This window comes from Beta vulgaris, chromosome 9 (genome assembly GCF_026745355.1).
Source record: "Beta vulgaris subsp. vulgaris cultivar EL10 chromosome 9, EL10.2, whole genome shotgun sequence".
Taxonomy (NCBI): domain Eukaryota; kingdom Viridiplantae; phylum Streptophyta; class Magnoliopsida; order Caryophyllales; family Amaranthaceae; genus Beta; species Beta vulgaris.
In genome coordinates, this window is record NC_079210.1 from 1402763 (window position 1) to 1473208 (window position 70446).

The window sequence follows — 70446 nt, forward strand, 5'->3', positions numbered from 1 at the left end:
ACCCAATTAATTTCTGACAAAAATAAAAGATGATGACAATATCTCTTCTAAGATGACAATTTTTGAAAAAAAAAATTATGTTAATGTTTATATTCCATAATGTGAGGAGCAACTAGTTCAAAGAAGTTTTGCTCAATTCTCTTGAGAGGAGTGTAACACCCCCAAAATCCATACACGTCTAATGCTACGTCGCATCGACTTTGGGAGTGTTACCGCCGCGATGGAACGCAAGGCATAATTAGAAATATGGTAACTCAAATTCATTGTCTCAAAACCAAATTGCAGCGGAATAGAAAATGTAATTACAACTCGGGAATCATAGATGACCCCTCTTTATTCAAACTCAAACCATGTAATAATGTTCTATAAAATTCATTAATGATCAAACCAAAAGTTAACTTCAAACTACAGTCTAGCCCCCATATGCTTGATGTCATGCAGCAGCACCAGCTCACCTAGTCTGCTCCCCATTGAAGTATCAATAGTTCATCACAGGACAACAAACACATAATACACACAGGGTCAGCTATGCTGAGTACGTAATGAACCAATGAAACTATATGAACATAAATGATGCATACATTACCACTGTTATATGAACCTACGTTATCTCACATCCTTTAATCTTTCATTATTTGGCATCGAACGGGCACCGTCATCTCACTAGAATCATACGGGCTACTGAATCCTTAATAGACAACTTGGTCTATTAGATGAAATGCAAATACGGTTTTGTTCCGTCTCACACCCATCACCTTAGTATGCATACCCCCAAGATCGAACGGAACCTTCCGCCTACTTGAGTTATCAAAATATAAGGACACTACTGTCGTCACAGTAGGCCTGCGTAGGAGTGTAGGACAAGTCCTACACTCCCCCCATTGTTCTATACTTGTAGGGAGTCCAACTACAAGTATCGCCATAATCTTCTTTTATTACCAATCATTCTTTTATAACTTTAAGGAGTCATTTACATACTCTCTTAATTACCAAACTCAATCTTATCCCTAGTAACACTCTTGTTACTCTATAGATCAGATTAATAATGCTGATGTTACACTACGATAGAACTTCGCATTTCAATGCAACATATTTCAATGCATCATATTGATTTCACGTTATAAACGTCTAACCAAACAATCACAATCAAATGTTCCCTATCATGGTACTAGGTTCCAATAACATGAACTGCAACCTAAACATGATACTAAGCTTTGAAAGTAAACTGGTACGCGTACGTACCTTGTAACGGAGAATTTTCGCTGACTTAATAGAACGAGCCGCTTATGAAATTGGGACCTAAATCGTTAAAAAAAGCTTTAGTGTTACGTCCTTGATAACACTAACAACTACTACGTACTAAGACCATAACGATCTAACGATTCGAATTACGCAATAGTTAAAACCTTATTCCAGAACTTTCGTTATAATTCTAATCTAGTGAATTTAACGTCTTTTAGAAGTCAGAGTTAGTGAGTAACTAAGTTAGTTAGTAACAATAGTCCACTGTTTTACCCATCCAAAATGTCATAAGTCCAGCCTGTCTTATGTCCAAAAGTCAAGTCATATGTCCAAAAGGTAAGTCATATGTCCAAAAGGTAAGTTCCATGTCCAAAAGTAAGTTCCATGTCCAAAAGGGTAAATTCCATGTCCAAAGGGTGAGTCACACGTCCCAAAGTCAGATTTCATGAAACAGGTTACTCATGAAACGATAATAATGTAACTAATAATAATACACAATTTTCCTACTTCCAACTTATTCCAATTACAAACCTAACCAGAAATTTTCACTTAAAACAGAACAAAACTTAACTAATAATTTATTACACAACTCTAATTATTAATTAATAATTACAAACCTTTCTTAACTACGAAACAGTAAATATAAGAATAATTAATAAACTGACATACTAAGTTAAGTACAAAATTATACCGTTAGAAATCGCCGGCGAAAGAATTCCGGCGACCGAAGACCACACCACTCACGCGCACGAAACCCTCAACACCACGACCCTTGTCGCAGCACTCGACCCACTTTTCGCACAAGAATTCCGGCGGACTCGCACCCTTGTGCTCGACAGAATTCGCACCACACGAACCCTTCACCAAGACTCTCGTCGCTGCTCGTACGTCGCCCACACCGCGCGACACTCGCGAGCCTCACACGAACCACAGCACCCTTCGCACCAAGACTCCCGGACAGAACTCTCGACACTCGCGCACACCTCGACCCCTTCGACGAAATCGCGCACAACTCGACCCCTTCGACGGAATCTCGCAACTTTCGACCCTCGACGCCTGCGCACCCTGCGCGCTCGAACCTTGTACCTTCGTCGGACCCTTTTGCACGAAGCCAAAGAAGAAGAGTAGCGAGCGAACCCGCGAGAGAGATTCGAGAGAGAGAGATCCGAGAGAGAGAAAGAAAATTCTGAAGAGAGAAAAATTCGAAAAGAGAGAAGGAGAGAGATGAATGTCGGCTGAGGAGAGAGGGAGAAGAAAGGGTTTAGGGTTTTTATCTGAAATTCCACTCTCTTTTCCTTTTTATACTCCCTTCCAAAAGGTAGTAACCCTAGGTCATTAGGTTACTCTTTTAAAATTCCGGAAATTCCTAACAAATTCATATTACTAATAATTTATTCCTATTAACTTGTAAATAAATTAAAATACCTTTTTTATTAATTCTTTTATATTTTCTTAATTAGTACGAAATTAGTATTAAAAATACGGAGTATTACAGGCTTCCCCCCTTAAAAGAAGTTTCGTCCCGAAACTTTGAGGTAGCCCGTCTTAACGACGATCTTTTGCACTTCTAAGTCCCAAATTTCACAAGCGTTTTCTAACGTTCACACAATAGATAAGCAATTTTCACACATAACTAGCATATAACTAACATAATCAACATAATTAACATACTTTAGGGTGAAAGCGCGAAATTCTATCGCATTCTTCCCCCCTTAAAAGAAAAGTTACGTCCCCGTAACTCACGTACCTCTTGGAAAAGCTCAGGGTACTTCAGACGCATTGCATCTTCGGCTTCCCATGTGGCTTCCTCGGTAGTTTGATTTCTCCACAACACTTGACAATTCTGACGTCCTTATTCCTCGTACTTCGCACTTTGCGGTCTAGGATCTGGACAGGTTTCTCCTCATAGGACAAAGTTTCGTCTATCTCTACGTTTTCAGGTTCAAGGACATGTGACGCATCAGGTACGTACTCCGGAGTTGGGATACGTGAAACACGTTATGGACCCTTTCTAAGTCGTTGGGTAAATCCAGGCGATAAGCAACTTTCCCTACCCTCGCCAGTATCTCATAGGGTCCTATGAACTTAGGGCTTAGCTTCCCCTTTTTCCCGAATCGCATCACTCCTTTCATTGGGACACCTTAAGCAACACTTTTTCCCCAACTTCGAAATTTTCGTCCCTTCGCTTCTGGTCCGCATAGGATTTTTGCCTGTCCTGTGCAGTCTTAATCTTTTCTTGAATGACTCGCACTTGATCCATCGTCTCTTGAATCATATCAGGTCCTAACACTACAGTCTCACTGATGTCGTTCCAACACAAAGGGCTACGACACTTTCTCCCGTACAACGCTTCAAATGGTGCCATCTTAATACTAGCATGGTAGCTGTTGTTGTATGAGAATTCTATGAGGTCCAAATGGTCTTCCCATGACCCTTGGTATTCTAAAGCACATGCTCGCAACATGTCCTCTAAGGTCTGAATAGTTCGTTCTGTTTGACCATCGGTAGCTGGGTGAAAGGCTGTACTCATTAATAGCTCACTACCAAATGCTTCCTGGACCTTTTTCCAGAAATTCGACAGGAATCGAGATCTCGATCTGATACTATACTTGTGGGTACTCCATGCAATCGAATGACATTTTTCACATAAGCCTTGGCTAAGGCTTCCATACTCCACGTATCTTTCATAGGTATGAACCTTGCTGTCTTGGTTAGTCTATCCACTATCACCCAAATGGTATTATTGCCTCCCCGACTCCTAGGTAAGGCGACAACGAAGTCCATGGATATCGAGTCCCATTTCCAGTCGGAATGTCTAAGGGTTGAATCTTTCCCTGAGGTCTCTTGTGTTCACTTTTGACTTTCTGGCATGTTAAGCATTTGGAAACAAACTCAGCTACTGCTCTCTTCATACCAGGCCACCAAAACATCTTCTTGAGGTCCTTATACAACTTATCTCCCCCTGGGTGGACAGAATACGTCGTGTTATGACCCTCGCTCATTATCTTTTGTTTCAGCTCTTCACACTTTTGTGGCACGCACCACCTACCCTTATATCGTATGCTCCATCCTCATGGATCGCAAACCCCTCTGCTTTGCCCTCCTTAAGCTTTGCCTTGACTCGCTCAAGTTTCACATCCCCAGGTTGACTCGCCCTTATCTCTTCTAGGAAGTTAGGTTCGATGGTTAGGGCACTCAGCAATCTTTCTACCTCCCCTTCATGAACAACTTCTATCTGAAGTCTAGAGAATTCCTCACAAAGTTTGTCGGCAACGACTAATGTATTCAGGCTATGGCTAGACTTGCGACTTAACGCATCAGCAACAACGTTGGCTTTACCCTCATGGTATTGGATGTCTAAGTCATAGTCCTTGATGAGCTCTAACCATCTCGCTGTCATGTTGAGGTCTTTCTGGGTGAAGATATATTTAAGGCTTTTGTGATCGGTGAAGATACGGCAGGTTACCCATAGAGGTAGTGTCTCCAGATTTTGAGTGCAAATACTATGGCGGCCAATTCTAGGTCATGTGTTGGGTAATTGACTTCATATGGCTTCAACTGTCGGGACGCATAAGCTATAACTTTCCCGTTTTGCATCAGAACACAACCCAACCCATTTTTGGATGCATCACTATACACATCATATCCTTCGTTCCCATTAGGCAAGGTTAGGACAGGGGCTGAGGTTAATTCTCTTTGAGTGTTTGGAAGGCCTTCTCACTGTCCTCATTCCAGGTAAACCTACAATCCTTCTTCATCAGGTTTGTCATAGGTTTTGCTATTTTGGAGAAGTCTTTCACAAATCTCCTATAGTAACCGGCTAAACCCAAGAAACTTCGTATATCCGTGACATTCTTTGGAGTAGGCCATTCACTCACGGCTTTGATTTTCGCAGGATCGACTGATACACCCTCCTTAGAGATAAAATGACCCAAAAATGACACTCTTTCCAACCAAAATTCACATTTCGAAAACTTTGCATAAGTTGGTTGTCCCTAAGTGTCTGCAAAATGACCTCAAATGATCCTCATGTTCCTCCTTGTTCTTAGAATAGATCAGGATATCGTCTATGAACATACGACGAATTTGTCTAGGTAGGGTCGGAAAATTCTATTCATAAGGTCCATGAAAATGCAGGTGCATTTGTTAACCCAAAAGGCATAACCGTAAACTCATAGTGGCCATATCTGGTTCGAAAGGCAGTCTTAGGTATATCATGATCAACAATCCTCAACTGATGGTAACCAGACCTTAAGTCAATTTTGGAGAACATCCCGCACCCTGAAGTTGGTCGAACAAATCATCAATCCTAGGTAATGGATACTTGTTTTTCACAGTGACATTGTTCAACTCCCGGTAGTCTATACATAACCTCAAGCTACCATCCTTCTTTTTCACAAATAAGACGGGTGCTCCCCATGGCGACATGCTAGGTCTAATATACCCTTTGTCTAGAAGTTCCTCTAACTGGTTCTTTAACTCATTCATTTCTGCCGGAGCCATCCGATACGGGGCTTTCGAAATGGGTCCAGTCCCAGGTACTAGGTCAACGGTGAACTCTACATCTCTCCTTGGAGGCATACCAGGTATTTCCTCAGGAAAGACATCCTGGAATTCTCGGACTATGGGCACATCTTCAGGCCTTAACGGATCATCCTCCACTCTTCTCACTGAACACATAAATAGGGGCCAACCCTTGTCTACGTAGTTCTTAAGTTGTAACGCATTGATAACTTTAATTCCTGGTTCTCGAGGTATCCTCCTATATGACACTCTTTTCCCCAAAGGGTCCTTTAGTTCCACTTTTTGCGCATCGCAATCTATCTTAGCCCTGTACTTCCCAAGCCAATCCATCCCCAGAATGATATCTAGGTTTGATAAGTTAAACTCTATCAGATCAGAGGGAAAGTATCCCTCACCTATCTTTAATGGCACTTTTAGGAATCTTTTAGAACAATTAACAGTCTCCCCAGATGGAATGACTATAGGCATAGAAATCGACTCAGACTCGACCAATGTTAAATTTCTAACAGTTGCATGGGCAATAAATGACAAGGATGCTCCAGAATCAAATAAAACTTTAACAGGAGTGGAGTTGATAGAAAATGTACCCGTGACAACGTCTCTACGAGCCTCTTCTTCATCGCGTCATCATGTACAGCTTCCCTTTGCCCTTATCTTGGGAACTAGTTGCATTGTTAATTAGAGACTTGGTTGCTGGTATTGGTAGCGGGCTTGGAATAGTCGAATTCCCATTGTAATTACCTCCCCCGTTACCATTCCCGTTACCATTTCCGTTTCGGGGCTTGTCCCCATAGTTCCCCTTCCTTTGGCCATTGGGGTTTAGCTTGTTTTTCGAATAGCATTCATAGGCTCTATGCCCCATCTTCCCATTCTCCGGCATTCAACCTTGTTACCCTCACAATCCTTACCAGGTGGTTGTTCGGGCACTTTCTACACCGATATACACGCTCAGGTCTGCGGTTATTGGTGTTATTGTTGCGGTTGTTGTTGTTGTTGTTGGGTTAGGGTTATTGTTGGGTCCCTTACCAAAATTTCTCTGAGGGTTTTGATTATTCTGGTTCCCGTTGTGCTTTTTCTCAAACTTTGGCCCTCAGGGTTTGGGTTATCCTTACGTTTCTCGCCAGCTTACCCCCTTCCTCCCTTTTCCTGATAGCATAAAGGTGGGCAGCTTTGCCAAACACATGGTCCAGAGAGGTGAATGTATCTCCCCCCAGTCTACCCTGCAGGTCAAGGGTAAGTCCCAATTCAAAACGTGAGGCTTTAGCCTCCTCAGTAGGGGCAATCTCTGGGGCAAACCTCATCAGTTCAATAAATTTTCGGTAATATTCCTCTACCGACATGGTCCCTTGCTCCAGCATCATAAACTCTTGGGCTTTTTGTTTCTTAAGATACGGAGGGTAGTACTTGTCTCTTAGGGCCTTTTTAAAAGTTTCCCACCCGAAACCCGGTTGGCTGAGAAGGTTGTCCTTAGCCTGGGTCCACCAGAAATGGGCATCCCCCTGAAATAGTAACTAGCTAAGGGCACTGTTTTCTCGTCAGGACAGGTTAGGTGAAGAAAAGCTTATCAAATTCCCCAACCCAGTTTTCCAACTCTTCAGGTCCCCCTTTTCCATTTAGTATAGGTGGGTTCCTACGGGCCACTTTTTCAGATAGGTCACCATCCCGGCTGTGACCTTGGGCTAAGTTGGCTGTAATCTGTACTAGGTCACGTATCGATTGCTCGATGTTAAGAGAGGTGTCAGGGGCGCCTCCCGATCGAACCATTCTGCGCTGAAATTAACATAGTGGCTATTTCAGTGACTTACACATAATTTTTGGGTTTTAACTTATTCAACGAATACACATTTAACATATCAACATATATTGCGAACACCTTTAAGTCTGTACTGACTTGCATTACAATCATCCAAAATAAGATGCCATAATTAACAATAAAAGATAATATATGCACTATTATTGAAAATGGGAATGTAATATTCGTAAAGAAATACTATATATATATATATAAATCAAATAATGTTACTCCCTAATCGGCATGCAAGCCTTATTATCCCTAACATAACAAATGAACAAAAACGATCAAAATTAAAACAAAAATCCTAATCCTACATATATGTTCAAAAGAACTATGGGCCAAGACGGTGAGCTTCATCCTCAGATCCAGAATCCTCCATCCCTCCATCAAGGTCAATCTCATCTGCCTCAGGCTCGCCGTCCTCAAAGAATATATCTTCTAGTATGGGTCCTAGGTCTTCCTCGGGATCTTCTTCCTCGATGGGATCCTCCTCCTCAATGGGATCCTCCTCCTCAATGGGATCCTCCTCCTCAATGGGATCCTCCTCCTCAATGGGATCCTCTTCCTGAACAGGATTCTCATCCTCAACAGGGTCTTCATTCTCAGCAGGGTTCTCCTCCTCAACTGGTATATCCTCTAGTGGAGGTGGCTCATCATCATCATCCTCCCCATGTAACCCTGGTACAACCTGGACTCCACCCAACACTATAATGAAGGTCCTATTGTTCCTTTCATCATCAGAGACGTAAGTGACTGTCCTAAGATTCTGAAAGTCATCAGCTAACAACTCATCCTCAAATGGCTGGTATCTTGGCCTTTTCATAAGCGGAACGTTCGATTAAGACAGCGAAAATTCTCCGTTACAAGGTACGTACGCGTACCAGTTTAATCCCAAGTATTAGTATCATGATTAGGTTGCAATCTATGTTATTGGAACCTAGAAGCATGATAGGGAATGTTTGATTGATTGAGATTGTCTGGTTAGACATTTGTAATTGAAATTGATATGTTGCATGGGAATGCGTAATTCTATCGTAGTATTTCAAAGAGCATTTTTAATCTATCCATAGTGTAACAGTTGTTACAAGAGATATGATTTGAGCATAAGAGGACAGGTAAATGATTCTATGTATCCATAGTGTAACAAGGTTGTTACAAGAGATACGATTTGAGCATTTTAATGAAGAGAACAGGTAATTGATTCTATGTATCCATAGTGTAACAAGAGTGTTACAAGAGATACGATATGTGGTTATGAAATGAATGGTTAATATTAAAATGAATTATGGCAATATCTTGTAGCTGGACTCCCTACAAGTGATGAACAATGGGGGGAGTGTGGGACTTGTCCTACGCTCCTACGCAGGCCTACTGTGACGACAGTAGTGTCCTTATATTTTTGACACTCAAGTAGGCGGAAGGTTCCGTTCGATCTTGGGGGTATGCATACTAAGGTGATGGGTGTGAGACGGCTCGAAACCGTATTTGCATTTCATCTAACAGACCTAGTGTCTGTTAAGGATTCAGTAGCCCGTATGATTCTAGTAAGATGACGGTGCCCGTTCGATGCCAATTAAAGATTAAAGTTAAAGGTTAAAGGATGTAACATAGTGTAGCATCACTTAAGATTGTTCATGTGTGCATCATTTATGTTTACATGTATTCAATGGTTCATTACGTACTCAGCATAGCTGATTGTGTGTTATTATGTGTTTGATGAACTGCGATGAACCATTGATGCTACAATGGGGAGCAGACTAGGTGTGCTGGTGCTGCTGCATAATCTCGAGCATACGGGGACTAGGCTTGGGTATTTACATTTAAAGCATTTTGAAATAAGTATTATTGGTTTTTCTAAGACTTATATATGGTTTGTGGTTTGAATGAAAGGGGTCATTGATGATTCCCGAGTTGTATTTATATTTTAATTCCGCTGCATTTTAGTTTTCAAGTTAATGTTTTAAGTTATCGTTAACCTTATTATGCCTTGCGTTCCATCGCGGCGGTAACGCCCCGAGGTCGACGCGACGCAGCAGTGGTAGGCGCGCGTGGATTTTGGGGGTGTTACAAAACTGGTATCAGAGCCGAAGGCTCTGAATTTTAAAGACGTTTTAAAAACGATTTCAAAATGGGTAGTATGGGATAGGAGCATATAGAACATATTATGTTATGTGCATTAAGTCATAGGAATGATTGCAAATGTGATTTCGTTTCGTGTCTTGAACTTAACTTGCTGTTTGATTGTTCAATTGAAGTTGCGAACGATTCTTGCAATATTCAAATATGAATAGGTTAAAGAGGATGTACAAGGATGTTTAAAAATGGTGTTGACTAAAACCTTATTTTTGCGACAAAACTATTTACTTGATTGGAACAATCGTTTTATCTCTTAATATATATATGATATATGTTCGAAAACCTTTAAGGATACTTTATGATATTCCTTGTTATGGTTGTGACGTCTCATGTGAGATGTTTGTGTTGCAAGTCAATAAAGACTTAATATTTGTTCGTGACAACTGCTTGCTATATGTGCAATGTGTATTGGTTAAGAAAGGACAGGATGATATGTGTCACTGAGATAGCTATTATGTTATTTTCAGCGTAGAATGGTTCGGGGGGGAGGCACGCCTGAAACCTCTCTGAATATCGAGCAATCGATACGTGACTTGGTGCAAATCACTGCCAACCTAGCCCAAGGTCACAATCGTGAAGGGGATTTATCTGAAAAGGTTGCCCGTAGGAACCCACCAATACTGAATGGGAAAGGGGGACCTGAAGAATTAGAGAACTGGGTTGGGGAATTCGATAAACTTTTCTTCACCTATCTTGCCCTGATGAGAAAACTGTGCCCTTAGCGAGCTACTACCTTCAGGGAGATGCTCATTTCTGGTGGACCCAAGCTAAGAGCAACCTCCTGAGTCAGCCTGGTTTTGGGTGGGAAACTTTCAAAAAGGCCTTAAGGGACAAATTTTACCCTCCATACCTTAAGAAGCAGAAAGCCCAAGAATTTATGATGTTGGAACAAGGGACTCTGTCTGTTGAGGAGTACTACCGGAAATTCATCGAGCTGATGAGATTTGCCCCGGAAATAGCACCTACTGAGGAATCTAAAGCCTCACGTTTCGAACTAGGACTTACCCTTGACCTGCAAGGAAGACTAGGGGGAGATACATTCACCTCTTTAGATCATGTGTTTGGCAAAGCTGCTCATCTTTATGCCATCAGGAAGAGAGAGGAAGGGGGTAAGCAGGGTGAGAAACGAAAAGATAATCCAAACACTGAGGTCCAGAAGTTTGAGAAGAAGCATAATGGGAACCAAAACCATCAAGACCCTCAAAGGAATTTCGGTAATGGACCCAATAACAACAACGCTAATCCCAACAACAATAACCGCAATAACAACACCAATAACCGCAGATTGAGCGTGTGTATAGGTGTAGAAGTGCCCTAACAACCATCCTGGTAGAGACTGTGAGGGTAACAAGGTGGAATGTCGAGAATGCGGGAAATTGGGACATAGGGCATATGAGTGCTATCGAAGAACAAACTGAACCTAATGGCCAAAAGAATGGGAATTATGGGGACAAACCTCGAAATGGAAATGGAAATGGGAATGGAAATGGGGGAAGTGCTTACAATGGGAATTCTAACTACTCCAAGCCTGTAACCAACACCAATAATCAGACATCTAATGGGAACAATGCAACCAATTCCCAAGATAAGGGCAAGGGAAGCTGTATAGATGTCGACTAGAGAAAAGAGGCTCGAAGGGATGTTGTCTCGGGTACATTTTCTATCAACTCCACTCCTGTTAAAGTATTGTTTGATTCTGGAGCATCATTGTCATTTATTGCCCATTCAACTGTTAGGACTTTAACATTGATCGAGTCTGAGTCGATTTCTATTCCTATAGTCATTCCGTCCAGTGAGACTGTTAACTGCTCTAAAAGATTTCTAAAAGTGCCACTGAAAATAGGAGAAAGTTTCTTTCCTTCTGACCTGATAGAGTTTAACTTATCAAACCTAGACATTATTTTGGGGATGGATTGGCTTGGAAAGTACATGGCTAAGATAGATTGCGATGCGCAAAAAGTAGAACTGAGAGATCTTTCGGGAAAAAGAGTGTCATATAGGAGAATACCTCGAGAACCTGGAATTAAGGTTATCAATGCCTTACAACTTAAGAACTATGTAGACAAGGGATGGCCTCTATTTATGTGTTCGGTGAGAATTGTAACACCCCCAAAATCCATACACGTCTAATGCTACGTCGCATCGACTTTGGGAGTGTTACCGCCGCGATGGAACGCAAGGCATAATTAGAAATATGGTAACTCAAATTCATTGTCTCAAAACCAAATTGCAGCGGAATAGAAAATGTAATTACAACTCGGGAATCATAGATGACCCCTCTTTATTCAAACTCAAACCATGTAATAATGTTCTATAAAATTCATTAATGATCAAACCAAAAGTTAACTTCAAACTACAGTCTAGCCCCCATATGCTTGATGTCATGCAGCAGCACCAGCTCACCTAGTCTGCTCCCCATTGAAGTATCAATAGTTCATCACAGGACAACAAACACATAATAACACACAGGGTCAGCTATGCTGAGTACGTAATGAACCATTGAAACTATATGAACTAAATGATGCATACATTACCACTGTTATATGAACCTACGTTATCTCACATCCTTTAATCTTTCATTATTTGGCATCGAACGGGCACCGTCATCTCACTAGAATCATACGGGCTACTGAATCCTTAATAGACAACTTGGTCTATTAGATGAAATGCAAATACGGTTTTGTTCCGTCTCACACCCATCACCTTAGTATGCATACCCCCAAGATCGAACGGAACCTTCCGCCTACTTGAGTTATCAAAATATAAGGACACTACTGTCGTCACAGTAGGCCTGCGTAGGAGTGTAGGACAAGTCCTACACTCCCCCATTGTTCTATACTTGTAGGGAGTCCAACTACAAGTATCGCCATAATCTTCTTTTATTACCAATCATTCTTTTATAACTTTAAGGAGTCATTTACATACTCTCTTAATTACCAAACTCAATCTTATCCCTAGTAACACTCTTGTTACTCTATAGATCAGATTAATAATGCTGATGTTACACTACGATAGAACTTCGCATTTCAATGCAACATATTTCAATGCATCATATTGATTTCACGTTATAAACGTCTAACCAAACAATCACAATCAAATGTTCCCTATCATGGTACTAGGTTCCAATAACATGAACTGCAACCTAAACATGATACTAAGGCTTTGAAAGTAAACTGGTACGCGTACGTACCTTGTAACGGAGAATTTTCGCTGACTTAATAGAACGAGCCGCTTATGAAATTGGGACCTAAATCGTTAAAACAAAGCTTTAGTGTTACGTCCTTGATAACACTAACAACTACTACGTACTAAGACCATAACGATCTAACGATTCGAATTACGCAATAGTTAAAACCTTATTCCAGAACTTTCGTTATAATTCTAATCTAGTGAATTTAACGTCTTTTAGAAGTCAGAGTTAGTGAGTAACTAAGTTAGTTAGTAACATTAGTCCACTGTTTTACCCATCCAAAATGTCATAAGTCCAGCCTGTCTTATGTCCAAAAGTCAAGTCATATGTCCAAAAGGTAAGTCATATGTCCAAAAGGTAAGTTCCATGTCCAAAAGTAAGTTCCATGTCCAAAAGGGTAAATTCCATGTCCAAAGGGTGAGTCACACGTCCCAAAGTCAGATTTCATGAAACAGGTTACTCATGAAACGATAATAATGTAACTAATAATAATACACAATTTTCCTACTTCCAACTTATTCCAATTACAAACCTAACCAGAAATTTTACTTAAAACAGAACAATAACTTAACTAATAATTTATTACACAACTCTAATTATTAATTAATAATTACAAACCTTTCTTAACTACGAAACAGTAAATATAAGAATAATTAATAAACTGACATACTAAGTTAAGTACAAAATTATACCGTTAGAAATCGCCGGCGAAAGAATTCCGGCGACCGAAGACCACACCACTCACGCGCACGAAACCCTCAACACCACGACCCTTGTCGCAGCACTCGACCCACTTTTCGCACAAGAATTCCGGCGGACTCGCACCCTTGTGCTCGACAGAATTCGCACCACACGAACCCTTCACCAAGACTCTCGTCGCTGCTCGTACGTCGCCCACACCGCGCGACACTCGCGAGCCTCACACGAACCACAGCACCCTTCGCACCAAGACTCCCGGACAGAACTCTCGACACTCGCGCACACCTCGACCCCTTCGACGAAATCGCGCACAACTCGACCCCTTCGACGGAATCTCGCAACTTTTCGACCCTCGACGCCTGCGCACCCTGCGCGCTCGAACCTTGTACCTTCGTCGGACCCTTTTGCACGAAGCCAAAGAAGAAGAGTAGCGAGCGAACCCGCGAGAGAGATTCGAGAGAGAGAGATCCGAGAGAGAGAAAGAAAATTCTGAGAGAGAGAAAAAATTCGAAAAAGAGAGAAGGAGAGAGATGAATGTCGGCTGAGGAGAGAGGGAGAAGAAAGGGTTTAGGGTTTTTATCTGAAATTCCAACTTCTTTTCCTTTTTATACTCCCTTCCAAAAGGTAGTAACCCTAGGTCGATTAGGTTACTCTTTTAAAATTCCGGAAATTCCTAACAAATTCATATTACTAATAATTTATTCCTATTAACTTGTAAATAAATTAAAATACCTTTTTTATTAATTCTTTTATATTTTCTTAATTAGTACGAAATTAGTATTAAAAATACGGAGTATTACAAGGAGCATAGCTCATATCACGGTTAAACTCTAACCAACTTTATACATTATCTATAGCTTTTGTACAACACTTATCGTTTGTTATGCAACATTTATAATATTGTACACTTCCTCCATTTCGTTCTAAATGCAACAAATAAATATTTTATATCTCACAAATAATACCTATTTGTTGCATTTAAAATGAACCGGAGGAAGTACAACATTTGACATTTACTATACAGCAAAACCAATCGCTTCCTGAAAAAAACATATTATTTTATTTCTTTTTATCTGTTTTTAGACAAAAAAAAATTACTTCATCTATTTACAAAAATATCATCGTTTATTTACACAAATGCCACGGCGAAACATTATTCTATCCCTTGAAGGATTTAGCCATTTCTCTCTATCCTATCATATTATTTTTACTGCAAAAAAAAAGGGAAGGTTTCACAGTAGCAATTTTTATGCAAATTACAAATGACTCTTACCTGCAGGCCAGAACTCCAACTAACATTCAACAGTGTTCAATTTTCAGGGTTCCAGATAAACAAACTTCAAACTATAAGACCAAGACCTACATTTAGGTTTCTCCACCTTCAAACAAACTTCTTTTACCTTTCATTCCATTCCAACTTTGAATGATTGTTGTCAGTTGAACTTCCAGAATCAAACATAAAAGTCTCCCAATATCTGGACAAATTGAGGGATGTTTCAGAGTTCATCAGCAAGACTTTTAATTTTAGAACTCTTATTTCTCCCCTTATTTGTTTCATTAGGAAATTGCTTCTATATCAAGTATGAACATCCCCTTTTTGTTTCTTCTTTGCCTTCTAATTCAGTATTCTCTTAGATTCCATTTTTTCCTGCAACACCATTTCACTACAGCACCAAGAAAAAAATTGAATATAAAAAAGGTTCCAATATGTATTTGATCAGTACAAATGTACAATTGAAGATGTATTTCATGCATTGAGCAACTGTCAGTTGCAGTTTGCCTGAGTTTTTCACATTGATACCGGGAACGGGGTACGTGGCCACGTTCCAGGAGACGCGTCCCGAAACGTGGTACACTGGTACGTGGTACATGGTCTAGGAATCCATCTGGTTTACTCTAAAGGTTGCCTTCAGCGTTCCCATTTCCGTACCGCGTTCCATGTAACAATGGTTTTTCAGCATCAAAAAATTGTAGATCAGTACTCTAAAAGGATGTATTTCCAACATTGAACAGATGTACCTAGCGTGTTTGCATATAAATGTGTATACTGTTTAGCTTGTGCTAGACTGCTAGAGTGCTAGTTGGAAGTGAAGTACGTTATACTTCTCCCGTATTTGTGGTCATTTTTCTTCCGCAGAGTCGAGCACAAGTGCACTCTGCACGACATCTTTGAAAATCTTAGACTTGGCTTAGACTAGCATGTGGCTAATATATTTTAATCTCATTATACATTATTTCGTACAACTTCAAAATCTCAAAACTGAAAATTGCAGCGATGGTTACAACAATTATTACTCATTTCTGAGATCAATAGTGGTAAGACCAAGATCATCCGTCTATATAATACAACCCAGCAAAACAGAAAGGAAATTTCGATATCACCTCCTGCCAAGATAGTCATTTCAAGCTGCTCGAAATCTGTAGAGAGCAACACAATGCTGTATAGGCTGAGCTATCTCTTTCTCTCTTCATGCAATGCAGTCTTTAGGTATTTGAAGGACCATCAGCAGAACAATTAGCTCATGTTGAGCCATAATGACAAGTTCCCATTTAGTAGTTCAACTGATAAAAACTGTAAACATACTATCAGTCTTTAATATTGGAAAAGGAATTGCAAGGTAACACCTATACGGCAAGTATTTATTTGACTGTAGTTTTAAACTGTAAGTACAACGATGATCCAATGGTACAATTATAGTAAAATCATACAAGTCCCCCCCCCCCCTCAATCATAGAAAGAGAATGAGAGCACTGTGCTAGAGTAGTATAGATAGGGTATGAGGATATAAAAACATCCAGATATTTGATAATTTGCATTTTGCTTGGGAGAGAACTCACCTCTCGAAAATGACCGGTTGTATTCATTGTTGATCATTTTGATCCGATCAAATATAACATTTTCTTAGGTTTTCCCCTCTTATTTATCTTGCTAAACTGATTTCCCGCAGTTTCAATATAGATTTCTAAAGCTTTCCATTAATATATTACACGCTTTCTACAAAGCTCTAAACCGCAAGTTATGGCCCTTACGAGTTGGGTTATGTGGATCAAAGAAGCATCTGGCCACACCGTTCATTACACACAACTGTGTGGTCTCATTGAAGAATTGTCAGAGAGTTGCACACAGCCATATCTGGCGTCCTTTGCGAAAGTTGTTCTTCTGCCAAGAATTTAAGAAACTATAGATGTGTCTTCTGATGTTATTTTCAACTTGATGGCTGATGCTCACAACACATTTGGTGGTCGATAGTACATAGTGGTGTAATGTTAATGAATTCATATGTAATTTTGAAAAGAAAGTCTCGTGGTCATGGAATTTTATCCCCCAACATGCATTTTCTTTACATAAATCCATTACCATCAATACCACTTTTACAGTCATGAAAATTTATGAAGGAAAAGGGATGTTTGAGGGTAGACCAACAAGACTATGGAGATTGAATTGATATGAAATTTCCTTCATTAAACAAAATTCATTTCCTTTGTTTTTAAAAGAGAAACTCTAAGTGTACCTATTGTTAAATCAAGATTGCTATTTTAATCATCCTTATAATTAAAGTATTTTCTTGACTAAACTTTCCTATCTCTTTCTTTTTATTATTATTCTAAAATTTCTGATCTCTTTCTCTATTCCTTTTCTTATTAAAAGGTACTTTTTTGAACAAGAGACCAATATGGTCAACAATTTTACTACTATACAAATGCTAGGACAATAGAAAAAGCATATGTTAAATACAAAAGCAAGAATGCCGACCTTTTATTTGCAGCTTGGTATAGTAGAAGCTAAAATTTATGAAAAAAACTTTCAGCTTACCTTCAGTCACGAACCCAAAAAGGCTCACGAGAGAGGTTCTTTCTACTTCTTGCGTGAGCAGCTGCAGCTCCAGGTGGAGGCGCATGCACATTTATTGGAAGAAACCACTCACATTTGTCTCTTCCTTCAACCAGAAGGGGATGACCATACCTGTGAACAATAGTGTGACAAACCATCACGATGACAGGCAGAGAAGATGTTCCGTGCAAAGATGAAATCACATATTAACCTATGAAAGTGAGCCCAAGGGTTTGGAAACTCAAATTATGGAATAGTACTTAACAGCCACCAATAATTGTGATTGTCTTCATTGATTATTCCAACTATTATATTCAGTTATAACTTATAAACCAACTCCTAGACCCACTAAATTAACCATTGCATAATCCCAACGGGAAAAAAAGATATGCTTCATTGCGTAATGTGATACATGTGGAACACTAATCATTGAAAGAATATCAGTGCTGGACAACAGTAGGAAGCACAATGATAGGATTTAGAAGGAAACAGCCAAAACTGTGAAGCCCTAGTCCAAGCAATAACAAACATTAGATGTTTGCCTGACGGAGCTTAAATTACAAAAGGCATTGGCACCACAAAAAGGAAAATAAGAAGTCGTAAATATTAACGTCCAGAAATCTATTTATTGTCTAAAGAAAAGCAGTGATAATCTTGCCCATCAGAATATGCCAAATTCCAGAAGGCATATAATAGCAGAGTGCCCTATGAATTCTGCAGTTGATTGTGATGTGTTAATCTCATCAAGGAAAATATAAGCTCAATCAGAAAAGCTTACCTACTCCAGTCAATATTCCTCGGAGTGGTAAAGAATTCAAAACGCAGAGCCCATTGAACAGACACATGTGGGGTTGAAAAAGACATTGGCCCATCCATCGGAATGGAAAAAAGGAAGCTAGTCTGCACCATGTCGGCGACAACCTCATGATGATCACTTTGAACCTACAGACATTCACGAAACAAAAAATTGAGAATGGCTTGTTCTATTTTGGGGGCAACAACCTTAAATCGCTTAAAGCTCATATGAAAGTAGTCTCAGCAGCAACCCAAGATTGAGATTATATGCACATTACAAACAGTATTCTGCCAACACAAGCAAACTATTTCGGTTGTTTTACAAAACAGTTCCAAATAATTACTCCCATAAAACCTTACTGATTAGGCTAACAAGAAAATTTGGATTGCATAACAGGAAAAAGTTAGAAATTAAAACATAAAAGTTGCTATTTAAGAAAGAGAGAGAAGAGGGGGATTGTGATACAGTTCCATATGTAGAACAAGTATACTGTTAAATATGACTTGAAATCTTGTGAATGGCATAAGGCTAACTTTGAATGCACATATCTCTCAATCTATAAATGATTTTGATGTGATTCAAATTGGAGGTGATAGCTTGTTCAAAGAGCTTTCCAACGATAGGTCATATGCCCAATTTCGATGAGAAACGAGAAAGTTATGACTGTTTTACGAAAAACTGACGAAGCTGTTTCATCCCGGGCCCGACCGGGCGGATTTCGCCCCACCGGTCGGGCGGTGCGCAGTTTTGAACGCTGAACGCGTTTTTCGATATATTTTTCGTTTTAAGTTATCTTTTAGGGTTTGTACGGGTTCCTTATGATTATAAAAGGGCTCTTAGTGTTCATCATTATTAACACAACTTATGAAACACTTTTAGCCTCTAGATTTAGGACTCTTGTATTATTCTCTCTGATTTTCTCCATTATAGTGAAGAAGCTCTAATCCCCACCTGTGGATGTAGGTCAAATTTGACTGAACCACGTAAATCCTTGTGTTCTTTGTTTGTTCATCTTTATTATTTTCTCACCTTCATTATTTCATTGATTTTCTGTTCCGCATTAATCAAACTACAACACATCCGTTATAACAAACTGGTATCAAGAGCTTGGTTGTTTTAAGATCTTAAGTGTTTATAGAAAAAGTTTGATTTTTTCATTATGTCAATGAAATACAATATTGAGAAATTTGATAGGCAAGTAAATTTTGGCCTATGGCAATTAAAGATGAAAGCCATCCTGGTTCAAAGTGGTTGTTACAAGGCTTTGGTAGGTGCATCCAAAAAGCCTTCGGATATGACGGATGATCAGTGGGAGGATATGGATTTGAAGGCACTATCAGCAATTCATTTAAGTCTATCTAATGAAGTTCTGAGAGAGGTTGCCAAAGAGACGACTGCTGCGAGTTTGTGGTTGAAGTTGGAGTCACTTTATATGACAAAATCTGTGACCAACCGTCTACTACTAAAATCTAGACTTCATGATCTCAGTCTAGAAGAAGGTAAACCGCTTGAGTCTCATTTAGATGAATTCTTCTCTATAATTATGGATTTGCAAAATATCGATGTTGAGATCGATGATGAGGATATGGCTATTAGGTTGTTGTGTTCTTTACCACCTTCGTATAAGCACTTTCGAGATACCTTATTATATGGTAAAGATGATTTGAGTTTGCAGGATGTTAAGGAGGCCTTAACTCAGAGAGATTTAATTGACAATAAATTAGTTAATAAATCTAATAATTCTGCTAACACAAATGCTTTTGCTGCTCATGGTGGAAAGAATTCTGGAAAAATCTGTAACTATTGTCATGTGAAGGGTCATATTAAATCTGAGTGTTGGAAATTAAAGAAGAAAATGGAGAAAGGTCCAATGAGGGTCAATCTGCAAATATTGCCGACGCTGTTTTTGATGATGATCTTGCACTTTAGGGTTACAAGATTTGGGGCTGCGGTTTCTACGATCTCTTTATGTTTGGTGCCCTTTTGAGATCTCTTGGTAAAACGAGAAACCGTGTGGATTTTGCTATGGAGTCTATGATAGATTGTTTTTGAGTTTATAATAAATTAGCAATCTTGGTTATGCATTAGATTTTGTTCTAGTTATGCTATTTCTTATCTCAAATTTGGTACTTTTGTGATTAGTAAGTACAATTGCAATTTAGAAATTATCGTTGTCATTCAGTTTCTAGAATTGCCTTTGAGTTTGTTGTTGAGATGAAGAAGTGTTTGAAGAGAGTTTGGTCAATTTGATGAAGCATGCTAGCGTTGGTGACTTTATACTCTCGATCTAGGCCATGTGATGGTTTTGTATACGGATTTTGTGTTCGAAGACGCATCGGTACACAATTATAGAAGATGTCCTTTTCTGGATTGCCTACAATGGGTAGGTTTATGGAATTTTGCTTAAGGTGGAGGTTCTATGGTGTTTTTTGGTTGAGCATCATTTTTTGGTTTAAGGTGGAGTTACCTTGTTTGATCGGTTTCAAGTCAAGGTGGAGATTTGTTAAATATGACTTGAAATCTTGTGAATGGCATAAGGCTAACTTTGAATGCACATATCTCTCAATCTATAAATGATTTTGATGTGATGTGATCAAATTGGAGGTGATAGCTTGTTCAAAGAGCTTTCCAACGATAGGTCATATGCCCAATTTCGATGAGAAACGAGAAAGTTATGACTGTTTTACGAAAAACTGACGAAGCTGTTTCATCCCGGGCCCGACCGGGCGGATTTCGCCCCACCGGTCGGGCGGTGCGCAGTTTTGAACGCTGAACGCGTTTTTCGATATATTTTTCGTTTTAAGTTATCTTTTAGGGTTTGTACGGGTTCCTTATGATTATAAAAGGGCTCTTAGTGTTCATCATTATTAACACAACTTATGAAACACTTTTAGCCTCTAGATTTAGGACTCTTGTATTATTCTCTCTGATTTTCTCCATTATAGTGAAGAAGCTCTAATCCCCCACCTGTGGATGTAGGTCAAATTTGACTGAACCACGTAAATCCTTGTGTTCTTTGTTTGTTCATCTTTATTATTTTCTCACCTTCATTATTTCATTGATTTTCTGTTCCGCATTAATCAAACTACAACACATCCGTTATAACATATACGAACAAATGTCAAGAGCTAGCTTAATTTGTGGCTTGTTGGGGCCTGGGGGTGTGCTGCTAGCGCTCATCTTCAGACTTGGTCACTAGTGCGCCATTTCTCCAGTAATTATTGGGAAGTTCAATGTAACACATTTGAACTCTTACCTCCTACATTGCATGATAAACTTCCCATTTGACTTACGAATTACTTCACATTTCCAAGAACAAGACCACTCTTTGATGTCATTATTTTTTCTAATACCACTACTAACAAATTAGTATAATTTTTGAGTACTTATAAAAGTGTTATCAGAGGACAAATTCAACAATAATCTTTTCAAAGATAAATTCATGATTCAAACAAGTACTCATAGAGGAAAAATTTGGGAAAGTAATTAAAACACTAAGATTTTGATAAAGAAAGCAAGAGGAAAGCAAAAAATAATTAAGTGCAAAGCAATTTGGCCTAGAAAATAAATGTATTCACCTAAATAATAAAGTATTTGGTAGCGAAGAGAGTAAGGGTAGTAACCTTTCACTATTCATACCATGAGGCTCTGGCCTATGGTGAGATCTATATATTAAAATGCATGCAGCTTTATCCATATAATTGCATTAAGGCTGCTTTGTTCAACAATTGGCCAACTACTTCACAGCAATTCAGTACACAACAATAGCACACAAAGTTCAAATATACAATCAGAACAAGGAAAAATCCAATTACATCTATGACAACAAATTCTAGAGTCAGAATTTCAAGTTACCTTAGTAAGTTTAGGGGAATTCCTACGAGATGGATGTACAAAACGTCGATTTATAGTCTCTGAAATCTCCAAGGTGATTGAGACCTAGAAGAAGAAAAAAAAAACTCCTGTCAATCTCAGCACGGCAATTACGATATAAACACTCCAGTATTGCAGCAAACATCAACCATCTGTGACTACTTTTGCCATGATATCTTCATTTGCAACATTACTTACCTCAAGACACCTCCTCTGTCCTTCTTCATGAAAAAAAGTGAGGGTCCCACCTATCTGTAACCAAAAGTCAAAAATCAATTTTGGGTATGTATGCAGATTTCTATCTCATGATGCTTTCCAATGAATTTACCATATCACTGAAATAATAATTTGAATCTGACTTCTTAGGTGAAAATCTCAGAAGAACTTGATCATCAAGCTTGATATTATACGACCTGCCTCTAATATAGCCTTCTGCTGCAAAAAATGTTTGGACCTAATTAAAATATAAAGAACACATGATAAAGGATGAAGACTTGCAACGACAGAATATAGGAGACGCGAAAGTGAGCTGATTACATGCAATAGATTCTGTCATTCCAATGGGAGAAGACGCTCCCTTTTCATCTTCATCTCTAACAAAAGTTTTTGAATATCCTCTTTGCAGTTGAGGTGAGATAACAGGAGGAGGACTTTTGGATGATAAGATATCTGGCAGGAAAGAGAACATTTGCTTTATATCAAAATGAGCATAAAATGGCTCGAAAAAGGAAGAATTCAATTCCTTAAAGGATATCAGCAGATTCACTCACCCCCACTTGAATTATGTAGAACTTCATCAGCTTCTGCAGGCAATGGTTCTCTGAAGGACCTAGAGGCCGATCCTTGCAGAGATAGTGAACTGCCAAATGTCTTTTGAAAACTGTCTCTTGAAGGATTATAGGAAGAAACAGATAAAATTTCGTCCCTCGAACTATCATAGCCTTCCTCAACTCCATCATATAAATCATTAGCCCTAACCTTTAAAGAAAGAACACAACTGAGAAATGATTCACGTCACTGTATTGTCATCCTATGATGCTTGAGCTCACATACAGGATATTGGGTTTGTATATAGACCCGGTTAAGTCACATTAAGACGTTCCAATATTACGATATGGTCATACGATGTGGAAACTACAATATTAAAAATATTTGTTTTCTCAAATCCTCTGAGCAGAATGAAGGAAGACATCTGATTCAATGGCATCTGTCCTCTTTCAACCTGTTTTACTTAATGCACCACCAAAAATAGAAACAGGGCACTTTGCGATTCAAAAATGGCAAACCCTGAAAGAAACTTATACTAGAATTTTTGTATTCATTAAACGCCTCATTAAATAAATAACTGATATTAACATGTGAAGAAATTAAAGGAATTACTGACATCTCAATAATAAGAATGTCCACAGGGGAGCATAATATCAAATACAAAACCCACAACTTATGACTCTTTAACTAGTCCCTTACTCCCTTACCCTACTTATCTTTTTGTCTTATCCTCGACCTCATGATCCCCCACCGCCTTCCTCCCTTTTCTATTATATGTGAAAGTCTAATATCCTACTCGTTCCTTCCACCAACCAGCCACTGGAGACATCGATATGCTTCCTGCATTGTCTTTATGATGCTCAAGCTCATATATGAGTGTCAGGCTCAAGTATAGATCCAAGAGTCAGGCACCAAATATCTTAAATTAGAAAATGCATGTACATGGATGATAAGTGTCCAAATTTAAGATTCAGCCACTGGGACGGCCATGAAAAGAAAATATCTCGAGCATTGTGACCTGCTTTTAACATTTAAAAGATTAAGGAAGACTGAACAATAGAATATGCACTTTTTTTTTTGAAGATTTTGACCAGTCCCCATTTCTTTTCTTTTAACCTACCTCAAGTCTGCAAAGAGATGTTATAGAATCTCCCAACTTCCTCTTCCTTTGACTGCAAAATACCCTAAGTCCTCTCTTTAGCCACCGACCAACTATCAACAACAATAATAATAATATCGCCACCTTTGCCTCTTCCAAGGGATCGAAAGCCCCAATCTTCCCTTTTTCCTACTTGTCATTTGACGACTCAAATTGTAAATCTAGGGCTTTTGAATACAAAAACGAGATCTGAAAAGTAAGTATCTTGGTGCCAGAGAGATCCTGCTGCTTGGTTTTTGCAAAATATAGGAGTATGATTGATATCACTAATTAACAGAGTGTCGGGTCCATTTTCATTCCCCTGAATCCCAAAGATATCTTGTGTGGTGTCATGGTGTGTCATTCAGGTCGTCTCATGTCAACACATGTAAGATATAGGGGTATATGGCAAGTTTGACCATCATAGTGTCATATGACTCTAGAGATCAAGATCGTAAATATTATACTCTTCCTTATGGTCAAATGGGTATATATTTAGACCTCCCCTCTGGTTATAGAGACTGATGGATGATAAATAAGGTTGCGTAGGATTTTTAGATAGAGAGGAAAAAGGTATTTCATTTTTCGCTTGAGCATATTGGCTCATCTACCATGTTCATACCCCGCTTATGTCATGTCAAGACAGGCATGTCAGGGTAAAGTGATGAGACCAAGCAACATTGGTGTCAACAAAAGATGATGAAACTATTCAAACTTCAAAGCAATCAATAGCAGCAGGAATTTACAGCACCAATTGCCTTTAAGATATAAAGAGATCAAATAAGATATTAGTGAATACAATGTCCATCAGCTTACCCACTCTGAGTCCCCATCCATCTCTTTCCAATATATATCTGTTGGACTCGTTTCGATCAGATCAACCCCTAGAACATGATAAAGTAATTATTAATTTATAGCAGATAAGTAAATCACACATAAGATGACCAGTTCATAGGTGAACTTGAATTCAAATGAAAAACAGCAACTCAAGAGAATGCTTTCCGAAAGGATTTCAAGCCATAAAGCCCATAACTGGATAGGTTGGAGCCACAACCCAGTAAAATGTGGTAAGAGCAGGAGAACTTGAACCAACAAGCTTATAAACTGCCAAGTTCACATGCAATGATAGAAGATGAAGTGCAATGGTTTCTCTATCATAGTATATGAATGAAACAAGATTCGAAAAGGACCAATTTCCACCACATGTAAAGACAGTAGCATCTTCGAGAGATGATAGATGATGATATACACATTGTATGCTTACCTCTTAAGGACGAATGAAGAGTATACTCAAAGAGAAACCTAAAAAATTTCCCTCTGAAACGAAACTGATCTCTTTAGAGTCAAATGTTCTCCTTAAAAACGAGAAGATTATCCAGCTTGTATGTTTGTACTGTTTAATGATGATTGACGGCATACTTCTGCTTGATTTTCACTAAGATCACACATGATGCATGATTGTAGCTTTTTGTTATAGGTGGGGGTTCTAGTAAAGAAGGAAGATATCTGTTGGGTTTATGTACCATAATTTCATGCACTTCAGGACACAACAAGGTCAGCTTACTAAGCTGTGATCATGTTGAAGCTTGTTTAATAAAGCTTCATCAGATAAGAATTTGAGATGATCGGCAAGAGAATAAACAAGCAATGAAAACATGGCAAGCTAATAATTACAGTAAAAAGTACTTGAGAAAGAGGACAGTGTAATCAACCTACCCTCAATTTGACCTTCTTCCAGTATTCCGCTAGCCTTTTGAGTAACCCAGATTTGCAAGGGGACCCGAACTTCCTGTAAATTTGAATATGGTCACATACAATATTTGAAATAACTACCACATAACCTAATTAACAACAAACGTAAACTATATAATTTTATGTCCACATACCCCATATTAAAGTGTTACAAGTTAAAAATGAGTGTGCAAACAGCAATCTTAATGACTGCGCTACCCATAGAATGGTCCGCAAAAAGATAAAATGAAAAACATAAACATCGACTCTCACTGAAAATACACCGCTGAATATCATTCACCTGCAAAAACCCTATCCTTGGACAATTCTAGATAGTATCCCTGTGTTCTGCCTTATTCAATTTAGTAGACTAAAAACAATCACTCTAACCATTTGCACAATATCTATAGCATGGCCTTAACATATAAGTCCATCTACTTCTTTTTGAAAATGATAATTCTACCCTTACATCAAAGAAAGTTGAAACAAGTCTTTTCACTCTATGGCCTCATCAGTCCTCGTATACATCAAACCCAATTCAGTTCATCATAATCCTTCACAAAAAAAAAAAAAAAAAGATATCGTACATATCTTGCTAGAATGTCACCTAAGCTAAATTTCGGCTCCAACCATGCTGAATTTCGGCTCCAAGACGACAAGTGTGTGGGCCAAAGTCGATGATGGTTGGCCTTGATGGTGGTGGCGGTCTGATCCATGAGGAGAGAGAGTAGTAAGAAAGTGGAGGAGGAGGGTAGTATAGACTTTTCAATCATTAAGTAAGGGGGCCTTGTAATTATTTCCAAAACGTGTTAGTGCCTCAATTGAAAAAAAAAACATATATATATCGTCACTTATGTCACGCTAAGGGGTTGAAAGAGCTACTATGTGAACGATATATCAGCTTCATAGTTAAACAATTGCGTAAGAGTGTAAAGAGCTTCTTCTATCTAAAACATGGGAGGGACAAGACACTCATACACGAGTGAAGGTAAGAATGCCAGAACCCTTTATACGTTGATGTCTGAAAACGCCATGTGAAAGTAATAACATATACCAGCGAAAGTAAGACATGATCCTATGGGAAAAGACTTGATCCTCAGACAAAACTAACCACAAATGGTCATCACTCATCAAGCTGGGCTGGGCAGAAGCAAGTAGAACTTTGGTCTTATACCTAGATCTAGCAACTAAAGTGAGACAAAGAGAGAACACTTATAACACAACCATTGAGGCAAAACTTTAAAAAGTAATTATTTTGTTTATCATTTTCCAGGAATAGAAAAGTAATTATTGTCACCCATAAAAAATTGAAAACCTCTCCGAGAAAAATAGAAGTTAGCGTTGAAAAAAATAATCGGAAAAAAAAAACATAGATCTGAGATAACGTGTCAAGACATTAGGCAGTAACAACAAGTGATTTAAAGAAAACATCAAACTAGAGACAAATTTGGAATGATAATTTCTTGGGTATGATTCAGAAATTTACAGAAAGACTTATGAAACTCTTGGATTCTATTTTGCAGAGTAGGCAAAATACATCTAGAGAATGAACCCAGTCATAGGAGACTTCAGAAGTGCCAAAAGACTGGCTCTGTGCATCACTTTTCAAGTGTAAGGATGGCTAATAAGTGAGAGACACTTAAGACCTCCTAACATAATTGATTGTTCTCATGTAAAACTAAATTTAATCATAAATGTAACTTCTCTCCTATGTACACATTTTATGCGGAAAAACAAACACCTTATCATTTAACATTGTTCTTTTACCCAATAAGTACACAAAAAATTCTTGATCTTAATCATTCATTGCAACACAGCTTTCCTGATATCTCAGATAATCAAAAACGAAATCAAATAATAAATGGGCATGGACCTAATATTGACGAAGTTCAGATAGGAAAGAAACCAAATCAAAAAAGCAATTTGAACTAACCAGTCCAGTAATGTTTTGAGCCAAGTCTTTCTCAGAGTGGCCATTTTCTAGAATCAACCATTGTCCAGATAAAGCACTTCTAACATAGTACAGGTAACGAATTGTTGTACCCCTGTATGACGGTGGTAAGATGCTAGGCAAAACTGTTCGAACCAGATCTGTGGAGACAATTTTCTACTAGGCAATTAGCACAAGGTAGATGACAGATTGAACTAGAAAAATTACCACTAAAACAAAGATCAGGGTTGAGAAGAGAAAATAGTAGAATCTTTCTACTTGAAGAATATCTACAGCTTGTAAATAAAGTATTCAGTCCTGAGGACTCCCAAGAAAAGCTATAGAACAAGCTGATGTTAAAACTAATTAGGACATAGCAAGAGGATTAAACTTCATTTAGGATAGACCAATTCTTGTTGCTACTGTTTCTTCCACATAATCAATAGCTGAGAACAATGGCAGACAATAGAGAGATGGAATCATGTTGAACAAGTAAGAATTTTCTTTCATTTTTCTAAGTATTTGGGAGCAAAAAAGCCTCTCGAGATCGTGTTTATCAGTTCATTGTTATGTTTTTCAGAATATCCAATCACATTCATCTTATTTCATAATAAATTGGCTACTGCTACACGTATCCTTAGGAGCATAGAGAAGCATTAGACATATTTCTCAAATGGTATTAAGCTGAGAAATCATGACAAAGCACGCATAGTTCAGTTCTTTTAGCATGTTCAAAAATTTCTACTTTTGCCTTACTATCCGTAATCGTTGGGATACTTTTAGCATTTTTCTTGAAAATATATATCATTGCACGCTACCTGTTACCTCACTTATAATGGTACAGAAAATTAAAGATACTAGAAAATAACTAAAGATACTAAAAGAAAATTTATATGTAGGCATTTGACCAATGGCCTAATGGACAAATAGTAGAAAAGCAAATTGATTCTGTATGCCTTTTGTTTGCTCCATAACTCCATTGGGACAGATAATTTTTTAATTTTTCATTAATGGAGTTGATAAGAGACAAGAATACAAGATTGGTGGGATTAAATGTAGCGAATGTGCGTGTAAAGTGGTGAAGCCTCGCGGTAAATTTGAGTAAGGAGCAATAATTGAAGGACATCCAAAGAGAAAAATGAGGCAAACAAAAAGGGGTGGAGGGAGTAGATGTTAGCCAAGTTTTATTAATCTCTCTATAGAATGGACCTCTACAAAGCTCACCTGCACTAGCTCACAAGGAAGCAAGAGAAAACACATGGACCCAAAGACACACCAAACACCATAAAACCATATTTCACTACAACAAAATCCCAAGAATGCAAGTTGACATGATTCTTTCTTGATTTACCCCTTCCAAACCCAACATGGAAAATTTTCAAGAAAAGAATGAAGGTCCCTGGAAAGCTAAGACTCAAATTCCATCCCAACAAACTTCATATACCTTATGCCACCCTGAGATAAGTTTCATCACTAGCCGAGAAAAGCACAATAACATATAGAGAGGGGAGAGAGATAACTCTTTTTCGTGCCTACACCCCAAGTCCCCATTATAAGAAATCTTCTTATTATCCCTGTATTAAAGAAAGTCCCAATCAACTACTCGAATACCTAGAAAGTTTAAACGAAGAAACATAGACGATATTAGATCATCAAGACTAGAGTAAAGAAGATTCTTTCTCTCAGAAAAAAAGTTAAGGTTTTATCCAGCTGTTAAGAACACTAAAGAACGATAGACCTCGTCTAACTAACTCCAGATATGAACACATGGACCCCCTAATCCCCTCCCTCCACTTAAGTAATTTCAGAACAAAAGACAAGAGGAAATAGATTTCCCCAATATCTAACCTTAAAACAGATTCATAACACCTTATAATGTCACATAAAAATCTCCTAATCTCCAACCAGCTTCCCAAATTTAGTTTCCATCTCCTTACCAAACTCCTACTCCAAAGTTTCATCACCATGAATGGCAAACTAGAGTTAAAGATGATCCTCCTAAGATCTCCTTTCGCTTCTTATAGAATACAACAAGATAAGTAGCTCCACTATCTATGAGGACTAATTGTTTGTTTGGTATACAGGAAATTATATAGGCAATCGAAATTCCTATGATTTTCATATTCAGGTAATTGTTTGGTTGACAGAAAATGGAGGAAATGGGGGCAATGAAAATTCATGAGAATTTGAAATTCCCACAAAATGTAGAAATTTATTTACCTACCCTCCCCTTGGTCACTCACAATTCCTACATAAATTCCTATGAATTACAACTTCCTTTATGACTACCAAACAATTTAGACTAATTAATAGGAATTTCATAATGTATTAATTTCCCACAAATTATAAATTCCTATGGGAATTCAATTCTCATTGCAACCAAACAAGCACTAATATGAGAATCAAATCTTTCAGCCATACTCAATCTATTCTATACATTGCTACTATAAAAAAAATAACAAAAATAAGTCTTATAGGATAGCTTCCAAGATCAATATATAATCTCATAACTTTTAGTGACTAAATCAGAATATCGTTCAGACGTTCACCATGATAGTTGGGAAGAAAAACAAACAAAATTAACTCACACTTTTTAGTCGTCCCAGAAGAAATTATCTGATTTGAGACTAATGATGTTGTAGAACAATCCAAGAACACGTGCTCGCCTGATAGAAACAAAGTAATCATAGTTAATCCAACATGACCAATTCAACTAGCATTCCACTCTACTCTAAGATTACATTTCAAGCAACTTATAACCAAATTGGTTCTTCTGCAGCATGCATATCCTTACATTACACTAGTACACCAAAAGGTGTTCCATTCACAATTACAATATTAGACAACTAAATACAAGATATAGCATCAAAAGACAAACAATGTAACAGCAGAAATCTATGTACATTACCAAAATGTACAGAAATCAACAATCTTCAATCGAAACGAAATCGAGACGAAAATCGACATAATAAGTAGAGAGAAAGAGCACAAACCTTTCCTAAGTTTAGTTCCAGGAAGAGGTTTTTGAGTGGTAAACCATTGAGTATCAAGCTTCTCAACGCCTTTAAGCTCAAAATTAAGCTTTTCCAACAAAAGAGAACGCTCAGAACTGCTAGTAATTTCATGAGAATTACTCGGATCATTAGGGTTTTGTACCTCAATAGTGATCAAAACCTCATCTCCAGGTCTATACACATTCTTATCAGTTTCAAGCTTCAAAAATGGCGTCAATTCTTCCATTTTTCTCTCAGTTGAGTTCTTTAGATCTTCTCTTTTACTCGATTCTCCGATCCCAAAAAGTGAAAATCTTCGAGAAATTGAGGTTTCAGGTGGCGGCATTTTGGGGGAAAATCGTCGATCGAAAGCGGAATTGTTGATTGAAATTCTAGATTGGGTGAAATTGAATGAGAAAAGTGGTGAATTTGGGAGATATGAAATTAGGGATTTGAAGGAAATCTGTGATCAAAATCAAGATCTCAACTTTAGAAATCTCAGTAGTAGTTAATTAATGAGACTTTACAATCAAATTCCCCACATCAAAAAAAATCAAGTAAAAGAATTGATATCGAGATTTTTATTTTTATTTTTATCAAAGGCGAAATAAAGGTACTAAAAAAATCGAAAACAAAACAAAACTTAACAAAATATCAAAATAATGGTAAATGGTAAATGATAAATGGTAAGAAATGGCGTAATCGACTAGATCCAACTTGAAATTCGTAAGCAAGAGCTTATATTTCTAAGAACTTGTTTTAAATAATGATTGTGATATGTGAATAGTAGCATATTATAGAGGCATTTTGTGTAATTTTTAGAAAAAATATAAACATTTTGGAATTCTTTTTAAATAAGGGAGTTTTAGGAATTTGGTAGCTTTTCTATCTTTTTTATTCTTAATAAATAAGAAAGTTGTCATTGTGATACTGATATGCACCATTGAAATATCAATATGAAATTTGTAGTTTCTTCTTCTCTAGTAGTCCATAATGGTTGATTCGTCTTCATTGAGTGAAGTCACTTCCTTAATAGAGTATTATAAGTTAGGCAATCAAGATGAAAAGGGAGAAGTGGAAGGTGCCAAAAAGTAGCTAATTTTGCGACAATGCAAATAATGGAAAAAATTGAAAGGTTTTTTAAGTCTCACTATTTTGGATCTAATATTAAATGAATTGATACTCATATCACTTTCAAAGTTTCAATTGGTACCATTGTAAGTTGTAATATAATGGTACTAATATAAGTACGAATTGAAAGGATTATATTTTAGGTATCATTTTTCTTATCTTAACTTTATCTTTTTATGTTACAATAGTGCATTGCAAATCACTAGATGGAGACTGGTTCTTCCTCAATAACGAAAGCATCCTACAATTATTCTTGTGAGCAGTAAAAAAGGTAAATTGACAAATTCATTACAATATATTATTAGGACAAATTTGTAGCCAAATTTAACCAAATATGCAGCCCACATATATTTGTAGCAAATTAAACCTAATATTACAAAAATTGATGATCTTCTCTACCATTTGGAAGTCGTTTAACTCATCCTATTGAAAGACTTTTTATGGTGTTGTTTGGCCTTGTGTAGTTCAAGCTTGTAGCCTAACCAGTTGTTCAATTTTGTTTTCGTTTTCGTTTTTGTTTGTTTTGTTCTTTGCCTCCTCGTTCTCAAAAAAACAAATAGATCAATTTTTGAAAAAAAAAAAAACAAATAGTTTTGGTTCAAATATACCATGATAGTAGCATATTTGGAATTGAAAATTGATGACAATAATTCGATGAATTTCTGACATAACATTTTCTTGTATTTTTTCAATATGTAGTTTGTATTGAAAAATAACTAACCAATATAAGTTATTAGTTTCAAACAATAAAATAGAACATAAATGGATTTGGTCCAACAAAACTTTTCCAAAAGATTTCACTGATATAAAAATGAAAAAAATTAATGAAACTTGTCAAAAACGTTAAACTATAATATTATCCTTGAATTGAATTTTGATTGGATGACTCCTTAGATGCCACAGGCCACTATTATCCCAAATTAGGTTGTAGGTGGCGCAATAAACAGAGGTTAAGTACAATGCTAACTTGTAGTATCAAAAAAAGTTCAAATTACTCAAAAATAGACCAAACACGTAAAAACATCAACTTCGATCAAACTAGAAAAATAAGTTCAGATCATAACAGAAAAAAATCAGGTCATATCATACCACAGAAAAGAAAATCATGTGAACTTCTTGCATTTCGTGACCAAGTTTTTATCGATGTCAAAACAATTATGTTAAGCTCAATAAAGCTTCGCTAAACTTGATTGTCCTTGCAAATTTGGCACAGTTAAGGTAGCCATACCCAGTGAATACTTCCATGTCAACCCTGGAAACAGGCTAACAGAAAGGCGAAAGCTCAGCTATTGCAATAGAAGTGACAAATTTCCTTCCATGCTAGTACAATGGAACAAGTGTATCGCGCAAGATCAGATATTGCAATCGAAGTGACAAATGCCACACTAATGATTTGTGTAAAAATCATGTTCCTGTGTCCTCTGTAATACACACTAGATGAAGTTCAGTACCAATCGATCTATACTGCAACTACAGATTTCTATACAAGCACTGAACTCGGAATTCATTACACTTGAACAACCTCTTTTGGCAAGGATCATCCATCTCTTAACATTTGAGGCATCAAATAATGATCAGCAATCTAACCAATTTGATATGTTGCATGTTTCACCATAGCAGTGAACCTCACTCTATATGCAACTCTACACGCAGGCATATGTACGGATCTTAATACTCCGCACACAGCCTTTCTCAGTTGTCATCAAGGCATGGCCCACCATGTCTGGCATTCTCTCTATTTCCAAATCGTCATTTGATCAATTAGCAAAAGTATGAATCAGTTACGGCTACTGTAGACTTCTCTTCTCGGAGTTGGCATCAGATTTTCTGTTTCATCAGAAATCAGATTCATTCATGTAAACCAGTTGATTAGTGCAATGATTTTATTGTAAAAGTTTGTGAAATTTTAAGTACCTTGTTCGTCTTCATCACCAGACTGGGTAGTGAAGAATGGGGTCAGATAGTTTTTATCTAATGCTGAAAATGATGGAGCGCTGCAGAAAGTGTTTCGTGTTTAGGTCAAAGGTCAAATTAATAATTTAACTGAATGAAGGACAAACATTCTAGTAGAAGACTACCTTCTATGGAATTCTTTAAGTCTCAACTTAAATCTGTTCGAAGATGATCCCTCTTCTTCCTGACCAGGAGATACATAGCCATCGTTCCTATTGAAGCCCTAAGAACAGAATTTGTGTCAATCACAGATAAACCAATGACTTAGTGATATCAAGGAACCCAAATTCTTATGCACTCATATACTCACACCCTATCAGTCCAAATGATAGAAAATATTCTTTAAAGAAAACGACAGGTATTTCTGAACTCAACTTACATCTAAGTGACCTTCAGGGGTATCACCTATAACTTGCAAAGATTCAAGCATCGTTCCCGTTGACCCTCCAATTAGTAAAACCTGCAGAACATCTCGGAGGGGTTAATCTAAATTCACATTACAGTCAAGACCAATGTAGATATTGTCATAATTTAGGAAACAAACAAAAACAACTCATTATAATATATTTGCCTCCAGAAAGAGGAGCAAGGAGCGATGTGGGCAATCAGCTTTTAGTCCTATTTTTCAGCTACCTCCCAGCGCCAAAATGAAACACAAGGATAAAATAAAGGCCATAAATCATCAAGGCCTAGAGGACAGAGATCCCATATGATTAACCACAATATAATAGTTCAGAACATCTTCACTGTCATCTGTGTGCCACCTCTACTGTTTTTAGTTCCTTGTCTAGCAAACGGTAAATGGCATGACAAGTGACAACCACCAACTGCAGCAAACTAGCTTGTAGGATTTCAAGTCCCAAAAATAAGGCAACAGGACTAAAAATCTGGAAGGTTTTGCAGACAAAGGATCACGTAAGGGTAGAAACAAAAATAGGCAAGACCAGTCAAAAGTCAAAAACACATGTTAGGACTGCGTCCTTAGAGTAATACATTTATCCCCTACACAAGGCGTACAATAAGTTCTATGCTAATAGATTGATTATCACCAGAAAAGAAAGAGGAAGAATCAACCATTTCTTTAATTCCTTCTTTTCTATTTAATCGATCATTACACTACCCAGTACCCACATTTGATAATTAGGCCACAGAAAAAGCAAAGGAGTAACATGGTAAGTTTAAGCCCTCATTCACATATAAAGTTTCACAAAACATGGCAAAACGTAATAGTTCAGAAAAGAGAAATAAGGAAAGCCCACCGTTAAAACAACTATTGCCGTGGTAGCCGTGAATATTGTCTGGCCATTGCCATCGGGCAGATCATGTACAGACTGTAGAGCAAGAGCAAAAGCCATAGCCCCTCTAAGTCCTGATCAGGGTACAAACTACAAGGTGTTATGCACATCTTTTGATTAATGTATTCTCATATATGAACATAAATGCAGTATATGACACGAAGGCAATAATCATTGTTGAGGAAGGAAAATCAATCACTCATACCATTGTACCAAAGCGCTTTCTGATGTGTCATTGGTATCTTCCGGTTTGCTGGTCGAGCCAAATTGACCAGATATCCACACGAGAAGACATTCACACCCCTTCAGAAATGATAGCAGACCTTGTGAGCATTGTCTCAAACAGTAGCATCATAGCAATTGCATGTATTCTAGCCACATAAGAAACTCACAGCCTGTAGGCCTCTCAAGCAACAGCAGTGATGCCAAAATTATTACTTAATAATTGATTATTGACTACACTTAGTTGTATGAACAAGCCAAGGGAGACTATTAGTAGCCTAGCAGGTGATCTCCAATCTCCAGAAACAGAAAATGGGTTGATCGCAAATGATACACAGCGAAAAGCAGGGGTTTCCGCTAGGCGAAGGAACTCAGAAAAGCCTGACTCTATAGGTGCTTAAAGCCCTTAAATAGGTATTTAATCATAGCTTCCAAAAATGTACGCAGATACTAATCATTAAAGTATAAACTAAAGATAACCAGCAAGTAAAATTACCTGGCAATCACAATAATAACCTGGCAAACCAAACCTAGTTAAGGAGCAACAAGAAGCCATAAGAACCATATAATTTTTTTATTTTTTGGACAAGCCTTATAAAATTTAATCATTTATAAAGGATACAATTGAAAAGAAGATAAAGCCGATGTGTGACCAGCTATGCCTTTCCATGACAATATCAAGGCCCATGTATATGAATCTGCAAATTAGGACCAAGTTAGAGTGTTAGACTCATATTCAACTCTTAAGCAAATGAAATCCTATCAAACAATATCAGATTTCTTACATAAAAGTCTCCGCTAAGGACGATATTAGATGGAAAAACTCAGATACAAACTGTTGAGACTTCTCTGATAAGTTTGAGTAAGTATAATGCTTCATGACCTGAAGGAACGACAAAAATTATGACCACATCGAATCTTCAACTTCAATTATTGAAGGGGAGAAAAAAAATAAAGCATGTACTCACAATCCCTGTGAACAATATGGACACAATACCAGAGAGCCCAAGACCTTCCGCAAGCATGTACCTAATATGAGTACAATGTCATTAAAGAAAAGGTTTACCAAGAGGACCCTGTTGTGACAAAAACTCGGTCTTCGACTACTTACGAGAAATATGGGAAAAGAACAAACAGACAGCATTCCAAGTTCTGAAGGCTGCAAAGAAGATGTTCACAAAAATGACATCAAAAAGGGCCATAACATGATCCAACTTTCATCTAGAATCTTAATAAATTGTTAAGGCACTTACTTCTCAATATCTAGACCGGCATACTTGAAAAGGTTTGTGAGGTCAAGGTTGCAAATTTGTTGCCACGCAAAAAGTAAATCAAACTAACAAAAAGTCAAAAATATATGCTTCCGGGAGTAAAAACTTAATTATAAGGATATCAGAGCAGATATGAATCCAACACCGACCCCTGCAAAGGAGAAATAAAAGTTCAGAATCCCAAGAATCAGATGAACATACAAATTTAGACAGCTACAGTTAGAAATTACGGACGGGAGAGAGGGTTTAGGATCGAAGAATTATCACTCTCCATCAGTAAGGAATTGAAGATTTTAGAATCTTTCGAGGAAAACGAGAACTTTTGGCCTTACACTTATAAGAAAAATAACAATAAAAAAAGCTAGAAGTCGCATCGACAACAAATATACACCTTCTATCTATAAATAATAGTATTACAAAACTAAGGTAGTATAAATTTCGGATGAGGAAGAGGAATTAGCAATATACATTCACATGTTTATAGAAAAGAATCACTATGTGATTATAAAGAGAGAAAATTCTTAAGCTTTGGAAAATTATGACATGGTGAAGTGGCTGAAGACCGTGAGTTCTCAAATGTTCGGTGACAGGAATGGTGGTTGGGCGTGTTCTCTGGTGAAAGGGAGTGGGTTAATAGGAGATAGAGAGAGAAAATGGAGTTGGGCCGGGGGGTTAGCAAAGTTTGACATCAATCAGCTTTTGGAAGGCACTTTATTATTTATACCAAAACCGAAGCATATATGCCCTGGTGCAATATTGGGTTACAAGGTGAAATCTTATTTGGAGGGAAGGGGTTGCGAAATTCCAGTGCATATTCCTAGTTAAGTAGTCATGGATAGGGGTGTAATTGAGACGGGACAACTCGCGAGCTACTCGAGATCGACTCCGTCCAAATTTGATTCAAGTAGGCTCAACTAAACAAATAACGAGTGGAGTTGAGCTACTCCATACTCGACTTGAAAAGCTTGCAAGAAACTCGGAAAACAAAGTATATGTAACAATGTTGATTCCGAAAAATAATCACATATGATGTTGTAATTTTTAATTGCTTGATAGTTGTGAACATGTAGTACACTTGAATTTAATCTTATTTTCTTCAAACATGTGGCAATAATAGGTGGACCTTACTATATTGTCTTAAGGAGATGGTTATTTTTAAGTCAAAAAAAGTAATATGTTGCCCAAATATGCAACTTCACGCAGTAATAATGCTCAAGAGTAAGCTAATGATAACACAGAAAATTAAGAACTTTTTGATTGCTAAATCAAGCTTGAGCTCGAATTTCGGATTTCGAGATCTATTTTTCCAAGCTCACGAGTTTTCGGGTCAAGTTGAGCTAAGATAGTTTTCAAGTTCGGTCAGCTTTATCCAAACTCAAGCTCAACTTGCAAAATTTCACAGTTCACACCCCTAGTCATGCATGCACAAAACGTTAACGGCAACTCTGGAAACATCATTACCACCATGATTGTTAGAGCACCCTCAAAAAAAAAATTAATGCATGCCATGGACATTTAGACATCACAAATTCTTTCCTCTTGCTTAAAAGGTGATATACAAGATGACCCGACCAGGATTATAAAAGGTGTGCAAAGCAGATATTAAAAACATCACTGTCTATTGGCATTTTTTTTCCCACTCTAAAACGTAGGAGGGTTTATAATTTAATTTCCCCCAAACAAAGATTGCCAAATCCATCTTGATTTGTAATTTATTGAGACAACAAAGCTCTGACAGCCATAAGGCTCTTTAACAACTTCAGATGAAGACCATGAGTTCACATGACAAACACAAACATCTTGCAATACAGAACAATGACCAAAGCTCGAACTAGAAACTACAGGTAACAAGAAAGACTCCTAAAAGATAATTGCCATTGCCTGAACCAAAAGGTCCATGCTGAATCAAGCCACCATTAATTTTCTTTTAGTTAGGAAAAACAGCATATATATTTTCCCAAATCACAGAAATTTTCCAATTCACCCAGAAAAGAACAAATCAAAACTACATCACATACTAAAGGATACATGTGAAAGAACTACCTGAAGACAACGACCCAACAAAAGTCTCAAGAAATCCAAGTATAAACTTGAATATATTCTGGCTTGATGACTGACCCCTCAACAATGACATTGACCTGCAAAAAGACAACATAGGTTATTATTGCCGTCCTCTGTAAGACAATTACTGACAGAATGTCAATTCTCCATACTGTACATACGTACCTGTAGAGGGATATTGCAACCTGCCATTGATGTTGCAAGGAGAAGATAGGTTTTTGCCAAACTCATGAACATTAGTGATGATCAAGCAGTAGACTTACCAAACCAAACCATACAAAAAGACTAGGTAAAAGAACATACCGCATCATTCAAAACTGATTCCCCAAAAACCAACGCATATAGATTCACATCTGTGCCAAGTTCCTGAAAGGAAATATTTACTTTAAAACCAATGAGGAATAAAAACATGCAACATAGAGAAAGCTAGAGAGAGAGAGACAAGAGTGAGACCAAGTACTCCAGAAATGATTGTAAGATATACTATATTGTAATTCTAGAAAAAGCTGTCAGCCTTTCTAATACTATTGTTTTTCCTCACTGTTTTAAGAGTTTCTGTATAGTAGCAAAACCTTGTTCTAGGAGGGCAAGATCTTCCTTAGGCAAAACAAGATAAATCCCCTATGCTGAGAGTGTTTTTGTTTAAAGTGAATATAGTTCATTCACTAGTCACATTAACTCTTCAATATATACATACTAATTCAGCTACCTGTTATCAATTTATCATTCTTCAACAGCCATGTAGCATTAGTTGCCTTGAACTTACATTGTCCACCGTTATAACAGAATGTCAGCCAGAAGGTAGTCTTTCCTTGCCAGTGTAGCACAGAACACCGCAGTGCAGCCTAATATAAACAATCTACTCGCTCCGTATATGTTAGAACTAGCTAAACCAACCATCATAAATGCTCGTTCCGACATATAGCCATTAATGACCTATAGCCATATAGTAAAAGACAACAGTTCATCTTTTTCATTAGAATCTTGGGACAAACAACAGAACAATGCTTTACTATTTCAAGCTCAAGCTCGAACAATCTTATATAAAGCTTGATCTGATAAACAAGCCTTGCGAAAACTATTAAAAAGTTTCATTTTGAGATCTTATGCATATCTTTAGGGTAATGGAGATGTTGACTAGATTGATATTGAAATTATAAAGATTTCAAAAGAAGTTAAGAATGTTTTAAAAAATAAATGAGGTTTGCCGGAGCGTATAGCACTTGACACAAGTAAATGGAGACAGATTATCTAAGCAACCACCAGACATTATTTATTGACTCATACAACCAACCCTGTCATATAGGGTTTAAAGCTTTGGTATTGTGTTATTGTTGCATGCATATATTTAACTAAATTCAAAAGCATGCCCATAAGTAAGAAGTTACTACTAACTTTTCATGCATACATTTGACAAAATTTAATTCCCTTTAAAATATTTTATTTCTTTAAAAAAAACACGATTTATAAACAATTTCTGGATGAACATGAGCAAGCTAGTAAACGACCAATCATACAATGATCCTGAAATATGCTCCAAACCAACGCAATTATTTTGAGCTTAAACAACTATTAAACAAGTCATAAATGAACCAAAACATGCTTATAAACAAAGTCAATCATCCGTTGCTCCAACCTTAAGCATTCCAGCATTTTGCCAACCCATATTTACTCTCGATAACATTGTGCTAGAGCCAACATGGACTTGGGTTTAACAGGAAACTGCCACAGCTGCTTTCCCACCTTATAAATATTTGTAGAAATCATTCTCAAAACCCAAACCTCCTTCCAATTTTGTTCGACACATTGAACCCACCTCACAAGATGGACCTTCATAACAAGTATAACAGTAACTCAAATCACAAATAATCCCTCATTGACCTCTCGACCTCATATACCATCACGATTTTGACTTGGGTGAGACATGAGTGAGGGTTTCCTATTCTCCACCAAAGGAAAAACTAGTACTTTTACCCGTCTAGTACTCTAGTATTTTTAAAAACCACTAAATAACATATTCCCAAGAAGTTTCCGAACATTCACTCAAGGGAAAAAAGATATAAGGGTTTCAAATACGGGTTGACTCTGATAACTAAGAGGGCAAACTTTGAACTTGGTATGGTCGTATATTTGCATTTCAAGGCCTCGTGACTTCTGGTCGATATTTGCATTTCAAGGACCTACAAGTTCGATGAACATTCAAGCTTAACCTTCTAGAATTACACCATGGAATAAGAAAGCTAGGTTTTAGTTACAGCCTTGTGGAAGTTACAAACAGGGCTTGCAAAAGAACGAGCCTCGTCTCTGACAAATAACAATCCACATATTAAGGTCCATACACTTAGATATTTTCCCTGTCATTTATATAATGTTTTACAAATTTCTAATTCTTTTCCCTATTTTTCGCAATGAGAAGGGCTGGGAAGCTTGCACAGATGGGTTTAAAAAGGGATAATATATTCCGAGACAGTCTAAAATCACAAATGTACACATCAGAGGCCAGCAGTAGTTGGCTAGTTGCAATATCAGCAAAGGGATTCCTTGGTGTTTATTACTGAATTAACAGAATGAAACAACTTAATAATAATGACTTCATTCCGCCTCCAAGCTGAGGTGTAACTTACTGTGTACTCATCCTAAGCAACTTAATAGATTCCAGAATACGCCAACTAGGCACAGTAGTTATGCAGTCAATTTAGGCAAGCCATTTGCACAAAAATTTCAATGTACATAAATGAAGTTCCCCAATTTCGATATCATTGGGAAGGAGAAAATTAACAATACAAAACCAAAAACCCAGTATCCTATCATCCAGAAATAATTCTGTTAAGAAGATATTCTTGCTGATAATTTGAAGGTAAATGGAAACTGCTAACAAGGAAAATAGCTACAGACACTTTATGTCACATCTGCGCATTTCTTCAGAACAGAAATTGGACTGCTTATATATATATTTGTTTGATAAGCAAATAAATGTAGGTCCAAGTATCATCTAATCCTCGTGAAATGTGGAACAAAACAGTTTTACCAGCATTACGTGATATGATACAACAAAATGCTATTAAGCATTCTAATTACAGCTAACAGATACCTTTAGCTAGGAAAACTCTGTTAGATGCAATATGAACCTCGGGGATGGGTAACCAGCAATCAAGTTAACTATTAACAACACAAGCGGTCAAAGAGTTGTCTAAGATGAATCTCTGAAGGCAAAGGTAATGAACAATGATGATATTATTCACTTGAATAATAACAACGGTATGTCCAAATTTAGAAAGCACTATAAAATTGCTGGAAGAGGAAGTTATATAATATACAGAGTCAAAGGCTCATCCATAAGCATCCTTCTTTACTGGACAGCAATAAGGGGGAGTCTCCTGGTTGAAGAAATTTCGGATTAGCAAGTATGTGCAGTCTGTGTGATCAAGAAAAATATACAAGTACAGGACCTCCTGCTTTATTTTTCAGCTTCATGATTTCTGTTCTTTTTAATTTGGAGTCTTTTGGGTTCAACAGAGCTTGATCAAAGATGTTCTAGTAGCATAGAAAGACCATGAAAATATAAGTGTAGTTAACTTGAGGGCTTTCCTACACGCTTTCTGCCCTATGTATAGCAACCCACTGAGGTTGAGCCATAGAGGGTAAGTTGTTTCAGCCTCACTTCCTACTTTAAACGGGTGACACCCTCTTGATGTCTTTCCTATAACTTCCCTTACCACTCATATAAAAAATTGAAAAACAAAGAATAGCAACTAATATCATCAAGCAGGAAATAGAAACAAAAAAATGAGTCACCTGGAATATTGCCAAAACAGTGATGGGATCAGTTGAAGATATCAAAGCGCCAAACATCATACACTCAACAAATGGGAGTTTATATATGAGATATGTGACTCCGCCAAGATACCTAGAGCAGCAACCAATGGCAGCAAAGTTGTAAGCAGAAGCACAGCTAACAGAGTCACTTCCACATGGAATGAGGGTCAGTAAAAAGTACTTACACAAGAAGGCCAGTCAAAATTGAAGAGATAAAGGTTCCAACAACAGAAAATGTCACAATGGCCCCAAAATTTGAGAAGAACGGTTTCTGAGAGTGACAAGAAAATGGTTATGCATGTATATGTCAATGTATACGGGTGTGCAAAAGAGCATCCGCAATTGTTTGAAAAGGAAGATGGTGAAAAATCAAGAACTTACAGGAGCAAGAATGAAGCCTGACTGAGTGGCCACATAGGAGTTAAGAAAAGCAATAACTAGAGCCAGGTTACATAAATGAAGTGAAATAGTACAAATTAATCCATATGAACAGGAAATCTAGACACTACTAAGTAATAAAAGCTGAAAATAGAAAATTCAAAAAGGATATAATATGATGGGAGGTAACAAAAAAAGAAAGAAGAACTCCTCGTGAAAGTTGAACCATTCCCTGTAGATTAATCAATGAGCTAAAGAAGGTCAAAATAAAATGAAGGATAAAAGAAGAAATCTTCACAATTTCATAGATATAGTAACAAGAACCTGATGCTAGTTTCTGTATTTGAGATGTTAGCAAGTCCGCCAACAACCAAACCTGTCAACCATGATTAATTCACTATCAATCACTTAACAACAAAACAATGTAATTTGCAAAAGTAAACCCACCCTTTACCACATTCAACATATGACAACAAAAGCACAATGCAAAAGGATGTCTTTGGCCTTTGGGAATACCCCGAAAATGCCGAAAGCATAGCCCTCATAACAGATTATGACTTCAAAACTAAATCAATCTTTGGGCAGAAAAAGAACTACTAAACATCTCATAACATTCACACTACAATCTACTTCAAAAAAACTATAACAAAACCCCATAAATCATGATCATTACCATTACTCCAGATTTATTACACCCATCAATGATCAATCAAATAGTTGCCCAACTACTCTCACAACACGAAACATCATTTCATCCTAAACCCAATCGACAATAGGTGGAGTAACTCCTCAAGCTCAACTTACAAGGAAATCTAAACCACTCTTCATTCATATCAACAGATGCAAAAAAAACACTAATTCTCACATTTTACCAACTAACAACTATACAAACAAAACAAAACAAACCCACATTATAATTAATAACATCATAAGAAAAAAACCACTAATTCTCACATTTTTCCAACTAGCAACTATACAAACAAAACAAAACAAACCCACATTATAATTTGATAACATCATAAGAAAAAAAAACCACTAATTCTCACATTTTACCAACTAGCAACTATACAAACAAAACAAAACAAACCCACATTATAATTTGATAACAGCATAAGAAAAAAACACAAACCCAGTTGAAAAAATTGAAAAATAAAAAGAGGGTAAATATAAAAAAAATGTTATACCAATCAAAAGAGAAGCGCTGGCTTCAGGAAGATAATAAAATTTGTGACGACGTAAAACATGACCAAGTACAAATGAAAGAACCAACATCATTATTTGCAGTAAAATTCCTACTCCGGCAGCTTGTTGCTCTTTTGCCGGACTTCCGCGCACATCCACCGGAGATATCAGCGGATCATTTGTAGGACTCATTGTTTTTCTTTACCTAAATTCGACCCACCAATTATTATAACTCTAATTCACTCGGAAAATTGATGATATGATATGAATTTTGGTTTGATGGGTGTTTTTTTTTGGGGATTGTTTGAGATTTTGAGGGAGTAAAGTTGAGTAAAAAGGTCAACAAATGATTCTACAAGTAGGAAGTTTCTAAGTTGTTCTTCTCGTTTTCACTTTGTTGTTTTTTTGGGGGGTTTTCTTTAATCAGACTTCAGCTTCTGGCTTACGTTTCTTGGTTTGTGCAAAATGCAAATTCTTGACGTTTGTCGAATATCATCCTTGGAGATTCCTATGAATTTTTTTTTTTTTTTCAGTAAAGTAAGAACTTTTGGTTGATGGTTTTTTTTTTTAGTAAATAAAAACTGATTGTATTTTATATTAAAGAAAATCGAAAAGCCTTTATCATATTCGTCCAATGGATGACGAGTATTAGTTTAAACTCGATATTTATCTTCTTTTAGGAACAGATCAACTCATATATTAACTTAAAACAGGATTCGAAAATCCAATAAATTCATGACAACCTAACTGACTAATTAAAATTCCAAGTACATTACACATGAGCTAACCATACTTGGACTAATCACCAAGATAACCTACCTAGCTCGAGCTATTTTCTCCGCAGGACCTCCCCTACAGTATCGTCACTGCAGTAGAGTTTTAGATGAGGTCTATTTGAAACTAGCTTCACATCAAGCCTAGTCCAAATTGATGGTATTTTTTCCTCTTGCATTATGAAGATCATTGTTGAAAACTTCATGTACCCAAGCTGGCATACTCATATGAACAACCCGAAAGTATTACATACATCTTCCATAAGTGGCCAATTCATGAGCAACCGCATTAACTTCTCTCCTCACATTTAGCAAACTAACATTCCAGCCTCGCTTAAGAAGGGCAACAACTTCATTAATGATAGCTCCAAATTCATGAGAAGAATTATTAATAGCATTATGTAGCATCAGCTTAATTCCTTCAACATCAATCTCCAACTCAAGCTTAGTGAGATGCATATCCTTAGCCATGTTAACCCCTTCTCGAATTGCAAAGAGTTCAGCCGTAATTGGATTAACAACATTAAACATTATAGAGAAACCCAACACTCAAGATTCATTATCCCTCCTAAAAACAACACCTCAATCAGCTTTATCATGGACAACCAGCTCCCATCAGTGTTTGACTTTATAATTCTTTGACTAGGAGGAGCCCAAACATCGGAAAGTATTACCGCCAATAAATGGATTTTGTTACTTGAGGGGAAAGTGAATGTAACAAATTATGGGAATCTATGACCACAAAGTAATGATTATGCTGGATTGAGGAGATGTTGTACCAAACAAGGAAAAAAGGGAAGTGTATTTGATTCAGTTTCTTAAAAACCTAAAAATATTGGACCAAACATGCTTTTAGGGTCGGTTATCCTGAACATCTTTTTCCTATCCCACCAACAAGCGGCTAAACAACCACGAGGCCACGTAACGCCATGGATGGCGGTTGGAATGACAGCATCAATTAAAGAGACTAATGATGCGATGACAACAACACTTAGCCGACGAGGATTCTTGTAGGAACAACCACCAATCCACCACACTTAAGGGAGAGATATTTAACGAAGAACCAAAAATAGCGGAAGAATTGGGTACAGTTTAAAGATGATTGATTATTAGGGGGGTTATGTTTTTTTATTAGGTTTCAAGGTCTGGATTTTGAGTTATATAAGATTTCCATTATGGCAGTTTGTTATTAATTTTATAAGTCATTTTATATGTTGCAGATGTCCCAAGTTGTGAAACATTGCTCTCAGCTTGTTTTATTGAATTTATGGTACTAATGTTGAGTTTGTCGTGAAGTTGTTGAATTTAGTTGTGAAATCAGATTCATGTGAAAAAGTGGCTGAAAATATAAATTATGAACGGATTCGTTTTGTGCCTCCAATATATGGATTCGGAACCTATTTTTCAGTCCCGTTGGATTCAAGGTGAATCCGGATAAAACCTCTAAAAAGGGAGTTGAGTTCAGGACCACAAGAGTCGTTCCAGTTCCGACTCGTTACCATCCCTAACGTCAACCTTTTTCGTAGAGTAGGCAATATTAGGCATAGTTCACTAGTTTACCTTTTATCTTTAGCATAAGGGAATGAGGGAGTTATGGTGTTCCCCTATAAATTTACTTATCTACCCATTAGTAAATCAAATACTACCCAAAAAGGGGAAAAAACAAATTCAAACTTTAATATAGCATTAAAAATTATATTATATGGGTCTGTTTGGGAACCATAATTTCATTTGAATGATGAAATTTTCCCAATTTATTTGTTTGGGTACTCAATGGATTTGGGTTTGAGAATAGGCCAATTGCAATACAATTTCAACGAAAGTTAAACACGCATAGTATAAACCCCACACCCTCCCCCTGTCATTTCAATTTCTCTCCCATTCTATTTTATCTTCTTCCTCTAAGGGGGTGTTTGGTTGGTTGAGTGGAAAGGGAAAGGGTTTGAGAAATGGTTACAAGGAGAATGGAAAGGTTTAGTCTTTGATTTTCAAAGTTGGTTGTTTAGACCACTATAATTTTTCCTCTAAAACTACCACCACCAATGTACTATATTCAACCTCCTCCACCTTCCCCTCCCCGCCGCTCTTCCCCTCCCCTGTCGTCGGCTCGCCGCTCTTCCCATCCCCTGTTGCCGGCTCGCTGCCCCTTCCCCTCCCTTGTCGGCGGCTCGCCGCCCCTTCCCTTCCCTTGTCGTCGGCTCGCCCCCCCTTCCCCTCCCTTGTCGTCGGCTCGCCGCCCCTTCCCCTTCCTTTCGTGGCCACTAACAAGAGTTTTTTGCGGTAAATCTTTTCTCTTTCCTCCTCTCTTGTAGATCTAGAGTTTTTTGGCTAGGGAGAGGTGTTTTCGATGGATGGTGGTGGTTTTCGTGTGGATGTGGTGGTTTTTTCGGTAGAGGGGTGACGCTTCCGGTGATATTTGGTGGTGCCATGGTGGTTTTCGGGTGGTTTCATGTGGGATGTGGTTTGTTTCGGGTGGTGCCATGGTGATTTCGTGGGGTGGGGTTGTTTCAGGTGGTGCCTTTGGTGGTTTTGGATGTGGATCGGTGATGGTTGGTGGTGGTTCTGGGTCGATGGTGGTGGTTTTAGGTGGTGGAGTGGTGGTTTCGGGTGGAGGGGTTCTAGGGTGGTGGTTCCGGTGGCAAAGTGGTTGTGGTCAAAGATGATGGTCAAGGGTTTTCCATTCTCCTATTTCTAAGTGGAGGGGGTAGTGGTGAATCAAAATAGAGGGATTTGAGATAATGGAGGGGAAAAGAAGGGAAACAAAACCCCCAAATCAAACAAGTTTTAAGGGAATAAATCAACTAATTCCATTTCCATTTCTTGTAACTCTCTAACCAAATGCCCCCTAAGTTCCCCGTTATTCCCTCCCTGTCCCCCTATCCCCTTCGTCGGCAACCCCACCCCACGCGCAAATTGAAATTCAATCCCCATGTTTCCCAAATGAGTTTGAAGAGTTGGATTTAAAATTCAATTCCCATGGTTTCCAAACGAGTTTGAGGAATTGGAATTCAAATTCATGATTTCAATTTCTACAATCGAAATACTAAAATTGAAATGAAATTCGGGTTCCCAAATTAAACGCTACATAAATGTTGAAAACAATCAGGTTATAATTGAACCACCCAAAAAGGAAACATTGACTATAAGATTTAGTAAAATTAATGCTGAAAAAAGTAAAAAGGAATATTACATCAATTAAATATTTATCAATCAATTCACAAACACAATCAAGTATTATATCAAAACGAAAAATTCAAGCAATTAACAACGTGAGGTGATTTATTTAACACAAAAGACAATGTTAATACAACATAATAACTCCTAAAAAAATTAACTTAACATTATTTTATCGTCCATTAAGATTAATTTTATAAACCTAAAAGAAAGAATAAGTTAAAAAATGAATAAAGGAAGGGTCAAGTGATAGAGGGTTATCCTATGAAATCTAGCCAAAAAAATTCTAACGATCAAATTTTTACCCCCGTTTATGTCAAAAAAGGCAATAATTTATGTTTGAAAAAACAATTTTAAAAACCAGGCATGCATCGCGTGCATAATTTGCTAGTAAATACTAATCATATTTGCAGGCAATGCACACGTTAAGATACAAGATATATAATTAGTAGAAAAAATAGCCTCAAAACTTCTTTGATCACAATACCAACGAATTTCTGTCAACATTCATCACTAATTAAACATTAATTTACATAACAATATTGTATGTTTTTCAGAGAAAAATAAAGTTCTCAAGTATTTCCTTATCAAATAGAGATGATATATGGTATACTACGCGGACACCAATTATTTTAACAAGCAAGTAAATGCACAAGTCCATGTCACTCACACACACATACACCTAACAACCCCCTGTAAAATATCTTTTGCAAACCCGTAGAACCCTTATTTCCCGAGCCTCGTCACCATACCATCATCGATCCTACTTGACCAATTCCACTCTCTTATAGATCTCTCCCTAAAATATTTTCATCCTCATTCATTGTCTCTCTCAACTGTAAAACCCTTCGACGTTAAGGTTTTACAACTTTTCTTTCTCTCTCCTCCTTAAACCCTAACTTCATCTCAAAATGGGTAAGTAATGAGGGGAAAGGGAAAGTTGTTAATAAAATTAGGTGTTTAGTTTAACCTTTGAATGAAAAGGGGAAGGAAAGCAGTACCACCAACAAATGGATTTGGTTACTTGAGGGGAAAGGGAAGGTAACAAATTATGAGTATCCATGACCACCAAGTAATGATAATGGATTGAAGAGATGTTGAACCAAACAAGGAAAAAATAGAATGTGTATTTGATTTTGTTTCTTAAAGCTTAAAAATATTGGATCAAACATGCTTTTAGGCTCGATTATCCTGAACATATTTTTCCTATCCCACCAACAAGTGGCGGCACAACCTATAAGCCACATAGAGTAGTGGGAGGCGGTGGGAATGACAACATAAAGGAGAAAGACGAATGATGCGACGACAACAACACTTGGCCAACGAGGGTTGTTGTAGGAACAACCACCAGTCCACCACACAAAAGATATTAAACAAGGAGCTAAAAACAACGAAAAGAAAATAATTTGGGTTTGAAGATTATTAATTATTTAGGGGGTTTAATTTGAAAATTTGAATCTTTGTTTAGGTTTTCAGGGTTTGGATTTTGAGTTATAAGGACTTCCATTATATCAATTTGTTATTAGTTATGGAAGTCACTTTATATGTTGTAGATGTCCTAAGTTGTGAAATACTACTCTTAATTTGTTTAATTGAATTAATGGTACTATTGTTGAATTTGTTGAAAAAGTTGCTGAATTTAGTTGCAAAATTAGATTTTATGTGAATAAGCGGCAAAAAATTTAAATCATTAACTGTTTCGTTATGGACCGAATCCGGATGATCCGCAATATATGGATTTGGGTCTTATTTTGCAAACCTGTTGGATTCAGGGTGAAATTGGATACAACCAACTAAAAAGGGATATGAATCCGGTGCATATATAAGATTCATTCTAGTTCCGTCTCGTTGTCATCCCTAACGCCAACCTTTTACATTGAGTAGGCAATATTAAGTAAGCATAGTTCACTAGCTCACTTCGGTAAGTACTGATCCTATTTGCAGGCAATGCACTCGTTGATATAAAAAAAATATAATTAGTAGAATAAAATAGGCATAAAATTTCTTTCATCACTAAACGAATGCATTTTTTTCAACTTTGATCACTAAAAATTATTTTACATAGCGATATTTTACACTTTTCAAATAGAAGTAAAGTTCTCAAGTTTTCCCCAATAATGTTGTTTCATCTCATGTTAAATGGGCGTAAAACACTGTAGCCTACTTAGTTGCTATATGGGATAACAAAGGTAGCTCTTAATTAGTTTGTATGGATCAAATCCCCCAACATATTACCAACTAGTACTTGATCAAACCCCACAAGATGCACTTTGAAGGTGGGGATTTCCCCTTACATCTCCCCTATTTCCAAAGGGTCTTGCCTGCAAACTCAAGTCGGGTTGACCTGTACGAGGTTCATGTCCGATTAGTACGACTTATCATTACCTTCAATAAAATAAAATAAAATAAAATCCTCCAACGTATTTCAACTTTGATGGATCTTGCTTTATCTTAATATATATCAGCCTAACCTCAATTTATATGTTATTGTTTGGTGGTTCATTTGGTATGCTATAAGTTGTGTCACCTTTCGCCAGGAAAGTTTTTCTCCAGCCAAACTAGGGGCTATGATTAAAGCTTATATGCATAATCTAGATTGTTCCTATTTTAGTTTTTCCAGTTTGGGTTATAGTCAACAAGTTGTTAAAGACTCTAAAAAGCCTAGGCCAAATATTATTTGCCCCCCTGCTCTTGATCTTGTTAAAATTAATTTTGATGGTTCCAAGTTGCAGAATGGTAGCACCGCGTATGACTTTGTTATTAGAGATATGTTGTGGGCCGGGAATCTTGTGCTTAGTGGTGCTAATGCCATTGTTGATAATAATTCTATTTTAGTAGATGAGGCCTGGGGCCTAAGAGAAAGTGTAATATTAGGGAACTCACTTTCTGTGGGCTAGAAATATTACTATTGAGGGTGATAATCTCTCGTTTATTCAAGCTATCAAAAGAATCTGGAAAAAAAATCCTTCGTCAATTAATATTCTTACTAATGATGCAGCATAAGATTTGAGAAAATTTGATAATTATAATATTCAGCATATTTTTAAAGCTTATTACGCTGCCGACTGGATGACAAATCATGTCCATTCCACTTTTAATCTCTATTATTGGTTTGAATCTCCTAATATTGCTTTTTCCAAAATCATCGGTAAGAATTCTTTAAGATGGCCAGTTAATTGAATTCCTCCATAGTTTCTTTCTTTCTAGCTAAATATAAAATAAAATAAAAAATATATTGGCCTAACTTTTCCATTAAAAAAAGCAAAAAATATTAATAGAGACGGTCTAATTTTGATATAAAAGTAAACCTAGTCACTAAATGAATTAAACTAGTGACTGAAAGAAATTAACTTAGTCACTATTGGGCTAATTCTGTTTTATGGTCTTATCATTGCCTAATTTTAATCTACAAATAGGCGGGTCTCCTACGAGACAAACACTAAAAAAAAAAAAGAGAGATGATGTGGGTAATAGCACATGGACACCAACTATTTTTAACAAGCAAGTAAATATCACAATACACACATTAACAAACCCCCACAAAATATCTCCCCCAAACCCGTAAAACCCTAATTTTCCCTAGCCTCGTCGCCATATTCCATGATTCGACCCTACTTCACCAATTCCACTCTCTTATAAATCTCTCCCCAAACTATTTTCTTTCTTCACTCTCTCTCTCTTTCAGCCGTAAAACCCTTCGTCGTTAGGGTTTTGCAGCTTCTCTTTCTCTCTCCTCCTTAAACCCTAATTTCATCTCAAAATGGGCAAGTCTAGCAAGAAATCCGCCTCCAAAGTTCGTTTCTTTCTCTTAATTCTCTTATCTTTCTTGTATGTTTTTTTTCACTTCAATTCGTGTAAAAGTAAAAATTTAACGTATTGTTGTTGTTGTTGTTTAGGTCGATGCTGCTCCAGTTGCAGTCGTTCAATCTGGAAAGAAAGGTATAAACTTCAACTTGAATGAATTAAATTTTTCGATTTCAGTTTCATCTTTTTTTTTTTTACGATTTTTTAGGTTAAATTTGTTGATTTTATTGTTGTGATTTTAGCTAAGAGAGCAGCAGAAGATGAGATTGAGAAGGCAGTGAATGCGAAAAAGCAGAAGGTTCAGAGAGATGAGGTTGTTGTAGCGCAGCAAAAGGCAGAGAAGAAGAAGCCTAAGAAGGTTGAAAGCAGTAGCTCTGAAGAAGATTCAGATGATTCTTCTGATGAAGAGACTAAGGTGAAATTTTCACCTTTTTTGTTAATTTGGAGAAATATATTTTTAATGTTGTTATAGCTGTACAAGGTTAAAAGTGTCGAATTTGGAGGTGCATAGCATACTTATAAAATTTCAATGTCAAAATTTCACCTTTTTGTTAATTTGGAGAAACCTATTTTTAATGTTGTTGTTGTAGCTGTAAAAGGTTAAAATTGTTAAATTTAGATGTGCATAGCATAGATAGAAACTTTCAATGTTATACGGTTTTTTGTATACTAGTTAGTTAGTCAAGGAACTAACCCGATTTTCGGTATGTTAGAAGTAGGTGTACTCTTTGTTTAGATAAAACTGGATTCATACTTGTTAATTTTAGAGGTGCATAACATAGCTAGAAACTTTCAATGTTACTATGGGTTTTTGTGTAGAGCATATTAAGGGACGAGCTCTGATTGTCGGTACGTGAGAATAGGTATATTTTTTGATTAGCTAAAGCTGGGTTCATACTTGTTAATTTTAGAGGTGCATAGCATTAGTAGAAACTTTCAATGCTATTAGGGGTTTTTGTATAGAGTATATTGAGGGACGAGCTCTCAGGTTGTTGGTTAGTGAGATGTAGGTGTATACTATGATTAGATAAAGCTGGGATCATACTTGTTAATTTTAGTGGTGCATGGCTTAGCTAGAATATTTCAATTGTTATTAGAGGTTTTTACATAATCGTACATCCGACAGTCTGTAGGTGAGAAGTAGTTTATTCTTTGATTAGTTAAAACTGGGATCATACTTGATGTTATTAGAGGTTTGTTGGAGGTGTAATGACTCCCGTAATCTTAAGTTAATTTTTAGTGTAATGTGTAGACGGAGTTGTTAGCTGTTTTCCGTCGGTCATCTTGGTTGTTGACATCATTTTGCATATTAATGTATGGATTCCGTTGTTATTGTGTTTTTTTTTTCTTCTGTGGATTTAGATAATCATTGTATTCCCCCCCTTATCATTTTGATGCTCGTGTTGAGTCTGTAGTATGTACTTTGGCTGTTGCTCCTAAACTAAATTGTTACTTAATCTGATGAGCCGTCTTTGTTTTGTTAGGTTGCTGTGAAAAAGACACAACCAATCAAGAAAACCCCTGCTGTGGTCAAGACAACCAAGAAGGATAGCAGCTCAGAGGAAGATTCTTCTGATAGCGATTCTTCTGATAGTGATGTAATTTTCTGTCCATTTTCCTTGACAATACAATTGCCAACAGATTTTAGTTGCAAGTTAACTGATGTTGGTTATTTACAGGCTACTCCGGCACCAAAGAAACAACCTGTTGCCGCTGCGAAAAATGGTACTAAGAAAGATGATTCTACTGATAGTGATTCTTCAGAGGAAGAGGTAAGGATCTCTATGTGTGGCATTTGGTTGCCGTAACAATTTCAGAATGTTGTTGTTGACTTGACATTTTGGTGGTAAATATCCAGGATGAACCTAAACCTGTTGCTCAGATTAAAAACGTACCTGCTGCAGCAAAGAACGGTTCTCTTCCCTCAAAGAAGGATGATTCAAGTGATGATAGCTCTTCTGATGAAAGTGAATCTGAGGATGAAAAGGTATTCCATCATATGGTTGAATAGTAATATTGTGGAATTATAATGGTGAGGGAGGTTTCATTTTAGCTGACATCATTGCACTCCATAATGTTACAGAAAGCAGCTCCTGCTAAAGCTCCTGTTAGTGCGAAAAAACCAGCAGAGGATTCTGACAGTGAAGAGGATAGCGATGAAGACAGCTCAGATGAGAGTGATGATGAGCCGGCTGCCAAGAAGAATGAGGTTGGAGATTGTTTATATATATAGATATAATTGCACTTTCTGTTTGATTGTCAGATTGGGGTTGGGGGGTAATAGCAGATATGATCTTTGGTTAAAGGTAAAAAGGAAGATTCTTGGATGATCTAATTATCTTATTCCTTTCAACAGGGTACAGCAGCAGTCAACGGTGCAAAAGTAGCTAAGAAAGCTAGCAGTAGTGAAGAGGACAGTTCAGAAGATATTTCTGATGATGAGGAGCCTCCAAAGGCAAAGCAAGCGGCAAAGGTCTGTTATCTTTTCTTAAATTGCTTCATTGATGAATCCTTGTCTCTTATTTTAACAGTGCTTTTGCTGTGCTGATAGGCACAAATATCCAAAAAAAGCAGTGGCTCAGATGATTCTTCTGATGAAGAGAGTGATGATGACAGTGATGAAGAGAAGCCAATGAAGACCCCAAAGAAGGTATTGACTTAGGCCACTCAATATTTGCTATTTATTAGAAATTTTTTGCATTATTTTTATGGTGCATGGAAATGAGGGTTATCCTCCCCTTTGACCGTTAATGGTCAATCCCTGTTTTGTGGAAGGTCTAGATAATTTATTCCATCTTTACACAAAGTTTGATGTTCTTTTATGTTTGTGTGTTTGTTAATGGTTGAAAGATCTTGAAATATTGGAATTGTGGAAGGGTGTTTTATATAGTATAATGTGGGAACTTGGGAAGATATTATGAAGATGAGCTCAAAATGAGAAATGTTCTTGTTGGAAGGTCTTGAATTGCTATGAATCATCTTAGTAAGTTTAGCCATGGGTTGGTTGTTTGTGCTGATTGAAAGATGCTGAAATACTGGAAAGCGTGCTGTGTATAGTCTAATGAATGCAGTTATGATGAAGATGAGCTTAAATTGATTTCACTTATGGTTTTATATTTCCAGCAGAAATGTTTAAGGTGGTTGAATGAGTAACAGTAGGAAGTTTAAGAGGAAAAGCAAGAAGGAACTAGTCAGTTTACTGAGGATTTATTGATGTTTGTTTCAAGTATTTTTATAATTCTATTGCTGTAATGTGGTTCTAGTTCTAACTGTTTCTATGAATTGTTTCAAAGTGTCACGTTATGTTTGCTCCCTTTAGTATGGTGGCAATAGTTTTGCAGCATCCATCTGTTATTCATTGATTTCAAACATTGATTTGCTAAATTTTTGACCTTTTTGAAGTGTTCGAATTAATTTTTTTTCTGTTTTCTGTTTGTTTTCAGGACAAGGATGTAGAAATGGTTGACGCTGAGGCAACCAAGAAATCTGCTTTAAAAACTGTGCGCATCTTTCTCTGAAGCTGACTATTTGGGCTGTGGGCTGATTGTGAGGGTGGTCTGGGGATTATGGACAATAACATGTGCAAGAAGTTTAATGATTTATCAAACCAGTACATGACGTGTCTACTAAATGACCCTTTCATATTAATTGAATGCAATTTTACCATGGAGTTCACTATAGTATTTATCATGACTAATAACCATCTTGCCTAGGCCTCCAAGGGTTGTGCCATAAATTCTGGATGAGTGTCTAGAATTTCTAAAAATGTTAACTTGCATGTAGAGCTTAAAGCTACTTCCAACTCCTCAAACTAAAATCTGGAGGTGTGATATTTATTTTCCCTTGCAGACTTGGAACTTCTGATCATTTTAATTTTCTTCTGCAGCCTCAAACTCCTGCTACTCCTGAAACTACAGGATCAAAGACACTGTTTGTTGGAAATCTTTCGTTTGATGTTGAAGATACTGATGTGTATGTGATCTTTCTAATGCTGTGACGAGTGAGACCAATCAAATTCTTGAATGTCTTCTTAAACATTGTTATTGATTGCAGGCGGGAATTCTTCAAGAGCGCAGGAGAAGTTGTCGACGTTAGATTTGCCAGTGATCCTGATGGTAGATTTAGAGGTTATGGCCATGTTGAATTCGAAACACATGAGGCTGCCAAGAAGGTAAAATGTTTCTGAAATTGCGGTTGACCATCTGTTATACTGCTATGAAAATTTTCTTTTGTACTCCTATTACAATGCTTTGGGCTTTGTTTCGATCTGCCCTGTCTGCTGTATGTTTCATTTAAAATCAGTTAGGCAGTGGCCACATCCAGATTTCTTGTTTGTATTGTTCAAGCAAAGACATTGCCATGTACTTAATCCATGACATCATGTGAAATCTTGTTCAGTAGCTGTGATTTCTTTTGAATACATATCAGATATTGATCTTTTTTTATGGTTCTTAATGTGTCTTTTCATAGCTTATTTGTTACTGTTCTAACTCTTAACAATCTGGTGGTTTCTATCTTGTCTTACACTTTCTATATTTGTTTGTTCTTTGCAGGCTCTAGAATTGAATGGCCAAGATTTATTAAATCGTGCTGTGAGGCTTGACTTAGCTCGTGAAAGAGGTGCATACACTCCTAACACCAGGTATAGTTATGATCTATTTTTGTAAGTCTCTCTTTCTTGCTACTTGTTTCTTTGGCTGTATCTGATTCTTTTGTTCTACAGAGAAAATAACTCATTCCAGAAGGGAGGTGGCCAGGGCACTAGCTTGTTTGTCAGGGGGTTCGATAAATATGGCGATGAGGATGAGGTGTCTTTTTGAGCTTTCTTCTTTTTATCCAATTGTTGCTATCATTCTGCTGTGGCAACTTCCTGAACTTGATTGTTTATATTGTCAGACAAGGAGTGGCTTGCAAGAGCTCTTTGGCCCATGTGGAGAGATTACAAGGATATCTATCCCACCAGATCGTGAAAATAATTGTCTTAAAGGGTATGTATTTATTTGATTCTTCCCCTTTGTGGCTTTGTCTGTGAAACTGAGCATCCTGGACTGTTTTGTTGATTGTAATTTGTCTTGTGGCTGGTTTTGTCAATTGTTTCTTGTAATAAAAACGGTGTCAATTTGTGGGTGTTTTGGTGTCAACAAAAGGAAATACTTTATATGATAATTTCTTGAATCTTGTATGCACCTTTTCCAGCATAACATTCTTACACTTCTTGTGCTATGCAGTATGGCTTTTATTGATTTCTCCGACAGTAATGGATTAAATAAAGCAATTGAGCTAAATGGGTCTGAATTTGGAGGCTCTTACTTGACTGTCAACGAAAGTAAGCCAAGAGAAAGCAGTGGTGGTTTTGGTAGTGGTGGTAGAAGTGGTGGTAGAGGTGGAAGAGGTGGAAGAGATGGTGGTGGTAGATTTGGTAGTGGTGGTGGTGGTAGATTTGGTGGTGGTGGTGGTGGTAGATTTGGTGGTGGTGGTCGCAGTTCTGGAGGTGGTCGTGGTCGAGGACGTGGTGGACCTAGCAAGTTTGGCATGGCTGCTGCCTCAGGTACCTTATCAAAGAGTCCTGTTTTTTTTTTCTTTTTTCTTTTTGCAGTACATTGGTATCGTGTCTAAATAAGATACTATGATCTTCTTTATTGCGGGTTTTCTGAAAAATTTATGGTCTGATCAATGCAGGAAAGAAGACTACATTTGATGATTAGTGTATGCAAATGGTGGATATCATATTTTGCGGGATGTAATACGTTGGTACTTGCATCTTTGCACTATTCAGAATTTCGCCATGATATTGGTTCAATGTTTGGTTTAGTTTGTGCCTAAGTGTAGTGTGTATTTAGGCAGAAATTTTGTTCTAGAGACTACAACAGTGTAATAGTATGGATGTTTCTATCTGATTATGGTTTTTTCGCAAAACTTATAGGGATATAATTGTCCTTTAAAGGAATCTGTTTGTTATTATTCTCTTCTTATTTGCCCATTTTGTTCTCTAATTCCATCTTTGCTTGTGTCAATCTTGAATTTGATGATTATGGTTGTTTCTTGCCTTGGTTTTTGGAGGAAATACTTTGAATTTAAGGGCATCTTTGGATTGAGACACTTTAATAAGAGAAAAATGATGGTGAATTGAGGTGGTTGTAACTTGTAAGAGGGATTATGTAGTGTTTTGATGAGAAGAAAGGGAAGATTCCAAATGAGAGTAATATTACTCAAAGGGCAGGTGGATAACTATATGTTTTACCTTCAGCTAAAGGTGGATGGTTGGGATTCGACGATAAGGGTTTTTAAGATAAGGGTTTTTAAGATTTCAATTCGTCGATAAGGGTTTTTATGACGCAATCAACAATTAGTTTTGGTTTTTATGGCGCAATCAACAATTAGTTTTGATTTTTATGGCACAATCAACAATTAGTTTTCAATTCGTAGATAAAGGTTTTTATGACACAATCAGCAATTAGTTTTTATTAAGCATTAAGCATTATCTCTGGTATTAATTTCCTCCATTTTTTTCTTATCTCCACGAACTTGTTTTTTTTTCTATTATCGCTTCATATAATCATCATTAAACGTCTTAGGGGTCATTTGATTGGAGGTTCCTAAGGCTTTGATCCCTCATGTGCGGATATCATCACATTTAAAAAACCATTATTTCCACCCTTTTTCCTCCTTTCCTTCCATTTCTTTTCTTTCTTTTTTTCATCTTTTCCCCATCAAGTCCCATGCATCTCCCTTTCTTCATTTCCACTCCAATAATACTTATTTTTTTTACTCTATGCATCTTCTTTGAAAATTATAATCTTCATGTGGGGATCAATATTGGAAAACTAACCAATTCTCCACATTCCAACATAAGGTAGTGATCCACAACGTAAAAAGTTCTATAAAGTAACATTTGACAACGTTTCTTTCATTATGTAGTTTTTTGCACAAAGGTGATTTTATTAGGCAATTTTTGACAAACCTCCATGAGAACAACTATAATTAGGATAACATGTTACTAAAGTAGTAATCCTAATTACAACATGCCTAAAACTTTCACTAATTTCTTTGCAGAAAAGTAAGCCATTTGCACCCTTGTAATAGGTTTATATTTTTTAAAAAATATTTTTTCACGTCAAATGAATATATAAGAAATACGTTCTCAATTAAAGTCGTGTTTAAAGTCACATTAAATTCTATAAGCATCACTCTTAATCGCGCAACAAAGTTGAAATTTACATATGAAATGTGAGGTAACTAATTTGACTTATTTAAAGATATTCTTAAATACTCTTATGTGCTTTTTTTGATATTGCTAGAGGAAATATCTTAATTACAAAGCGGATAAAATGATTGTAAGCTTTTACTGGTATAAGAAAAATCTCAACTTACTCATATAGATTATAGAATTATAATAGATTTTTTTCAATATATAATTTTAAATCATAAGAAATACTTTTCAATAGATACATAATCTAAGATATAATGATCAAAGATTTAGATCGAAACTTGTAAAAGAAACACAAAAACATAAAGTAAAGAAGAGATGAATAAATATATATTCAAATAGGAATGCATTAATGATTATATTATAAAAATATAGACGGATAACATTAGAAAACAGAGATCGAATAATGTAGTGCAACATTATTGTTCTAAAGTGACTTATGCATACGTATAAGTGGATAGTTCATCCATAACCCCCTATAATAATATACAAAGGTATATCCAGGCTCGGCCCTGAACAAGTCCAAAATGAGACTCAGAACAGGGCCGCTATTTTAGAGGGCGCCTCAAGTTAAAAAAAAATTAAGGGCCTGTTCTCTCTAGTTTATTTTCAATGCAGTTCAGCTCTTGACAATACTTTTACTCTCACATATCACTATTCATTTCAGTTCAGTTTAGATCAGTTCACTTCAGTTTAAATCAGTTCAGTTCAGTTCAGATAAGTTCAGTTGTTTTATGCCGAAGAGAACAAGCTCTAAAGAAGTAGCCCAAGCAAGCCAAGTAATAATACAAGCAAACCAATCCATTTTCTGCAAAAAGTAGCACGCCGACACACATACCAATCCAGCAGGCAGCAAGAGAACTTCTCTCTCCTCACCCTCTCTTCGATCTACAGATCTACTCCATTAACCACTGGGTATTTTCTTTGTTCCTCACATCTTCTTTACCATAAATTAGCGAAATTCAACCCCTAAAATTAGTTCTTCCTCTCTATGTTGTCTATTCTTACTTCTATGAAACTACTGCTAGTGAAAATCACATATAGCATCACCGAGATCTTGTTCTTCAACGGGAAAAATCGATTCCTATAATGGCTATAAATTTAAACTTTCATTCAGTTAATTACACTTTGCTTAGTTTAATTTACTGATTTTTATTGCTTAGTTTAATTTACCGATTTTTATTGCGTTTATGCAGATTTTGGACCTTTTGGTGTTGGAGACTGACTTTGAAGAATTACACAGAAAGAATAACTGAGGTGGTTTCTTTTTTTACCAATTAATATTTTTTGTGTTGTTTAGTGATTGTGTTAAATTTTATCAATTATGCCTCCTCGATTTAGAAAATTTGATTTGGGTCATGAAAAACGAATGAAAGTCTCTAATCCGAATGAAAATTATGCTACTAGTAACGGAGATCACAATTTGAATGAAAATAATGATCCTAGTGTTGGTTGAATGAAATCGTGGATTGAGGCTTAATTTCAGCAACTTTTACTCATTTGCATTACATTTTCGGATATTAATCACTAGTCACTTTTAAGCACATCCTTTGATTATTCCTTCAACTTTGAACCGTACTATTTCCACTCATTTTTCTGCTTTTGATTTCTAATTTTGATTTGTCCTTTGATTTTAAATTCTATTCACTATCTTCTGCTGCCAAATAATCGGATATTAATATGTGTTGTTTTCTTTTGTTTGTTATGCAGCAATGGCTCTCTCCTTGCAACGTTTCACTTGGGCGGATACCGGCAGTCGTTTCGCCCAATTGTTGAAAGAAAGGTAAGAACTTTCAATACTTTTTGTGGGAATTTGAATTTCTACTTTGATTTTCTTCCTTTTTCTGGATTTATTTTGTGAGTTTTTTTTTGTTTTGAATCAAAGATTATGTGGGGTTTGCTTCTTACATATTAGTATGTGATTTTGATTTCTATAGAATAGCTGATTTTGTTTTTGGGTATTTTTCAGAATTAGAAATGAAAAAGAGAGGTCAATGTTAATTGCAATCAACAAGTTGGATCATTTGCCTGAAAATCTGATTATTGAGATTCTGTCATGGCTGTCAGTGAAAGATCTGTTACAATACAAGAGTGTTTGCAAATCATGGTATGCTATAATTTCAAGTCCTAATTTCAAATCAAAACATCTGAAAAACTACTATAACAACAATGATGATTGGCGGGGTTGTCTCCTTGTTCAGCATTATGTTACCCATGCTGAACTTCAATTGTACGCGTTGTTAGTAGACGAAACTCCTCGAGTTTTAGCTGATGAAGTGTTGTATAGCATTCCATTGTATAGTTCATATGCCTGTGGTCCTTGTGATGGAATATATTATCTGTATCAGTACGACTCTAGTGATCGTGCCTTGTGGAATCCGGCCATCAATGAGTTCAAAAGCTTACCTAAATTGATCTGTAAGGCTGATCTTCCGTCTAGTTTGACTTATGCAGCTAATGAAGTTTATGGTTTCGGGTTAGATCCTATAACTAGAGACTATAAGGTGGTTGTTATTAAAGGTTATTGGAGTAACAATGATGAAGAAACTGATGTTAAGCATCCTTTATCGGTGCTTGTATACTCGTTAAGTACTAATTCGTGGCGATATTGTGGAGATCTTGCCAAGGCTTATGATTTAGAAAGCAATAAATGTTACTTGAATGTGAATGGATGTTGTTACTGGTTTGGGTCATTTGAGTATACTTCTGAAGTGATTGTTTCTTTTGACATGGCTACTGATGAATTTAAAGAGATTCATGTTCCTGATTATGCACTGCCAAGTTCTAAGTGTTTGGGAATATATGATGATTGTCTTGCATTTTTATCACTTCATGAGAGTGAGAAAAATCTTGAAATATGGACTTGGAATGAGGAGTCTTGGACCAAAAAAGCAACTGTGGGACCGTTTCCTGATGTTAGGGGTCCTATTGGTCATTGGAAAGATAATAGACTCATATTACAATGTGAAGATGGTAAGCTAGTCATACTTGATCGAGGTTCGCAAGAAGTACGGGATCTTGCATTTCAGAATGATAGGTGGTGTGAAGGAGTTTTTGCGTACATGGAAAGTTTGGTTTCGATCAAAGATAAGACTGAGTCAGGTCAGGCGGAGGAAGTTGAAGCATAAGATAACCAAGCTCAAGTCTTTCCTCATTTTCTCCACAGGCTTCCTAGTGTGTAAGTTTTTGTGTTTCTAGTGGAATAACACCAGCCTATATGTTTGAGTGCGTGCTTTAGTGTGTATAAGAGTAATCAGAGGCTGGTGGAGAATGTTGATACTATAATATTCCATTTTGTGATAAGAACTCAAAAGTCTTTTAGTTGGATATTCTGTATTATGTCATTGACATAGGGATATAAAGGAATATCTTGTCTTGTATAATCAGTGTTGCCTGTCTTGTATGATCAGTGTTGCCTTTTATGTTCTACACGCAGTTTGTTTGTCTATAATTTTTCTCCTTCAATATGCATGCTCTAACTCAATGTTAACTCTAAGTTGAGAGTTGAGACACATGGAGTCGTAATCAAGAATTAAAATTAGGGCGTGTTTGGTTGGATGGACAACATTTTTGATCGATAGTGTTTTTTTAGGAAAACCATTTTCCAAAAGAAATCTTAAATCTAGATTGCTTTTCCATTGCCTAGTAGCAAGGAAAGTATGGAAAATGAGTGAGCGCGTAATAAGTAGAATAATGAAAAGGAGGGAGATCATCACGCCATGGCTAGAGAGAGAGAGAAAGTGTTTTTCTCAAGTGAGATGGATAGAGCTTTTGATAATGACGGAAAAAGTGATATCCCTAGCTCACGAGAAAAAGTTATTTTCCACCCTTGAAAACTAGAGTTCAGCCCGTATTTTCTCTTCTTATATCCAATATTCAAATCGAATAATGGAAAATAGTTTTCCAGAAAAGCACTCTCCTCATTAGACACATTTTATAGTCGTTTAACATTATCTCTTCCGGGATGTTATGGCTAGGGGTGAAAGTTCGGTGTGCGGTTTGGATTAGGACCTAATCCAATCCGATCCAAATAAAATTTGGATTTCAATTTTTCAATCCGAATCCAAACCAATTTGGGTTTGAATCCGATCCAATCCAATCCGAAATTTCATACTCTAGATTGGATCCGATCCGAAAATCCGATTTTTTTGAAACTTTAATTTTTCGATGAAATAAATTATGCACAACAGCAGCCTAGTAGATTTAGGAAATGAGGAATTAAGTGCAGTTAGTGCTTTAGGGGAAGGATTGAAGTTCTATGTGTATTGGACTATGGAGTAGGTTTTTTTATCATAAAAAATCAGTTAAGCACTTAAGCCCAATCCACATACATAATACAAGGCATATTACTATTCGGTTATATTGGATTTTTGGATCCAATTACCCCCAATCCAATCCGATCCGAAAATCCAATTTTCCAAAAATTCTCAATCCAAATCCAATCCGAACACAGTCCGAATCCGATCCGAATTACTAATTTGGATTGGATTGGATTGGATTTTGGATTTTATCCGAATAACTTTCACCCCTAGTTATGGCAAGTAGGGTGATGCACTTCACGACTATGGACCTTGCAAACACATAACCATTTGGGAAAGTAGAACCAACCACTCGTATATCTTCAATTGACCACCTTTAAAGATCGGTTGATATTATTAATAGGCACGAGTTCTTGTGGTCGGATCACAACACTCTTTGGCACACAGCAGTGACTTCTAATAAGCACGAGCCTCGGCTTGAGGAGCAAAGGCTTGATTAGTATTGCAAAAGAACCAACTGGAAATATGTGTTGAGGAACTGATATTCTAATCCAGATTGCCTCAAAGCATTGTCATCATAATGTTGCTCTAGCACATCCTTCACATGACTTTTCCTCCAATACCAACTACTCCCTCCGTCCCATAATATAGTGCCCACTTCTCATTTTTCACAAGAATTAAGGAAAATGGAAGGAGTTTTAGGATTTGACAAAAATATATATTTAAGTAAATGTTTATTGGGTATTATTGTCTTGAAACTAGTTTTTTTCTTCTTTTTCCTTTAAAATTAAATGAAAGAGCAATAAATATTCCTTGGAATGGTGTAAAACAATAAATAGGGACACATATTTTAAAAGAAAGTAGGGGTATTTTGGAAAGTTTTATGTAGAAATGAAGGATAATTTAGTCCAAACAAATTAATAAAAAAGAAATAGGCACTACATTTTGGGACACCCAAAGAAGAATGCAAGCACTATATTATGGGACGGAGGGAGTACCATACTTCTTGGCTCGGTATTGGCACCAATTGCTGTCTCTGATATACATGCCACTGACATGGGAAGCAGTATTTTACCTCCATGGAAAGAATCATGAATCAAATATCTTCGAAGCTCCACCTACACAAAGGGAAGTTTTATCACACAATCCAGGTGGGAACTCTATTAAATAGGTCCGAGTGATAGAACAGCTGAAGAAATGATCCATTTTCTCCTCCTTCTGATGACATAGCCACATACAGTAGCAGCAAACTAAGATTGCATCTAAAACATAGTGTACAGAGTACAGACAAAAAAAAAATTTTTTTTTTTTCCAACATGTGCTAGCTTCAGTTCTAATAATCTTGATGTAACTCAAAATAATAGACATTTGTGGGTTCAATGCGAATTTTGTTATGCATTAAAATATAAGAAATTGCTTAAGTCGCTCCATGGATTTTCCTTCCTTTGTGCCGCATTTAGCTCGAAGGGTTGAAGGGAGAACCTAAAAAAAAAATTAGAATTAAGAAATCGGATTTTCGGTATATTGCGGGTTGGTTATTCGTCAGCATGGGTTTAGGTTACGACATGTTTGGAAGCCCTCGGCTAAACGACCTTCAGGCTTGTTATCCAGGAACTTGTTCAGAAATACTGTAATAAAAGGAACATAGGAGTTTGTCGCTAGGTATTTGACCAAATAGGTGAACCAAATCCTCATTGAATTGGATTTAAGTTTCTCACACGAGCATTGCAAAAGCAAGAAAATTTGTCTCAATAGATTTTAGGATGTCCTTCTCAACTTAGCCTACCTTTGTACAAACTAAATGCCTAATAGCCTTTAGAAATTACTACACTTAAGCTACAAAATTAGCTTCAAATCAAATGTCACTAAATCCTAATCAGTTGCGGAAAAAGTATGCTATAGTAAAACAAAATATTGATATTACAAGACTATAGATATATATGTCGGCATGCGGAAAAATACATTTGAAATTGAGGGTGTGTTAGCTAGGCATTGATATGCTCAAATTATGTATAAAGTGTCCAAACATCAGTCAATGTATAAAAATAAATAATACCAATAATAATAATAATAATAATAATAATAATAATAATAATAATAATAATAATACTTAATAGTTAGAATCTTTAATACTTATAATAAGAATAATAATAATACTTAATAGTAATGATATAAAAAAAACAATACCAAAAAAAAAAAAAAATAATAACAATAATAATAATAATTAGTAAAGTGAATTATACCAACATAATAATAATATTTAACAAAGTGGTTATAAAAGAATGGAGCTGAACTGAACTAAGCTAAACTGAACTGAACTGAACTGATTGGAGTTAAACTGAACTAAAAACAAGCTGAGGAGAACAAGCCCTTAGTGTGTTTAGATACAAATATAAAATGTCAATTTTTATAAAAAGCTTTATCTAATATTTTAATACATGACCTTCAAAGTTTATGCGAGAAGAAATTACTTCGTTTCATAAATTGTTTAGCTCATCCTTATTGTTACTAGGTTTGATAGCCCACTTTCTAATATTAGTTTGTGACGCTAAATAGACACTGTTAGATGCCGTGACAACTACTGGTTTTTGTGCTTCTAAAAAGTGCAGTCTATGAAAAAATATATGTATTTTACTCTACACTTTATATTTTAAATACGCATTTGAATACTTTTAAACTAAGTTCATTTATTATACTACTATTTGCAAAGGCCTATTCACAATAATGTCTTACAATAATGTTTTCCAACCCAACAAGTCTCTTTATTTTAACAAATGTAAAATGTCATTGATTCAATTGTTAAGATATTATGTGTGAACTTCGTGGTATTATATTGCACTCTTAAGATAAATCTACATGTAGATATACATATAAATAACCAAATCCAATCAATGGTGTTTTTAGAGCAGACAAGTCTGTTTATCTTAACAAGCATAACTGTATAGATTTTGCTCTTAATCCTAACACTTTTACAAGCTGTTCAAATTGTTGCGATATTATCTGTTAACTTCGTAATATTAGATTTAACCGATAAAATAAATCTACGTACCGATGTACATATAAATTACACCATTTTTTTTGCAAGCCTATACTTTAGTCATTACACAAGTAATAACTCCTATTTAACTCACCTCCCTTTTTTCTATTTAACGTCTAAAATTAATAAACTCCATCCAAAACACCCCATCATCTTCCCTCCTCCTTCCTCTCTAATCACCCTATGCCCTCCACTCCTCCCTCTCTCACCATCTTCTAAGTCTTCAACACAACTATGATAAACACAAAGAAACTTAAAGAAGCAGGCGCTGCTGCAGAAACTAAGCAAGAGCGTGATATATGTACTCTTCTTGCTCATTCGATCTCTAATGGCAGCCCATTCGCGTGGAAGATGTTCTACTCCGGCGAAGCTGCTAGCCTCCTCAGCCAAAAATCCTATGAAACATTGGAAGAAGTCATGAAGACCGTCGAGGAAATGTTTTACACACCCCCTTGCAAGGCTCCCTGTCACACACCTCGAGTTAGGGTTTCGAGTAAAAAGGGAAAAGGAAAGCTAACCCAAAAACGCAAGCCCAAAACTGTTCAGGCGAGGAAGAAAAACCAACTAGCAAATATCTCAAAGAAAAAATCGCCATCCACAAAGAAAGGCAAAAAAAAAAAAGAAGTCAGGTGGAAGCAAGTATTGAAGATGATTCAGATGAAGATCCAAACTTGCCATGGAATGAATTGTTTCTTTGAGATGGTTCAGTTGTGGAGGGAAGCAAGCGCTACGATATGTATTGTGAGGGTCCGGATGGACGTTTCTACCTTCGCGCGGTGTGTGCAAACATTGAAGACTACTATAGCCAAGGAGAATCAAGTGTCCCTCCAAGCCCTTATTGTAAAAGGGAAGATTTGCCATGAGGTCCTAACATTTTCCCCCTCTACTTAGTTATCATGTATAGTTTCTTTTGTTTACACATTTATGCAAACCTTGCTCTTTCAAGAAACCTAATCAAGCTTGTGGAATTATGCATTTTGTGAATGAATCAGTGTTTATTGCTTTGAAGAATTTATAAACTGCAATGTGGCTCATTTTAGATTTTATTGTGATATTTGTTATTGAGAAATGTCTGATTTATGATTAATTATACTATACATATTATGATCAATTGTTGTTGTTATTGAGAATTGTCCCATGTAATTGCCATATTTGTTATTGAGAATTATCTTACTCGATTTTCACTATTTTTCAACAACATCCGTGTCAACGTCTGATTAAATCACAATTAAATCTAAACTGAGTACAAGGTGAGCAGTGAGTACAATGTTGTGCGCTTTTGTTTTACTATGTTTTTCTAATGCTTGTGATTTTGTGGCAGTAATCTAACAATGCTTTTCTTAATTTATTATGTTAATGCATATACATTGGTTAGTGTTTCATTTGAGAGCACTTAATTTTGATTTGTATGTTGCTTTGCCATGTGAATGTATTGTTATGCACCCTGATTTTATAGAGTTATTGAATATTAGAATTTTAAAGTGTCTTTAGTGAAAGATCTTCTCATGTTTGTAGATGATTATAGACTATTGAAGAGTTTTATTATTGACTTTGTATGCCTACTATTCAAGTGCTTAGAATAGATTATTTCAGATTGATATGAAATGATCATTGTAGATGAAACGAAAAGTTAAGTGATGCTCTGTGGGTTTGCAAATGATTAGCTGGCTTTGAAAAGAGGCAATAATAGCTATTTTCAAGTAGTTGGCAGAACAAAGCTTCATCTGTTCTATTGCTATGAGTTTAAGGAGAAGGCTACCTCCCTTCTTAGAAATGTCGTTGTAGGAGTTCAAAAATCTTTGTTAGTTTTGTTTCTTTCATATGTACTCTTAGAAGAGAAGGCCGCTTCTTATGATATGTAGCCTTGTTAAATTTATTTAAATATATTCCATCTATTTTGTTTCAAGCCCTACAAACTAGCTCATCGTCATTCTAATCGTTTGCAAAATGACTTCTTGTAGGCTGGAGAATGGCCACAACAGCTATTGACGAAGGAAGAATGCCGGAGCATCCATTTTGCCATCCCCAATGCTCACCAATTGCTAAATTGCCAACACTTTTGTCTTTTTTGAGAACTATATCAGTAAATGTGTAGATGCTAAATTAATATGCAAGTTTGTATAGAATTAGTAATGGCTTTTTGTGGTGGGAAGAAAAATTCAGAATCTTAGTTAGTAATGTAGCATTTTTTGCAAACTCAGCTAATAGGACAAGCTGATGTAGTGGGAAGAACAGTTCAAAAACATTTCATAAGTTCTAAATGTTTATGGAAATGCTTCATTTTCAACCTCATGCTCAATACCTTCTATGTTTGCCTGCTGTCTTAACATTCATTCACGTCTTGGCTACATTGTTGAAAACAAAAGACATTAGGCTTACAGTATCAAAGTATTACAATATAAAAGTAATTAGACTTCCAGATGTAGTATAGTATATTGCTATTGAAAATTAATGATCTTTACAAAGGTGTTACGACAACAAACATATTTTTACACTTTGTTTCATATCGAGAAAAAGCGAACATTAGGCTACCTTCACCTAACCGACTACAAATATTACAATTTTACTATTTTGGGGCAACAACTAGTTAGTAATATAAGTATTAATGATTCAATGTATTATCAAAAAATTCACAATGACTCAATCACAATTCACAATATCAGTATATACTATATCACTATATCACATGTTATAACTTATAAGTTATAACAATCCCGACCCAAGTCATTCCGAGAGCCGATTTCTTCTGACCGACCCAAGTCAATACGCTGCCGGTTTGAGACTTCAGCTGACCCAAGTCTTATCGAGAGCCAATTTATTCCATCCCAAATCATTCGGAAAGTCGATTTCTTTCGATCCAAGTCATTCCAAAAGCCGATTTATTCCGAGCCAAGTCATTCCGAAGCCGAGATATTCTGACCCGTCATTCCGATATCGATATCTTCCGACCCAAGTAATTTCGAAAGCTGATTTATTCCGACCCAAGCCATCCGAAGCCGATTTATTTCGACCCAAGTTATTCTGATATCGATTTCTTCCGACCTAAGTAATCTGAAAATCGATTTCTTCCGACCCAAGTAATCCGAAAGCCAATTTCTTCCGACCCAAGTCATTCCGAAAGTCGATTTCTTCCGACCCAAGTCATTCCGAAAGCCGATTTCTTCCGACCCAAGTTATTCCGAAAGCCGGTTTGGGCCGACTTCACCTTATTCCGTTCCGACCCAAATTCACCCAACCTAGATACCGGCCGACCCAGTCTCAGCCGACCCAGTTCCGGGAGCCCCCGACCCAAGTTCACCCGACCCACCCAGTTCCGACCCATGACACACTCTCACCCAAATCATTCCGACCCAAATCATTCCGATCCAGGTTGGATCAACCCAAACCCAGCCAGTGACCCAGATTGATACCTCTAGTCAATTTTATGTTGCCGTGTCCAGAGTTACGAGCAAAAAAGGTCTCAAGATCCTCCCCTTTGATAAAGAACACGGTGTGCGTACAACTACAACAAATGTAGTCTACAAGAAAGTGTTTGCAAACATTTAGTTTGAGTTAAACGCTTTTTCTTTTATTTGTACTTCCTGCTCATTACCACAATTACATGTAGAATTCGTGAAATTTTATTATTCGTTTTGTCTTTATTATTTGACTTAATTTACTTATGTCATAAAGCTATAAATACACCCGTACATTATGCACGGGTCCTAAAACTAGTTAATAACTATAGTACCAGCTAACTATTAACAACTAATGCAAATAGCTAACCGCTAATAGCTAACAAGTACTTGTTGGGTTACAGTTAATTCTTGCAGTACGAGTGTTTGACCAAAGAAACAACTTTACTTTATTGTTTATACTTTATACTCCTAGTGATTGCCATAAAGTTGGCCATAACCAAAACGTGTATGAAATATTCCTCATATAAAAACCCAAACTTTTTTCTACTAGCTTTCTTCTTCTCCAACAAATTTTGTCCACATATAAATATCACCATCTTTCTAAATCATAAAGTTAAAAGTCCATGTACTATAAAAACAAAACATTGTTGCAGAAAAGTTGGAAGCACTAGTAGTAGTAGTTATGAGTTTTGGGAAGAAATTGCACGGACGTGCACCTCCTCCATTGCCTATGTACGAGCGTGTAGTTCTCAAACATGTTCCAACTATGGTCAGAAGAAGATATGATGCAGATTTAGAGAAGTTAATTCAAGGTATATAATATATGTTTACATTATTA

At 36.7% G+C, this 70446-nt stretch overlaps 6 protein-coding genes and 2 long non-coding RNA genes across 18 annotated transcripts in view; 4 read left to right on the forward strand and 4 right to left on the reverse strand.

Annotated features, from left to right (window-relative positions):
• Positions 1-235: 235 nt before the first annotated feature.
• On the reverse strand, positions 236-2280 carry LOC130590017 (uncharacterized). The gene is made up of 3 exons (XR_008967600.1): positions 1934-2280; positions 1243-1299; positions 236-460 (listed from the first exon to the last, which is right to left on the reverse strand). It is a non-coding gene; the product is annotated as an uncharacterized LOC130590017 (long non-coding RNA).
• Positions 2281-11880: 9600 nt separating this feature from the next.
• LOC130590018 (uncharacterized) lies at positions 11881-14350 on the reverse strand. Its single transcript, XR_008967601.1, has 3 exons — positions 13580-14350; positions 12888-12944; positions 11881-12105 (listed from the first exon to the last, which is right to left on the reverse strand). It is a non-coding gene; the product is annotated as an uncharacterized LOC130590018 (long non-coding RNA).
• Positions 14351-15788: 1438 nt separating this feature from the next.
• LOC104902585 (uncharacterized) lies at positions 15789-31208 on the reverse strand. Of its 3 annotated transcripts, none has more exons than XM_010690406.4 (13): positions 30648-31206; positions 30243-30320; positions 27658-27815; positions 25710-25782; positions 24810-24877; positions 22858-23065; positions 22625-22756; positions 22416-22522; positions 22286-22339; positions 22070-22153; positions 18197-18360; positions 17401-17550; positions 15789-16148 (listed from the first exon to the last, which is right to left on the reverse strand). In XM_010690406.4, the coding sequence occupies exons 1-12, from the start codon at positions 30991-30993 to the stop codon at positions 17403-17405; spliced, it is 1620 nt and encodes a 539-aa protein (XP_010688708.2). In that variant the 5' UTR covers positions 30994-31206; the 3' UTR covers positions 15789-16148; positions 17401-17402. The 3 variants fall into 3 exon arrangements, 2 of the variants coding, with proteins under 2 accessions (XP_010688708.2, XP_010688707.2); XM_010690405.4 differs by having other exon boundaries at positions 15789-16158; positions 30648-31205; XR_008967547.1 differs by lacking the exons at positions 15789-16148; positions 17401-17550 and adding an exon at positions 21838-21950 and having other exon boundaries at positions 18223-18360; positions 30648-31208.
• Positions 31209-33067: 1859 nt separating this feature from the next.
• Positions 33068-44500, reverse strand: LOC104902586 (sodium/hydrogen exchanger 6). Its single transcript, XM_010690407.4, has 22 exons — positions 43959-44500; positions 43099-43150; positions 42947-43006; positions 42778-42802; positions 42582-42667; positions 42376-42487; positions 38884-38946; positions 38746-38765; positions 38563-38657; positions 36642-36670; positions 36502-36533; positions 36360-36407; positions 36217-36277; positions 36034-36131; positions 35871-35946; positions 35745-35764; positions 35232-35329; positions 34991-35100; positions 34111-34191; positions 33857-33954; positions 33693-33772; positions 33068-33605 (listed from the first exon to the last, which is right to left on the reverse strand). Exons 1-22 carry the CDS (start codon positions 44146-44148, stop codon positions 33556-33558), a joined length of 1584 nt encoding a protein of 527 aa, XP_010688709.1. The 5' UTR covers positions 44149-44500; the 3' UTR covers positions 33068-33555.
• Positions 44501-51467: 6967 nt separating this feature from the next.
• Positions 51468-57668, forward strand: LOC104902587 (nucleolin 1). The gene is made up of 17 exons (XM_010690408.4): positions 51468-51696; positions 51800-51842; positions 51950-52122; positions 53192-53305; positions 53387-53479; positions 53566-53694; positions 53791-53916; positions 54064-54180; positions 54259-54357; positions 55151-55207; positions 55594-55679; positions 55761-55878; positions 56261-56349; positions 56431-56515; positions 56604-56695; positions 56936-57255; positions 57387-57668. The coding sequence occupies exons 1-17, from the start codon at positions 51664-51666 to the stop codon at positions 57410-57412; spliced, it is 1800 nt and encodes a 599-aa protein (XP_010688710.2). The 5' UTR covers positions 51468-51663; the 3' UTR covers positions 57413-57668.
• Positions 57669-59673: 2005 nt separating this feature from the next.
• Positions 59674-62343, forward strand: LOC104902588 (F-box protein At3g08750). The gene is made up of 4 exons (XM_048636262.1): positions 59674-59829; positions 60111-60171; positions 60625-60697; positions 60884-62343. Exons 3-4 carry the CDS (start codon positions 60627-60629, stop codon positions 62040-62042), a joined length of 1230 nt encoding a protein of 409 aa, XP_048492219.1. The 5' UTR covers positions 59674-59829; positions 60111-60171; positions 60625-60626; the 3' UTR covers positions 62043-62343.
• A 3956-nt stretch (positions 62344-66299) lies between these two features.
• LOC125493463 (uncharacterized) lies at positions 66300-68497 on the forward strand. Its single transcript, XM_048636843.2, has 2 exons — positions 66300-67074; positions 68172-68497. The coding sequence occupies exons 1-2, from the start codon at positions 66445-66447 to the stop codon at positions 68280-68282; spliced, it is 741 nt and encodes a 246-aa protein (XP_048492800.1). The 5' UTR covers positions 66300-66444; the 3' UTR covers positions 68283-68497.
• A 1604-nt stretch (positions 68498-70101) lies between these two features.
• LOC104902589 (uncharacterized) overlaps positions 70102-70446 on the forward strand; it is a 9189-nt gene continuing 8844 nt past the window's right edge. For 3 of the 9 annotated variants that reach the window (XM_019251714.3, XM_019251715.3, XM_048636586.2), the window contains exon 1: positions 70105-70420. In XM_019251714.3, the coding sequence (XP_019107259.2) occupies positions 70291-70420 (130 nt within the window). In that variant the 5' untranslated portion in view covers positions 70105-70290. Of the gene's footprint in view, positions 70421-70446 lie in introns of all 9 variants that reach the window. The other 6 variants (XM_057391985.1, XM_048636585.2, XM_048636584.2 and 3 more) reach the window with 5 other exon arrangements.

What these genes read in the sequence shown, in the direction of transcription:
- LOC104902585 (XM_010690406.4), bottom strand. Translation starts at nt 30,993, where the DNA reads ATGCCGCCACCTGAAACCTCAATTTCTCGAAGATTTTCACTTTTTGGG. An exon ending in TTCTGGGACGACTAAAAAGT is followed by an intron (nt 27,816 to 30,242) that starts GTGAGTTAATTT and finishes TTGTCTCCACAG; the next exon opens with ATCTGGTTCGAACAGTTTTG. An exon ending in GGAAGAAGGTCAAATTGAGG is followed by an intron (nt 24,878 to 25,709) that starts GTAGGTTGATTA and finishes ATCATGTTCTAG; the next exon opens with GGGTTGATCTGATCGAAACG.
- LOC104902586 (XM_010690407.4), bottom strand. Translation starts at nt 44,148, where the DNA reads ATGAGTCCTACAAATGATCCGCTGATATCTCCGGTGGATGTGCGCGGA. An exon ending in ATTTTGACTGGCCTTCTTGT is followed by an intron (nt 42,488 to 42,581) that starts GTAAGTACTTTT and finishes TTGCTGCTCTAG; the next exon opens with GTATCTTGGCGGAGTCACAT. An exon ending in GCCGGTCTAGATATTGAGAA is followed by an intron (nt 36,408 to 36,501) that starts GTAAGTGCCTTA and finishes TCTTCTTTGCAG; the next exon opens with CCTTCAGAACTTGGAATGCT.
- LOC104902587 (XM_010690408.4), top strand. Translation starts at nt 51,664, where the DNA reads ATGGGCAAGTCTAGCAAGAAATCCGCCTCCAAA. An exon ending in GTGAATCTGAGGATGAAAAG is followed by an intron (nt 53,695 to 53,790) that starts GTATTCCATCAT and finishes ATAATGTTACAG; the next exon opens with AAAGCAGCTCCTGCTAAAGC. An exon ending in CGGCTGCCAAGAAGAATGAG is followed by an intron (nt 53,917 to 54,063) that starts GTTGGAGATTGT and finishes TCCTTTCAACAG; the next exon opens with GGTACAGCAGCAGTCAACGG.
- LOC104902588 (XM_048636262.1), top strand. Translation starts at nt 60,627, where the DNA reads ATGGCTCTCTCCTTGCAACGTTTCACTTGGGCGGATACCGGCAGTCGT. An exon ending in GCCCAATTGTTGAAAGAAAG is followed by an intron (nt 60,698 to 60,883) that starts GTAAGAACTTTC and finishes GGTATTTTTCAG; the next exon opens with AATTAGAAATGAAAAAGAGA.
- LOC125493463 (XM_048636843.2), top strand. Translation starts at nt 66,445, where the DNA reads ATGATAAACACAAAGAAACTTAAAGAAGCAGGCGCTGCTGCAGAAACT. An exon ending in AAGGGAAGATTTGCCATGAG is followed by an intron (nt 67,075 to 68,171) that starts GTCCTAACATTT and finishes GACTTCTTGTAG; the next exon opens with GCTGGAGAATGGCCACAACA.